A 71,883-nucleotide genomic window follows, 5' to 3' on the forward strand; every position below is an offset into this window, starting at 1 on the left:
GGTTAATTACGCTGACCTTTCGAAATTAGGAGTTAATTTCGCTGACCTTTCAGAATATGGGATCGTGGCGTGCGTATTTTTCAGAACAAGGGATTTCTGATTTTTTATCCTTTTTCTATTTTTTTTCCTATTATTTATTTCCCATCATTTATAAGTGGATTAAACTATCCTTTTTATATTTTTATTTAAATTCTAATAAATCAACAGAATCACGTTTCAAAGACGCCAAACTCCCATCTCTTTACTCTAGAAAACCATACTTGCCTCCACCTATTTCATTAACCGTGCCTCCACTCTCCACCCTTTGCTGCTTCTTTTCCTTACTCCAGACCAGTCTCCACCCTCCTCGACGGGCGCCTTCGCCGCCTCCGTCTCCACCCTTCTCTTCCTGCCGTCTCTTTAATCCAAAATAATTGTGATTCTATAAGAAACCTATAAATACATGTATTGATATTTCTGTGTTCGATTAAATAAAATATTGTCTAATATTTTCACATAGCTTGTTAGTTAATGATGATAAATTGTTTAGTGAACAAAATTGTTATTTAGAATAGTTCACGCAGAAAGACATGGAAAAGAGAAGATATTCAAATCAATATTTTAATATTATTATATCATTGTATATGGAAAAGATTAAAAGAGAAGATATTCAAAAGATTGACAAATCTCGTAAATGATCGGCTGATTTATTAGAGTTTAGGTGAAAATATGAAAAGGGTAGTTTAGTACACTTATAAATGATAGGAAATAAATAATAGGAAAAAAGAATAGAAAAAAGATAAAAAATCAGAAATCCCTTGTTTTGAAAAATATGCATGCCTCGATCCCATATTCTGAAAGGTCAACGAAATTAACCCCTAATAACGAGCTTGTTAGTTAATGATGATAAATTGTTTAGTGAACAAAATTGTTATTTAGAATAGTTCACGCAGAAAGGCATGGAAAAGAGAAGATATTCAAATCAATATTTTAATATTATTATATCATTGTATATGGAAAAGATTAAAAGAGAAGATATTCAAAAGATTGACAAATCTCGTAAATGATCGGCTGATTTATTAGAGTTTAGGTGAAAATATGAAAAGGGTAGTTTAGTACACTTATAAATGATAGGAAATAAATAATAGGAAAAAAGGATAGAAAAAAGATAAAAAAATCAGAAATCCCTTGTTTTGAAAAATATGCATGCCTCGATCCCATATTCTGAAAGGTCAACGAAATTAACCCCTAATAACGAAATTTCTCACACATATAGGAATCGCGAGCCGTCTTTTGGGTCGGCCGGTCCAGTGATCGAGTTTGTGGCCACATTCTCGTTTCACACAATAGTGCAGATTTGGTATGTGATAATAGATCAACCGATCACCTTTTTATTGAAAGAATTTTAGTGTTTCTCGGCATTTCTTTAAATAAACCCGAGTACACTCGAAGATGGCTTGACATGACTTTATTTTATGAAAATATTTTCGGCATAAGTTCACTGAGTGCATCAAGTACTCAGCCCAGCATTTGTTTTCTCTATGTGCAGTTAAAACGTGACGATGACAGAGAATGTTGAGCATTGGGACGAAGACTGTATTCAATAAAAGTTTCGACTACTATTGTATCTTCATACATAGTAGTAGTCAACTCTCAAATGCTTCCGCTACTCTAAGTTTTAAAATCTTATGTTTCCTTGAATCGTTGGAATATTTTCATACCAACTTTGTTACTCCGTGATTTCAGACTATAATTTGGTATTAAAGTTCATCTTTTGATCTATGTCTTACCCTTTAATCGTTTTCCCCTTTCTTCTCCGCTTTCTAATTTCCCCACTAGTCGCGATCCACCGTACTTTCTATCCTTAGGAAGTGCGGTCGTTACAATTTTTTAAGGATGAAAGGAATATGAATTTAGGGCTAGGGAAAAATATCGAAAAAATGATATATCGCTCGTATCGTATTGAAAAATATCGAAAAATTATCGAATTTTTGATATATCGTAATTTTCGATACGATACGATATCGTATCGTAAGTTTTCGATACGATAACGATATGAATTTCCTTATATTGCGATCTATAGTTTTATATCGAAAATACGATATATATCAAAAAATTTTGATATATTAATATTTTCGATATATATCGATATTTTATTTTCGATATATATCAAAATTTTCAATATATATCGATATTTAACGATATATCGAATCTCGGTACGATATATCGAAATTTCGATACGATAACGATATGAAATTTTTTTATATCGAAAGTTCGATATATCGAAACTTTCGATACTATAACGATATGAAATTCTTTCATATCGATATTTTCGATACGATACACGATACAACATTTTCGATACGATATATCGTATCGACCCACCCCTAAATATGATGCAAATATCGTCATATAGAATTCTCAAATAAAATGTATGCATTTTCTAACATCGCTAAAAATTAGAATAAGCATAATTTGGTTAACTACTGATTTATATAGTAGTAGCAGGTAAAATTAGAGCACGATAATACAAAAGAAATAAGTGCTAGATAATTAAACCAGCAAAACAATTCCCAATTAACTAAATAATTCATGCTGTTCCGCAACTTTTGCTTTGCCTTGCTCAAAAGATCCATCAACCGAAATGAAATCAATCTTTTTATAAGGTTAGATTCTGTATAGTTGACTGAAATATTCCCAAATGACCATCTTAATTAAGTAAGCAAATTGGGATGAAAATATGGCTTGCCGACAACCGCTCTAGTTAGGCATGTAGCCTTAACTGACGATAAGCAGATACGCCAGTATGTATCACGGGCCGCCCATTTGTATCAACTGGAGCGGAGACTTCAGCAGCTTCTTCAGCGTATCCACTATACTAACGAACGAGGGGCGCTCGGCAGGGTCACTGCAATTATAAATCAATAGTCGGCAAATGTAGAAACAAAAACAAAGGTAGGGAAGAAGTATTACTCGGCCCAGCAAGCCTCCATCAGAGACACCAAGACTGGGGAGGTGTTTGGTGGGATTGCAAGCCTTCGATTCTGAAAAGCAACTGCTCCAACCACCTGCGAGTTTGAAAAGAGTTGCATGGGTAATTTACCCTAGTTTGATTGACCATGCGTTCATACCTTGTATCAAAAAAAGCATCATGTGCATAAGATCATAAGTAAGATAAAGTAAAAAACTACACGACATAAAGAAATAGACCCCTCAAGGGGTTGTGGGTTTTTTTCTACCAATTGGGGCTCGCCCTTCACCACCCCCATGGGGATGGTAGATTCTATTTCCGGCCCCAACTTAAACACATACTATATCTGTCCACCAAAAATAGTCATATTTTTCATTTTGGGTTGTTCACCATAATTAGTCTCTTAAGTTTCTCTTCAAAACATTTTTTTACGGACGGAGGTAGGATAAGTACTATACAACATGTACTTTATTTCTATTGTTCGCTTCATGATCATACTCTTATCTATAGCTCAGTGTATATTATCACCTGGGCAGGGCTAAGACCGCTCCAAGGCTGTTGCAATGTGACGAGCTCCCATAAAATTACTCCAAAACTGTAAACATCAGATTTCTCATTGCAGGGCTCTCCACGAAGAAATTCAGGGGCCATCCATTCAGGCTGAAACGAGAAAAGAAGACCATTAGATGCTGATTACACATCTATCCATGGAGATTAATACATAGAACAGACAGGGAGATCCGACACGATTGTATGATAGAGAAATATTTATATAGAACGAGGGAGGGACTTACGGTTCCAGCTACAGACTTTGATGAAATGAATGTATTTGCTTTGAATCTTGACAAGCCGAAATCGCACACCTAAGTCGTGTTATAGAAATATTCTTTTAGTTGCAAACTATTTTAATTGAAGCTGGGAGAGACATAATAAGGCGTTACCTTAACAGTCCAATTCCGATCAACCAACAGATTTGGTGATTTCAGGTCCCAGTGGACGATAGGTGGGTTAAGACGGTGAAGATAATTGATTCCCTTAGCCTACACGCAGTTTGAACCATAATTTAATGATTTTAACAAGAAATGAATCGGAAGAACTATACAAGATTCAAAACGAACCACATCGAGACCCATGCGTAGACGCCTCCTCTGATCCAATATCTCCCCAGCAGCTGGTCTGTGTATCAGCCGGAATAGACTGCCCCTGAATCACAAAAAATGAATATTGCAGAGTTTAAAAATTATACAGTCTTGTTTTGTACAAAGTTAAGATGGGTGCTACGATTCAGAACACACGACCTCGGCAAGTACTCTGTTACTATAGATAGATGCGGACGTCTTGTAACAGCTCCCATGAACAGTACAACATTAGGATGACGGACACGTTTCATGATGGCAACCTGCGAAAGAGACGAATAGAAAATTGAAGCATATATATGCTTATTTTATGAAAATATGAAAATAGATCTTAGCAGTTTTTAGAATGTATTTTAAAGCATGGGTGTGTAAATTTGTGATCTAGAGATCACAATGATAGTATTAGGTGATCATGAAGTTGTGGTATAATGGACTTTTATAAAAGTGTTGATTGACAATATAAAAATTAGATACATACAATAACAAAATCAAAAGCTTCTAAACATCCATCACTAAGATTCAAAGAGACATTGTAAAATATGCCTAAAGAAAATTGAAAAGTATCTATACCTCCCTTAGAAACTCCTTCAATTGATCATCATGAAAATCCTGGATGGTTAGAACCTTAACTGCTACATCCTGCAGGTATACTAAAATTTCAGCTACACCAAGTCTTAACTACCGAAAAATATCGAGAAGGGAAAACCACAAATCAAGGGGAAAAAGCATAGATATCAATAAAACTTAAGACATCTGTTTCGCACACAATACTAACCGATCCATGCCATTCAGCCCGATGAACTGTGCCGAAAGATCCTACCAAGCGAAACAACCAGTGCATCAAAACAACAGTTTATCAACTAGTTAGCATCATTTAATACAAGAAACAATCAGAGTACCAGCTCCAACACGTTCTTTGATATGTAACTCATCCCATGCGATCTCAAGCCAATCCATTGCAAGAGAAGGCTCAATGCTTAAATATCTAGGAATCAATGAAGCATGATAATTCACATTCACATTATCATAACATTTGTTCTTAATCTGCTGCTCATCTTTGCTTTCATAGAAGGATACTTTTAGGGGGTTGTCGACCAGCTTGAGCTAAAACCGCGTTTCCTGCTACAACAATCTCCTTTTTGTAAGTTTGTTTTATGATAATTCTGTCAGTTCCTGGTTTAGAATGACCATCTTCGGACACTGCAGCACCAACATCAAAAACATCCATGCTGCTCTTGTTATTTTCTACTCTTTCTGGACGGGTAACGCCCTTGAGTCCATCTGCACGGACTGCAAGTAAGTCCTACATGTAAAAGTGCTAAATTTTTATTTAATTTAATTAAGAATCAATTTGGTCTAATTATTGATCTTCGTTCATGTTTCTGAAAGCTAGTACCTGCGAAATCTGTTTAAACTCATGCCGCAACCTAAATGATCTAGATCTACATTTCTAGGAAGAATATTTAAACTTGCTGAAGATGATAGTTGCAGATAACTAAAATAAAAATATACTAGGGAGAATATGTTTATAACAATAGTTGCAAACCATATCGAGTCCTCAGAAAATGCCTAGCGGCATGTAAAGCCAACCTGAACCCATAGGATTGTTACTCCCGCATGCATACTTTGATTTCACCAATTGACAATCAATCTTATTCTTCAAATCTCGCTGAAATTCTTTTATGTGAGATATTTGAAACGGAGAGGGCACATGGGCAAGCAAATTTCCATTGATTGATGAATCGGGATCATGAATGTGCCCCGGTTGCCCAACTATATCAACAACATATTCCCTGCTAAAACACTATTCATTAGAATGGAGTACTGTACAATGGTACTTTGTAACTTTCTCATCCCAGCGTTTTTTTTTTCGAATGTTAAAACTTTGGACTAGATTCAAAACAAATATTTTGACATGATATTTCGCATGACCTATGCTTCGTAAGAGTTATGAAGGAGTAGCTTGATATGTTTCAAAACTAAATAATCAAATGATCCTAGAATCGCATCAACCAAATCAAGCTCATAACAATTTTACCGCTGAAAGCTATTGTTAATTGAAAAACAATCATGATCTCATGGAGTTCTGTAGCATATATATACAAAACAATCAATCTAACACCAAGAACAAAGAGTCCACAAAATAAAGCACTCATAGAGGAAGTGATGACTGATATTAAGAAACACAAATGAAAACAAGATCTAACCTCAGAATCTTCCTTTCATCCTCAATTTTGATGAGGCATGACGATTGATAGTCAGAATCACAATATTTGCAACCTCGAGCAATCCGACAAGGCAGACCTACATAATCCGCTAGTTTCTGAAAAGAGAAATATAAGTTTTTTCTCAGACAACTTAACTAACGAAGATGATTAGCTATCTCACGAAAAATTTAAAAAAAAAATTAAAAAGTTTATACAGCACTCCACCTGCTGCCTGCAGAGCACCCCCTTCGTTTTGTATGAGTATTTTTTTACAGATGCTAATAATACAAATAAGTTGGTTAACCTTTTTCAGATCATACATTTTAGGATGGAATAACAATATCTGTTATATATACATGATACAAAAGATCCAAGAAAACTGGGATTACATGAAGCCAACTTCACCTTCGACACTGGACTAAATCCAGGATTCATGTTCACTGAAAACATGTTGAATAATCTAGCTAGAAAAGGCATTTTATACCTTTTGAGTATGACAAAATTTTGACTTTTAACCAACTTAAGATCTTAGTTCAACCAATAGACAAACTTCAAATTTCAGTAGCCATTAACTTGGGAAAATGGAGTTTTCTCTGTATAAAGCACTGCTTGTTGAGTTAGATTTAGATGATAAATTATGTGCAAGTTAAAATAAGATTAACTGTGTGGACAGACATATTGACCTTGAAGAGAATCGCGCGGTGCCTGCAGAGTCCCATAGATAGGCTACCGATTGGAAGGACAATGCATCTGTACAAATCCTTAAACTTTTGATCGACCAATTTCCATCCGCGGTGAAGGTCACCTTGTTCGGAAGGAAATGAACCCCTTCAAAATAAACAAGGTAAAGACAATGGAAGGAAGAACACAACATCAACATGTATGTGCATATGTATATGTATATGAAGTTATTAAGTACCCCAAAGAGAGAGCAACAAGTTTTCCAAGTTCCTCAGCCAAAGTGAGGTTACTCTCAGCAGAGAAATAAATCTCCTGAGCTTTATCCTCAAGCTCCCTGAGCTGCGAGTCACCGCGGCGATCCACCAAAATAACCTCCAACGAAGAATCATTGGGTTCGACACTTGAGAGAGCAATCAACGATGGCATCCTTGTAGCTTCCTCGACCTCGTTGCACATCACCCACATATATGGATTCATCCCCAATATGTTGTAGAATCCATCCGTTATTTTGTCATTGTATGACAAGCAACCACTCACCTGAAAGTTGAGACCAAATCAATCAGATTCATACAATCGGCTTCCTAGATAAAATAATACCAAGATATAATCTAGGATTGAGTTGTGAGATTATTTTAGTCATAGGGGGTTAGCTAAGACTAATTATCCCATGATTATCCATACCCAAAGACGATAGGAGACGGTGTCCGCATCGGGGGCCGGGAGAAGCAGAGGCTCTGTCACAAGGGCAGCCTGTTGAGTAAGGCGTTTCGCAAACATGAGCTGCAGGTAGTACCCCTCTTTATACCTCCGTGCCACCCCATCTGCCTCCACCTCCTCCTCTTCCTTCCAATTCCCGTCCAAAGTGGTAGTACCGGAAAACAAGCTGCCGGTGTAGCTAGTGCTCCCCTCACTCTGCAGTGGCTCAATCTCATTGCTTTGCAGTAGCCGCTCTTCCTCCTCGACAAATCGGGACGCCTTCTCCTTGTGTTTCTTGTCGGAGAGCCACTTTACGAAGGCGGCCAGCTGCTTCCCGTGAATCTTGTCGCCATCAACCACCAACTGCTGCTTATTCTCGTGGTCACACGCCGCCAACTTGCGGTCCAGAAATTGCCGCGGGAAAAGGTAAGTCGTTCGATGCGGCATCTTTTTCTGATGATCACGTGAATATATATATATATATATATATATATATATATATATATATATATATATATTTTTTAAGTCAAATCCTCAACAACCTGAAGCTGCACCGAAAACAACAGAGTATCGTCATTCGCCGACGAACGACATCCAAATCACATTTTCATACACACCAAAAATTATAACAATTCAATTAACAATAATTCAACAATTGCAAACTGATAATCAGAGAACAACAAAGAAGATCTGTCACGCCCGCCCTTTATAAAGATAGAAAGAACGGTTTATTGCGACTAGAGTGGGACATAAGAAGCGGGGAAGAAAGAGGAATTGGGGCAGCATTAGATCGAATAGTAATTTAATTAATCATCAAAAAGATGTATCATCGAGTTCAATGTATCTCGGTGTGCAACGCGTTATTCAAAAGATAAATATTTCAGCGGAAGCAATAAAAAAGATGTATCAGAGTGATCGAGTTTAATGTATCTCGGTGCACAACGCGTTATTCAAAAAAATAGTTCAGCGGAAGCAATCAAGAGTAAAAGAATGACGTGAAGACACGACCCATTCTGTCCTGATAACAAGTAACAGGTTCCACTCAACACCCACCACGACTCGTCATTGCTCAACTTGCACATAGGGAAAACATATGCAGGCTCCCCCTCTCCTCTCTCTCTTCGAAATTTTATTTATTTCGGACTATTTCCTTGGAAATTTTATTTATTTGGGACTTGGAATAATTATTTATCCTTGGCATTATTCAGAAATTAATTAAATAATTCCCCACGATGCCCAAAGATTTATTTGAGTGGCCCACAACCACAACACCCACCTTATATTTAGTGAGGCCCCAAGAGATTTATTTAAGTAAAAGAGGCCCAACTCTTAATTTATTTGCAGCCCAAAAAGGAGTCCACCAACTCCCTTCTCAACACAATCGGTACTCCCTCTCTCTCTTCAAATCCTCCCCGGTAATATCATGTTTCCCCCAATTAGATTCAGCAAAAACCCCCAAATCGCGGAGACGCTCAAGGTCGTCGCTTGATCATTCCTCCGTCGTCGACGCGAATTGCCGACCGCCTACCCCTCTCGGTTCCGCCGTCGGCTGAACGCCTGCACCAGCGCCGAAACAACCCGGAACGGCCCCGAAAGATGAGTTTCTTTTACAAAGTTTTTGATTAATCACGGCGGGTGTTCGATTAGTTTGTTTGATCGGTGATGTTACATTGATTGTTTCTTTGTTTTGTTGGAATTAATGTGGGAGTGATGTAAGATGATAGGCTACGAAAAATATGCTATATGGAATGAATGAGCAATTTGAGTTGGGGTGGAGTATACCTTCAACGATGAATCAAACGTCTTCCTCGGTTATGATCTGCACCCACTGTGTCTGTGTCTGTGTTTGTACATATTTGATTGAGTAAGGAATTGTGGAAAATCATATGGAAAGTGAATAGCATTACCTGCTTGAAAACTTGGAACTTGTCGTCTCTATCCTTGGGAAAATTTGTGGTAGTGTTTGCATATTGTGATCACGAGAGGAATGGGAATACCGAATGGGAATACCGTGACTTGTTGTGATTGAGGTGGTAAAGCCAATAATGGGAAATTAATTGGAAATAAATGGTGGTTTAATTGCAGGATTAAAACAGATTTATGGAGGGAGTAACGTTCCGGATCCGTTGTGAAGAAAAAGAATCAAGGAAAGATTAGGCTCAAAGAAACACACATATCACGCACTAATCAATGAGGAGCATGAAGATAGGTATAACGTAATATAATATTATGCATTATGTATTTGGTGGAGAGGTCTCAGACTGTCAGGTTTAAGCCGACTATTTTATGCGCAAACATGAATATTTTTATAGCCTCGCTAAACTACGCCTCGGCATTGAATGCGCACCCTGCTTCACCGTTTGCCACGTATACTTTCCAAAGGACACGTAACTCACTCACTCACTCTATCTCAACTATAGCGTATGTTAGCTGAATCCAGGAGGTCGCAAGGGGGTCATAAACTAACTAGAAAAGCTACTGTTCCATACGGCTGGATTACTATCGCATTGGGAATACGAATTATCATCATTTTAATACTATAATTTTACTATAAATAGACATTTTAATACAATAATTTTACTAAAAATACTACAATTATCATCGCATTGGGAATATAAATTATCAGAATTAGAAAATATTCTAATTTTAATGGCATTAGCAATAATGGCTTATCTTGGAGCTCAGTTCACGGTCTATCTTCATTTTCTCATGCTCCTTGCAATGAGATCATATCTCAGAAGTTTATTTCATTTTCACATTAGCACTATTTTGTATTTTTCACTTTCAATTGTTAAATAAACGAAGAAATTACGAAAGAAGTAAAATGTATTCGGTAGAGATCATACCATTCGGGATTTCTTTATTTACATTGTAAGTCGAAGATGGTCAATCTCTCAAGAACAAACCAGATACAATCAAAGATAGAACAAGATACAATCTACAAGTAACCAAATACAAGGTATTGAACCCTAGCACTAGTCAGCAACCTTGATCGGTTCTGACTCCAAGCCAGTCACCCCTTGTAACAACCTGCACACTCAGTGAAGCTGAATAGTAGACAAGAAATGAAGAAAATCAATCCTAAGAGAATCGAGTAAAGATAAATTAGAAATTCCAAGTAAATTAGAGATTTAGGAACTGTGGCTCAGGTCGCACGCAACAACTTCACCCAGGCCAAGGACCTCATCTAATCTCAACCAACTTACCCAAAGAGAGCACCGTGGGAAACACCAGAACCAGAAACCCTCAAGTTTCACCAACAGTGAGTCACCCAGGCCAACTCAACATTGGAACCTTCAAGCACACACACGAGAACTCTTACACAAACCGTCAGATCGTCAGATCCGCTCAGATCACGCAGGAACATCGGAGAATGACCTCCAACACAACAGATCGAACCGGAATAGTCACTCCATCGCTCGTGTATAATAAACTTGCAGATTGTGTTCGTCGCCTTCACTCCATCGCTCGTGTTTGGAAGCCTCACGAGTAGTGTCAATTTCCAAGACATCATCTCGTGGTACGTATACATATATTGTTTTAGTTTGCGTAGTGTAACTAATTTTGGAACGATACGATGTAGGCGGTTTATGCCAGTGGCCTGTGAACATTGGACTAACGTTCGTGTTTGGGGCGAGTTTGGGATGGATTGTGGTGAAACTACTTAAACCACAGCCATATATAGCAAATCTAATCCTAGCCGTTTGTTCAGCTGGAAATTTGGGCAACATTTTGTTGATCATAATCCCTGCTATCTGCAAGCAGAAGGGCAGCCCTTTCGGAGATGCAAACGATTTGCCTGATTCAGTTCCTATTTTTCAAGATGTTAGATGGCCTGATTTTGTTAAAACATGATTGGAGTTGCTGAGTTCTGCAATATCACGCAAAATAGAGAAATGAAGGTGTACACAAATCCAAAATAAAATTGGAGTAAAATGGAAGAGAAAGGATGACGATAAGTTTGAGGAGGCTCCACCGTCGATACTGCCTAAATTTTGAGAATGAGAAATTTCTTATGTATATGTTGACTAAGTGGGGTTAATTGTATAAGTATTTCCTTTTTTTGTTGAGTCTGCATAATCTTTTGTTAATTTCATTTATGCAGAATATTGTAAATGGCCATTTAATAAAGATATAAATTTTGGGCCTACGAGGTTATTATTTTCTTGGTCCATTATTATTGGTTAAGTTAATACTCCCTCCGTCCCACAAAAGATGTCACACTTTCCTTTTTAGTTTGTCCCACAAAAGATGTCACATTTCCCTTTCTAGTAAAAGTTCTCTCTCACATGAATATAAAAATTATATTTTCTCTCTTCATTTAACACACAAAACAAAACCTCCTAAAATCTCGTGCCGTCCCACAAGTGTGACATCTTTTGTGGGACGGAGGGAGTAATTGTTAGTTGTAGGTTTAATTTTGAAACCTAAATATTAGAATTTTTTTGATAACCAAGAGTTATGAACAATAGTTTTTCATCATATTTTATGTAATTTTTACGTGTTTGTAACCAAGAGTTATGAACAATAGTTTTTCATCATATTTTATGTAATTTTTACGTGTTTGTAATTTGTGGATCTTACTAATTATAATTTGTTTTATGTAGCAGATATAGGTAGATTCGTTGAGAGTTCCATAATTATAAGCGATACTGGAGTATAATTCTTTTAACGTGAATGAGAGTAATTTGTATTGGTCTACTTTGATTCAAGATGAAGGTATTTACTTATAATTTTTTATCGTGAATATTAATAACATTATAAATGCATTAAAATTGTTTTAATCAAGCACACGTTCTCGATTTTTGTTAATTCTTTTGTTATTAAATTGGTGTTAATTATTTTACATATTTGACATTATTTAATTTATGTTTTTTCTTATTGTTTTAATGTTTTACTGATTATTACAACTATTGATTAAATTTTTATACTAAAGAAGTGTTTATTTATCAATATATTTATTTTATTTTATTTGCAGAATTTTGGAATATTGGTGATGTTTTTTTTATTCAAATTATGGTCACTTTGTTGTATAAATACTTAAAGTAGGACCCATATCCCACCAATTTTTTTCAACTCACTTTCCATTACATTTCTTAAAACCCGTGCCGGGGCAAAGTGTGTCAATATTTGGGGGATGGAGGTAGTACTTTATAATGATATTATTATTATTGATAGAAGCTAATTTAGATTGGGATTGACTGTCTTCTTGTGGTCTCTCATTAATTATGAGCAACTAGGGTGAGGTATTGATTCGCGGGAGAAGACGGCACATGTTGATCAATGATGAGGAACTATCTGGCCTAAGAATTGGCTTGGTGAGATAACATGTTTGCACCTCCTCTATTATTTAAGTTATTCTAATCTAGACAGTTCTTGAATCTACTGCCCAATGTAATAGGTTTTTCAGAGTACAACACTTTTTGATTCTCTCTCTGTTCGTGAAAATGTCGAGTTTCTGTTGTAAGATATTTGTCTTTATAATTAGTTTTTGCTTCATTATTATCAACTGTATTTCATGTTTAAGTTATTGGTACAATAAATTGTTATTGTATAAATTTGTGATTTTAGAACTTGAAATAATAATATTGTTTCTCATTCGGTATATGTGTTTTTTTTTTCTCGGTCTAATTTTATATTTTTTAATAATTGTTTTTTATTTATATATGTATGATTTCAGATTTCATATAATGATATTTTTATGAATTTGTAAAATCATTTTACAGTATAAAATAAGTTTAAATTTAAAAAAATGGATCGTGCATCGCACGTGGGTGATACTAGTTCTAGTTATAATAATTGTTGACTTCAATTTTAAAACCTAAGCATTTACTCTGATTTTCCTCGTTATTTGAATATTAATTATCTTTGTCAAATTCTTTATTGAAACCCTAGAATATTATCCTTTCTTAAAGTCTCATTTGTCGCGACCACCCGCATTTTTATTAACTCTAAAAAGGGCAGTCGTGACAAATCTGGAGACGACGACGGTGGAGAGGCGGCAGCTGTCGAACAAAGCTCCTGATCTCGCAGTCATCAATCCAGCTTATGCGGCTAAGGAAAATAGGTAACTAAGTCATCAATACTCAATTAAAATGAAATGTTTTCTTTAAAAAAGAAAATTCAATATTTTATAAAAAATAATTGTACTCTACTATTCAGGTATGTGTATGCGGTGATATTAGGAAAGCAGACGGGGATTGGGGTTGTGAAGCTAGACCTAAACATGGAGGGTGACGAGGATTGCACGGTGGCTAGCCGTCTGTACGGGCCGGGCTGCTATGGTGGCGAACCATTTTTTGTGACAAGGGATCCGGACAATTTGACAGCAGCGGAGGATGATGGTTATTTGGTGACATACGTGCATGATGATAATGCTCAAGAATCAAAGTTTTTGGTAATGGATGCAAAGTCGTCTACCCTAGACATTGTCGCAGCTGTCAAGCTGCCACAACGGGTGCGTGGTGGCTTCCATGGCCTCTTCCTGTCGGAACTCGAACTTCATAAAATCCGGATGGCATCATCCTGAAAATATCGGTGGTGTTTACGTTGAAGTTTCGGAGTAATCATCCAAAATTTTCATTCAGAATTCATATTATAAACATAACTAATACTCTCTTAGTCTCGTAAAAATAATAGTGTGCAACTTTGATAAGGCTCGTTTCATGCATCGGTTTAGGGATAAAATTTTGTGCATTTGGGGCGCTAATGTGCGTTATTGAGTTCAGGTGCGTAGTAAATCTGCTGGGCCTAGGAGTTGTTGTTACCTGACCTGGCAGATGCAAAAGAGATGAAATTGAAGCAAAAATCAGAAGTCGTCGTTCGGACCTGGGAGAATCAAAAGTTGGCGACGGGAGTAGAATGGAGCGAGAGCAGATTATTTTAAAGAAGTCTTACTCAAGGGCAAGAGCGTCAAATCACCAGAGGGATACCCTAGGGATCAGAGCCTCACATATATAAGGAGCTCAACCTTGAAGAACAAGACAGTCACTTCGAGCCACTTCTACACTTTCTTAGCTCTAGCTTTCGTTCCATGCTTTAGTTCCACACTTCAAATTTCTCATTTCGACTGCTGCGCACTTGGATATGGAGGATTCTGGCCACCGTGGTTCTAGTCATCATCGTTATTTTGCTATGTAACACCGCCTAGTGAAGGCGAAGAAACAATCTTACATGCTTTCGTTTAGTTTGTTTTCGTTTCAAGTACTTTGTGGTTTCAAGTTTCGTAACTCTAGTTCTCGACTTTGATCTAACGGATTCATATCTGTTTCTAGTTATTATGGAAGTTTATGTTTGCTTTTGTTGGATCTCGCTGAGTTAATCTTATTTCTTGCCTTTACTTTTGTTCTTTGTTTATTGTTGGATGTTTGGAGCTGAGATCTGTTGGTTTGTTGTTGGAGGTTGGGGATTTGCGTATGGAGATGTCTGGATTTGTTGAATCGTGGTGTTTTAGAGTTGAAGTTTCGCATATTTGGTGCTTGATGTTTACGTTGTGCATGATTATGGCTATTTACTTTCTGTTTCTGCATCCTTTAGGTCCAGTAGCGTAGATCTGTTAGTTTAGGCTTTAGTTTCTCGTTTTAAGTCTAGATCTAAAGTTTACTCTGTTCTCATGGTGTTTAATACTCTGTTTTATTTGCTATTCTCGTTTGATTCCCGAAGAAGATGAAGTTGTTGGTAGTTAGAACCAGATCTGCTTTATGTCAGTACTTTTCTGCATGTATTTTACTTTTTCTGCATATCCTCCAGACCCTGTCAAGTACGATCCACTTTGTCTCTTTTACTTTTCTGCATGCTTTTCCAGACCCTGGTAGTTTAAGAAAACTTGTCTTGCTTTTCGTTTTATGCTTGTCTGTCCAAATTAGGAAAGTCTGTCTAGTTAAGTTTACTCCAGTTGTCTTAGAACTTTAAAATATCTCAGTTTCTCCAAGTCATGTATGTTCCGTACGTTTTCATTTCTTAGACCCAGTAGGTAGATTAAAGATTTTCTATTTCTCAGACCCGGTAGTTTTAAGTTCTCGACCCACAAAATTGCGTGGCAGCAGCCCAACCCTTTTTTTCCAAAACATCCTCAAATGCAGTTTCGTAACTCCTTCTTCCTCGTGGGATCGATCCTTTACTTCCCTGTGCTAAGTTGTAGTATAGTGGGTTGAGGTTTTTGAAGGAATAGAGTGCATCCAACGACCCCTTTCTGATAGTTTCATGATCTTCTAGCCTCCGAAGTCTAGTCGAATCCTCTGGACCTGTTAGATCGAGTGACACATATCACACCGCACCGCACGTCTACTCTAGTCCTGTCAAAATGGCGCCGTTGCCGGGGAACGCATGGTGTTATTTGTGTGTGTGCGAATGTTTTGGTGTAAATAAGTCTATTTACTACGTTTTCTTTTGTTTCTTTTTTCAGTTTATGAACAGGAGCTACCGGTTCGGACACTGGAACAACTCACCTGGTTGGAGAAGCGCCCAGACTAGTTGGTGGGTCAAGGAAGCAATATTCTTAGTTACCACCAGATCGGGGCTTACAACAGGAGATCCAGTTCACCTGAGTTCGGAGAGCGACGAGGAATCAACTTCGTCAGTAAAGAAGGAACCAAAGTCAACCTCAGAAACAGAGGAGGAAAGCGTTGAAGGTATGGACAACGCAGGCAACGACGACCCGGAGATCGGCTGGCTCACTGCTCATTTAGATGGCGAGCCCGCCCAGGCCATCGTCTCTACCCAGCGATAGAGGGCATTCGACATCAAAACTAATGTGCTGGGTATTCTCCCCACTTTCTCGGGTCGGAGGAATTAGTGCCCATACGAATTCCTCAATGAATTCAGTAAGCTTTGCAGTATTCAGAAGAGGCCAAATGATGCAACAGAGGAGGATTACCGACTACGCGCGATCCCGTTTGCGCTAAAGGGGGAGGCTAACACGTGGTTGTTAAGGCTGCCACCCGACTCAATCAATACGTGGAAGGATTTCAAGTTGGAGTTCCTGGATTACTTCTTCCCTTCTAACAAAACGAATGCTCTTAAGAAGGAGATCTAGGAATGCAAGCAAGAATATGATGAATCGTTGAGTCAGTATTGGTCCAGATTTAAGGGGCTGCTCAATGCTTGCCCAAACCACAGGATGATGGAAGCCGAAACCTACTATCTATTCTATGAAGGGGAAAAACCTGAGTCCAAAGATATGATGAATACCGCTAGTGGAGGAAATTTCACCAAAAGGAAGGTGAGCGAGGCCCGAGAGATACTGGGAAGATTAATTGATGCAAAGAAGGCATACGATTCACCTCGTACCATCCTAAGGAGAGGAAGTGCGGATGCAGTCAACAGTGCAAAATGAAGAAAGGATGGATGCCCGAGTGGATGCAAGGATGGATATTAGAATGGAGCAGCTGGAGAAGACTATTCTAACCGCACTGGGGAAGAACGACTCACCGGGTCCAACGGATAAAGAAAAACAAGCACTGGGTCCAGAAGATGGTTACAATTATTGCGGGTCTCAAGGAGGGATGGATTGTCCAGCCCATATAAATGTTGTAGGAAATTGGAACCAGAATAATCACGGCGGCAATTGGAACCAGTGGAAGATTAAAGACGCTCCATGGAGGGACAATCCATGCTTCAGGTGGTCCGATAGGAATCAAAACCCTCCACTCCAGATTACTAACTCAGAAGGAAACCAAGGGAACCAATCCAACTGGCCGGAAGGAATCAAGAGGGACAGGGCAACTGGAATCAAGGAGCACAAGGTAATTGGAGTCAGGGAGGTCAAGGAAATCAACCCAGCTGGAACAATAGGAATCAAAATAATCAGGGAAGCTCATATGTACCCCCACACCAAAGGAACAACAACTATCAGGGACCAGGGAATCAGTACAACAATAACCAAGGAGGTCAAGGAAACTTTCGCCCGCATCAAGGGGGTGGACCAAATCATGGTCAAGGACCAAGTGGTAGTCAACCGAACTCCCGGACCCAGAGGAATCTGGACGATATGGTCCATGACCTAGTGAGTTCTCAACAGCACATGCAAAACAACTTGTTGGCAAACAATGACGTGGTCCACAAGCTCCAGGATGCTCAGCATGAACACAAGGCCGCGATGGATCTGATGTCGAAGCAACTATCTCAGATCGCGACGTCCCTGAGCGACATGCGAGGAAATGAAGGGAGGATTCCAGCCTCAGTAAAGTCACCAGAAAGGGCAAATATCAGCCAAGTTACCCTGAGATCTGGGAAAGCATATGAAGGGCCCAAGTTGAAGGAAAATGATGAAATGCCAGTGCCGATGAGCGAAGATGTTATCCACCCGGTCCAGCAAAAAGAAGAAGTTAGAGCAGAGGATGATATCCAAGCCGGTGACTTGGGAGGATCGTTACCTCGGATGGCTGACCCATTTTTCTTAGACCCAGAGCCTGAGGTAGAAACTGAAAAAGAGAAAGGAGAGGCGGAAGAGCCCTCTAAGGAAGATCCGACCAACGCAACAAAGAGGATTAAACCTTTCCCCTACCGAGGGGATGCCAAGAAGAAAAAGGACAACCCCGTGGATTTCATGGAGATCTTTGGAAAGCTGGAGATCAATCTCCCGTTCCTGGAGGCTATGAAGTTGCCCCCGTTCAGTAAATTCATTAAGGAGTTCATTGCGGGCAAGGCAAAATTCGATGGAAAGATCGTGATCGGGGAGAATGTATCTGCAGTAATTCAAAAGAGGATAATGTCGTCGAAGCAGACTGACCCAGGTATGTTTACCTTACCTATCACTATAGGAGGTGTTAGAGTCGAGCATGCTATGTGTGATCTAGGTGCGTCTATTAATGTGTTACCGCTTTCCATATATAAAAAACTGGTAGGAGCAAGAATGACTGATACGAAAGTGGTGATCCAGTTAGCTGATAGATCATGCATTAGCCCTGAAGGAGTGTTAGAAAATGTGATAGTAAAAGTTCATGATTTTCTATACCCTACTGATTTCCATGTGATAAAGATGAGTGAAAACGAGACCACTGAGTCTAGTGGCGTTCTTTTAGGAAGACCATCTTTTTAGATTATAATGGGGAGAAATTCACTTTTAGCATTGATGAAGCTATGAGGAAACCACTTGACGTGGAAAACCTCCACTTTGTTGATGTGATTAACCCTCTGGTCCAGGAGTTTCTTGAGACCGAACTATTGCAGGAACAGGCTGACACCTCAGAGATGACTGAATCCATGATGAAAGAAGTTGCAGGATGGTGTGAAGCAGTTATTAAACAAGGACTATCTGATGAAGAAATCACGAAGGCAATAATGGATTTCTGTGGCGAGACAAGATCCCCTGGGTCTAAGGGATCAATCCAACTGGCCGGTGTGGAAAAGTTGCCAGAGTTGGACGAGCTGGTCAAGAAGGTATGGAGAAGAATCCGTTGCCCCCTGAAGTACCCCCTCCAAAGAAAGAGTTGAAGAACCTTCCTCCGGGTCTGAAGTATGCCTACCTAGGCGAAGGCGAATCTCTGTCTGTCATAATCAATAGCCTTCTGACCCAGGAGCAGGAAGTCAAGCTATTGGAAGTGCTGGGGAGGAACCAGAAAGCAATAGGGTGGACTCTATCTGACCTAGTGGGGATCAGCCCCGACCTATGTATGCACCACATCCGGTTGGAAGAAGGAGCCAAGGCACACCGGGATCTCCAGAGGAAGCTCAACCCCAACATGAGAGAGGAAGTCTTAAAGGAAGTATTGAAGCTGCTGGCCCTGGGAATCATATACTCTATTTCCGATAGTGAATGGGTGAGTCCTGTCCATATGGTGCCGAAGAAATCAGGAATACAAGTAGTCAAGAATGACCGCAACGAGCTTGTGCCCACAAGGTTAGTCACGGGGTGGAGAATGTGCATAGACTACAGGAAACTCAATGCGGCCACACGCAAGGATCATTTCCCACCACCCTTCATCGACCAAATGCTGGAAAGGTTGGCGGGAAAGCAATACTTCTGCTTTCTAAATAATAAATTGGATATTCGGGTAATACCCGATATCCATTCGGGTTATCCAATACCCGATTTATCTTATATTTCAATACCCAATCCCATATCCAATCCCATAAAATTGGATATTGGGTATCCAAATCCGGCGGATATCGGGTCGAGTATGGGTAAATCCAATACCCGATATCCGTATTCCCACCCCTAGCTACAGCGGATACTTCCAAATCTATGTCAATCTGGAGGATCAGGAGAAGACTACATTTACCTGCCCTTTTGGAACATACGCCTACCGGAGAATGCCTTTTGGTTTGTGCAACGCACCTGGGACATTTCAGCGATGCATGATGAGCATTTTCTCGGATCTACTGGAGGACTGCATAGAAATTTTTATGGATGATTTCACCGTATATGGGGATTCTTTCGAGACTTGCCTGGGGCACCTGAATGTTGTTTTGGAGAGATGCAGGAAGAAGAACCTGGTGCTGAACTACGAGAAGTGCCATTTTATGGTCAAGGAGGGGATAGTCCTGGGACATGTTGTATCTGAGAGGGGCATCGAGGTAGATCAAGCAAAGGTGGAGGTAATCTCTAAGCTTCCACACCCAACGAATCAGAAGGAAATTCAAGGATTCTTGGGGCATGCAAGGTTCTACCGAAGGTTCATTAAAGACTTCGCAAAAATTGCCCAGCCCCTGACAAGACTTCTCCAGAATGATGTGGAGTTTGAGTTTGATGATAAATGTAAAAAAGCCTTCCAGTTACTCAAGGATCGTCTGGTCACAGCTCCGATAATCTGCTCGCCCAACTGGGACTACCCCTTCGAAGTAATGTGCGACGCAAGTGACTTTGCAATAGGAGCAGTGTTGGGCCAGAGGATCGAATCAAGCAAAGAGTTATGTCATATTTTATGCCTCAAAGACGTTCAACCAGGCCCAGAAGAACTATGACACCACCGAGAAGGAGATGCTGGTTGTGGTGTACTCATTTGAAAAATTTCGACCATATCTACTGGGGTCGAGGGCAATAGTGTTCACTGACCATGCAGCCATTAAATATCTCCTAGCCAAGAAGGAATCCAAGCCAAGGCTAATCAGATGGGTGTTACTATTGCAAGAGTTCGACTGGGAAGTCAGAGATAAGAGAGGGACCGAGAATAGAGTGGCTGACCATTTAAGCAAGATTACCCAGGGAGAAAATGAGGAAGCCGTCCCTGATGCTTTTCCAGAGGAGCACTTATATTACTTAGGGGAGTCCACTAGACCAATCAGATGGGTGGCAGTGCTAGCGTTAACTGGGCCCGAGGAGTCGGAGAAGCGGAAAGGCAAACCGAATGACGAGCCTTGGTTCGCGAACCTGGCGAATTATTTAGTTACTGGAGAACTACCTGCCGCACAAGAAATCACTAGGGCCCAGAGGATGAAAATTAAAAGTGAATCCAAGTACTACTTTTGGGATGACCCATACCTTTGGAAGATGGGTCCAGATCAAGTGATAAGAAGGTGTATTCCAGAGTGGGAGCAAAGAGACGTGCTAAACCACTGCCATGCACTAGCGTGTGGTGGCCATTTTGGCCCAAGGAAGACGGCAAGGAAAGTTCTGGATAGCGGTTTCTACTGGCCTTCGTTGAATAAGGATGCTTATGAGTTTTGCCAGAATTGTAATAGGTGCCAACTGACCGGAGGGATTTCTATGAGAGATGAGATGCCACAGACTCCTATAATAGTCTGTGAGATCTTTGATGTTTAGGGCATGGACTTTATGGGCCCATTTCCATCTTCATATGGAAATACGTATATATTGGTTGCTGTGGATTACGTTTCCAAAAGGATAGAGGCCAAGGCTACAAGTTCAAGCGACGCGAAGGAAGTTTCGAAGTTTCTAAAGGTCAATATTTTCAACCGATATGGCGTGCCCCGAGCGATCATCTCAGACCAAGGGACTCACTTCTGCAATAGGACTGTAACGACCCGCCCATCTAGGGTATAATAAATGCGGCGATCGTTATCTAAACAGACTTAAATGCATCAAAGATCATAGGCTAGGGTTCCATTTGAAAAGAGATTTTCACCAAAGCATTAAATGAACAATTTAATAAGAAAAGAATTTATGCTTTAGCAAAGAAATCCAAAAAAAAGGCTATCACCATAAATGCTCCAAAGTAGCAAAGGTTCCAAAATATTTCCAAGTGTTCTATACCCAAAATATACCCACGAAATAACAGTATTTATCCCAACAAAAGATCATAAGTTTTCATAAAAATAGCATAGCATAGCGGAAGCGACCAAGAAAGAAGTGAGGCTATGTAAGAAGACACAACGACACCTTAAGTACCAACAGATCATTCTATTATTCTCTACTCAACACCGCCGCCCGCTCGTCACCACTCAACCTGCACATAAGGAAAACACATGCAGGGCTGAGTACGATAAACATACTCAATGGGCTCATTGCCGAAAACAGTTTTATCACAAATATAGTTATTATCATGCCATTTTCAAGTGTCCGTCGGGGTTTTAACTTTAGAAAGACCCGAGGCACCAAAATATCTTCTTTCTCAAATATCACGGTCGCGCAACCATTTTTCTCATAGACGTTTACCATATCCTCATTCTACATGACAAGGAATGCGGCCGCAATCCAGGTCACTAGACCGGCCGACCCGTACGCCAGCACTCGGTCTAACATTGGTGTACACTAACCCAAGTAGAGTTTGCGGCTCTACAAGGATCCGAATTCGATTATAACAATAGTGGCATAGCCACGAGGGATAGGCACGACAAAACAAATCAAGGCATGATAACACATCTTTCATTCTCATCAATATCATTTTAGGACAATGTCCTTATTTTAAAAGAAAGCCCACCTCGTAGGTTTAGCTCGATAGATTTCTTTTCTCCTCGTTTATCACGCTGAGAGCGGGAAGTATCACCTTTAAATTAGGCGTATCACAAATCAGTTTCAATCATGGATCAATATTATGCATGACCTCACGTTTTCCCTTTTCCCCTTGATTATTTTCAAATTCATCAATATCAAAATCAAAGTATGATTAGCATATCATTTTTATTCAAATAACAACTCCAAAATCACCAATAATTCGTATCACACATGAGTGTTCCACACACACAACACATGCACACGATCACCACACATGTGCACACCGATCGAGGCGTGCACACACACACACACGATCACGCACACACACACACATTCATGTATCCCCAAAATTCACCGATTAAAACCCCTTTCGCTCGTTCTAGATGCATGTGGATTCAAGAACGAACGGTAGAAACAAGGAATTAGTCTTGATTCTTCAATAATCTCTTGAATTTCACTTGAATTCTTCTCAATTGATGAAGAAACCTTGAAGAAAACTTGAAGAAAACTTGGAGAGAGTGGGGGTGTAATTTTCGAAAATATGGGGAGAGTGGGGGCGCCGGTTTTTGATGATGCTAGGGTTATGGTCTCTTCTCCTATTTATAGAGTGCCATATAATAATATCCAAATAATTAAATAAATAAATATTTGGAAGATATGGTAGAGATAATGGAGAGATTTGAGGAAGTGGCGTTGAAAATTGTTGAGAATAAGGAGGAATTCGAAAATTAGGCTTAAATAAATAGCCTATGATTTAATTTGAATATTTCACGGAGCAGAATAATATATCACGGAGCAAGAATAAAATAAAATACTCCTCACTTTAATAGGAGATAGGCGTGACTTTTCCTCTTCCAATAAGGAATAAATTCAAATCCTAATTTAATTAGGATATGGCAAGATATGGTAGATATTCTAGTATATTTATATTTATTCATGGAATAGAATAAATAAGGGATCAATAAAATAAATAATTCCTCCCTCCTTTCTAGATGAGATTTTCGAAAATCTCAAGGAAAAATCAAAGTGGATATTTCGAAAATTCCATGTAGGAATTAGAGTATTTGGACTTTGGATTTAATTTGGATAACTATCCCAAACAAATAATTAAATCCAAGAATAATACTATTTCTTCTCCAATAATAGTAGTGGCCGAAAATTCCACATGAATTAAAATAAATGCTCCTATTATTTTTCTCACTCATCCCTTAGGAAAATAAATAATAATTCCCCCACAATTATATTTCTCCACATCAAATATTCACATATTCAAAATCAATCATCTCTTCACTTTCACTTCATTTTCTCATCGTATTGACCTTTCAACGGCCACATCATTTTTCCACATTTTTGACTATTCAATAGCCACGTCAACATTTCAACAAGTTGACTATTCAACTCAATCTTCATTCTCATACGCAATTAGGTCACAAAGACACTATGCAATTAATCACTCATCAAATAATTCACATATCATAGCATTTAAGGCATTTAATGCAAAAATTTTATAACCCGAAAATTAGGGTTTGAAAAAGTGGGGCGTTACAAGGACGATTGAAGCACTGATGAGAAAATATGGAGTCCACCATCGGTTATCCACTCTGTATCATCCCCAGTCAAATGGGCAGGCTGAAATCTCAAACCGAGAGATCAAGGGCATCCTGGAGAAGACGGTGAATACATCGAGGAAGGACTGGAGCAAGCGTCTGGGTGATGCCCTCTGGACCTATAGAACCGCTTACAAAACACCAATAGGAATGTCACCCTACAGATTGGTATTTGGAAAAATGTGCCACCTGCCCGTGGAGATAGAGCACAAAGCGTATTGGGCAGTCAAGGAAATGAATATGAAGGCTCATGCCTATGAGGAAGAGAGGAAGATGCAACTGCAGGAGCTAGAGGAATTGAGGCTGGAGTCATATGATTCAGCCATGTGGTATAAGGAGAACACCAAACTCTGGCACGGCAAAAACCTTCGGGTCAAGGAGCTGCAGGTCGGGCAGAAAGTACTCCTGTTTCAGTCAAGGCTCAAGCTCACGCCTGGAAAGCTGAATTCCCAGTGGATAGGGCCTTACACAATTGTTGGCATTCGACCGCATGGAGCAGTGGAAATTCAGGGAGTCAATGCAAACTCTGTTCCTTTCCTTGTTAATGGTCATAGGGTGAAAGTGTTTAGGGATAGCTCGGAGTTGTGTGAGGTGGAAGAAATTCCACTCCACACACCTTCCACTATTGCCTAGTAAGTCATGTTTAAATATTCTTCGGGAATTACTGGGTCAGGTAGATAGGGTAAAATTTTCGACCAGTTGACTGGACCAGTTAATTCCCAAGAATATTTAAACATTTAGGTGTAAATAATATGAAAAAGTTTTTTTTATGAAAATACAGAAAATATATATATACTTCTAAAACCCAAAAAGATTTTTGAAATTCTGAGCGTCTGAGGAAATGCACAAATTTGAAAAGCTTATCTCTTTGACCAAGACGTTCAGAAAATTTCATTTTTTTTAAATGTTTAAGATTACCCGATCAGAGGGAAGTGAGAAAAATCAGGGGGAAGTTTGAAATTTGAAAATTCAAAAAGCTGGCGAGGCGTACGGTTGCTTGCGTCAGAGACGCGACCGTTCGCCTGCAGCCAATCATGATATTCCTTTTCAGTTTTTTTATTTTCTTTCCTTTTTCTTTTCCTTTTATTTCTTTTATTTTCCTTTTATTTTATTTTTCCTAAAATAACTTCCCTCACCTAAAATTATTTTCTCATAACTCCTAATTCCCAAACTTTTCTTTCTCTCTCTGCAGATCCGAGAACCATCAATACCACCGCCATGAACCACCACCGCCACAAAAACACCGCCGTAAACCACCACAGTAAACAAAGATGCATGGAAATCCATCGGTGCGCACAGCCCGCGGGAAAAACCCACAAAAAAAAGGACCAAAAAGGCGGCAACGGAGGCGACGAGTTCGGTCCCCGCGGCCGAGAAACCACCATCACCGCCACCAGAGAAAGATCCAGTACCCACACCACCTAAAGTTCCACCACAGCCCATGCCGACCGAAGTTCAACCACAACAGGACATTGGTCGAGACAACCCCGCCGCCGAAATCATTCCCGCCGGAGCAGAGTCCGACGACGAAGATCTGGATGAAGAGGAGGTCATACAGGAATTCATGAAGAAATATGGGAAGAAGCCAAAGGCGAGCAAGTTCTTCGCCAAGATGTCGGAGGCATGCCGGAAACAAGAAGAGGTAATTCCTGCCCTAACCCCACTTACAATTCCACCAAGGCCCAAAACTTTAATCAAAACACCCACTGCACAAGCCTTACCCACACCTTCGGAAAATCCCCAAATTTTACCCAAAACCCTAACCCAAGAGACGAACCCCCCACACACTATCCCTCAAACAGAAGCCGAACCCCATGCCGAACCCTCTGTAAATGAAGAAGAAACTGGAGAGGAGGAGGGTGATAGGATGGATACTGAGGAATCAGAAAGAGATGAGGGAGGTGGTAGTTTAGTTGAGCAAGAAGAAATACTGGACGTAGAGGCCACTGGGTCAGGGGATGAGGAAGACAAATGAGAGGGTGAAGATGGTGGGGAGGGTGATAAAGTAGAGGAAGTAGAGCAAGAAGAAACAGGGAATGTGGAAGAGATGGAGGAACAGGGTGTAGAGAAAACTGGGGATGACGAGAAGGGTAGCGAGGGTGGAGAAGGTGAACAAGGTGAGACTAGTGTTGATGAAAAGGTTGAAAAGGATGATGGGGATGTTGATGAGGAAGTTGTTGAGAAGGAGACAGAGGAGGAAGAAATTGCTGACAAGGAGGATGTTGAGAAGGAAGAAGAAAGAAACGACAGTGGACAAGATGCCGAGAAAGAGTGTGAAGAGATTGAAACTGACATCGTCGTGGTAGATGATACAACTACTGATGACCAAGTAACTCCAACGGATGAGAGGTTGACGAGGAGGCATTCTCGTCGGAATAGGAAGCAAGTGGATGAGGCAGAGGCAGGCAGGTCCAAGCGCCTGAGGCTGGAAGACATAGAGGAGACAGGGGATGATATCCCCCTGGTCCAAGAAACTTTGCCAGCCGAGGAGGAGATCTCTCCGGAGGCCCTGGAGACGAGATATGAGGCGGAAAGAAAAAGGAAGGGTAAGCATGCTGCTATGCCCCAACAGAAGAAATCTCGCCCCGCGAACACCACTGTGGTGATTAGCGAGCCGGAGGCGATCCGTGTGCCGTTTGCCCATCCAACTGAAGAAGAGGAGGCTGAGATACCAGCCGTGGAGGAGAGCCCTTTCGAAACAATAGAGGTCCTTGTGACCAAGAGGTTGTTGGAAGCCATGGTCCAGCTTGAGGACCCAAAGCTGCAGAAGGCATGTGATGACCGAGCCACGAATGGGAGGTCGGCGAAATCCGGAAAGAAGCTGTGCCTCTCGGACCTGGAGGAACTGGGAGTGGAGAAGAAGTTCATCTCCTACTTCAAAAGCATCGGGTTTGAGTGGCTTCTCAACCACAACAATGCGGAGGTGCCGGTGGCTCTGGTGAAGGAGTTCTTCACATCCTTCAAGTTCAAACAATCTACAGATCTCGATGCAGACACAATCTCTTTCAGGCTGTTCAATGAGGAGATGGAGATGAGTATAAGAGAGTGGTCGTTGAGACTGGGACTACTCACGCCCGAGGAGGAGGAAGAAGGAGCGTGGAACGAGAGAGAGATCGGCTCACCCAAGAATACAGCAGGCTTCGATGCAGAGGAGGCCTGGAGGATGGTTGCCCACAAGAAGGTGGCCAAGTTCAAGACAAGCACATCAAAGGGGATACACATCACCGACCCTGTACTCCGATTGGCACAAGTGTATATCGGGTACAATCTCTTGGGTCAAGTGGGTGCAACCCTCACTACTCCAGAGTTTCATGTGGTGTATGCTGAACAACGTGAAGGTCCACCTCGGGTACTGGACTGCCTATGCATGCCAGAGAGTCAAAACTCACTCCGTAGCCAACCTGCCAATGTGTAGCGACCCAGGATACTTCGATCTCCCGTTCTTCTTCAACAAGGGATTGACGATAATGAAGGATGGCGTGTTGAGATTTTACGAAGTAGGGAAGGCTGATGGAGTGAGGATAAAGACCGAGAAGGCTGATGAAGAAGGTGATGAGAAAGTGGCAAGTGAAGGGTGGCAGACAAGGATGGAAGAAACGATATTGAAACTGGGAGCAAATATGGTGCAGCAACAGGAGATCTTGCTGAAGCTGCACCAGGAGGCGGTAACTCAGAGGGAGATGATGGCTGCGCAAGCTGACAAGATGGCCCAGGCCGTGGAGACAATGATGAAGATGGTCACTGTGGTTGACCAAAAGATCCTCCGGGTCCAGCAGCAGCGCATGCCTCCAAAGTTGCCCACAGACTCTAGGCAACTGACTCCGGGAGTGACCCCAGGAGAAGCCAGCTTCCAGCGCGCCGGGGAATGCCACCGAAAGGAAAAGGAAAGACAAGTGAGACCACCACCAAAGTGTACCAAAGTGAAGAAGGATACCCCTAGGCCAGGGGAACAGAAGGCCAAGAAGGATGATGAACCCAAACCAAGCCAGAAGAAAGTGAAGACGGTGCCCAAGAAGTCTGGTCCCATGGGGGACCAGAGCCAGAATTGACCCCCCCCCCCCTAACCAAGTAATTTTAAATTTCAGTTTTTTTTTATGTCTTTTGAAGGGGTCTGTAGTGGTCTATGAGTCGGTTTTCGTATGTAATTTGGAGTGTATCCAACTGATCAGGAAGAGATTCCCGACCCAGCTGAGTCGTTGGTACGACAACCGGGACCTGGCTTCAAACAATTTTCCTCAACCCACTTCTACTGATTAGTATAGTGGAGGTAAGGGTCGAATCCCACAAGGATGGACACGTTTGGATAACTGCGGTGACTTTCTTGGGTGTTTTTGGTTAGCTACTACGCTTGGGTTGAGATTTTACCTAGGCAAGAAATAAAGGAGGTACTCTACTGACTAGTGGGTGTGAAAATAACAGGCATGTGGTGGTGTTCGGAGAAATAGGGGACAATGTGTCTCAGAGGCATATGAAAAGTAGACAGTTACTAAAAGAGGAAATTTACACTACAAGGCATATCTGGTGGCTGGGTGGCTCTCTGACAGGTCTGGACAGTACAACTGAAAAGTAGGGAACAAAATCAAAAGTAACTTAAAAGTAAAGTGGTCCAAACTAAAGTTGATTTTGACGTTTTCTTCTTCACCAAGCATTAACAAAAATCAGATGAACACAAACACCATAACTAAACTTCAGATTCATAACTTCAAACTCAAGATCCATTGATTAAAATGCTCAAACTTAAAATAAACGGTGAAACTGCAATTTTACTTCTATTGACTAACATGCAAGGCGGTGATCACAGCGCAGAACAGAAACTCATGCACGAAAATTTGACTAAAACATAACTACAACTTCAGATCGATAACTCCAGGTAAGAAAACACTTAGAAATTAAAAGCAACAACTAGATCTAATTTTCCTTGGCAGAATGAAGCAAACTCGAACCAAAGCGACATACGAAATAGAAACATCATAAGTTAAGCGTTGGAACTTCACAAAGTGCTTCAAAAGGCAACAACGACGAGTGTTTGCAATAAAACCAACGACAAAAACAAGTAAAGGTTAAACTAGAAAGCAAAATAACGATTGTTTGGCCACTTCGGGCGATGATACTGCTATACTACTACGGCAACTGGCTGGAACGGTGGATCGATGACTTCTCCGGCAGATTTTTGGACGTCAAGTGACCATAGCTGTGGCGAGGAACGAGAGGTTGGACAATGCTGAAGGAACTGATCTTCTAGAGAGAATTCTAACTAAGGGACCAACTCTAAAGGCGAACTCCTTCTCTCTCTCCAAGTGGCTTCTTTTATAGGGAGGCTTGCCCTTGCTTTTAGGGTAGACTTCCTTCAAGTTTTGAATTTTATGCCCTTGTTAATGATCATCCCAGCTATCCTTCTTCTCCATCTCGAGCCTTTTCTCTGGCATGCATCCTAGTCAGTATTGCACCCTTCTAGCGCCCTTTTTCACTAAGCGTCACCTGAATCGTCTCCTACTGACTTGGATCCTTTAATCCTGCACACTTGAGCAACTGTTTTGCAGATAATACATGCATTTCACGACATACTGACCAGTGACCAAGGCTTAGAATACGACTTATCATCTTTTTATGTTTTAGTTCTTTTTACAAAGCATGCCCGTTTTTATGTGTCTGTGAATATTTGTGTTATCTTTTTATACATATGTGTTAGCTATCTTTTCTCACTTAGCCCGATGCTCGGTCTAAGTGTGAGAAGTGTGTTTTTTTTTTTATATAGCATGCTTTGGTGTCTGTTTATTTGTGTATCTTCTCCCACTTAGCCCGATTCTCAGTCTAAGTGTGAGAAGTTTGTTTTCATATAATATGTGTTTTGTGAGTCTGTTAAGTGTCGCACTAACTTAGCCCTGTTTTCCACTTCACCGAAAATGCTTGGGGACAAGCATGGTGAAGTGGGAGGGGGGAGGGAGCTAGTGCAAGTTAGTGTCGAGTATGTGTGTCTGTTTACTAGGTCTAGGAGCTAGTAGTAGGTCGTTATGTAGGAAATTCTGTGTTTATGCATAACTGGTAAATAGAAAGCAAAAGCCCCTTAGTGAGAGTAATTGAAGAGAGAATGCATGTCAACTTTGATGCCCTTTTCCTTAATAAATTAAAATCGTTTTGGATGAAGTAAGGACGATAGAATATGCCTCGACTAATCTAGTTGTGAAGCCCTCCATAAAAGTGAGTTATAAGCCTTAAACACTTCATACTAACACAAAATGAGAGGGCTGCCACTTGATGCTTAGGAAGAGAACTTAGAAGGAGAAAAATTTTGGTGATAGAAGTAACCTCTCGGGCCTAGGGGAAGGGTACTGGAGGTATAAGCTGGACGAAGTCCAGGGTATAAAAAGGAGGAATAAACGGGACAAGGTCCAGATAAAAAAAAATGGAGGTATAAGCTGGACAAAGTCCAGGGAGGAATAAGCTGGACGAAGTCCAGAGAGGAAAGGAGAAAAAATTATTAAGAGCTAAGACAGGGGAACTCTCTGACCCGAGGCATCAGTGGTATAGCACTATAAGAGCGAACGATCCCAACATCCCTGGTGAGGAATGAGTGATCGAGCGAATCCAACAGTTAGTGAAGTTAGAGGCTATCTTGACAAACTGACAAGCCGATTAGATAGAAGAAGGGAAGGGGAAGATTCGGAGACTGTAGATTCTTGGATTGACCTCAATCTTGTGGGGATGGCTGCTAGAAAATAAACCAGTTTATGCATTTATGTGTTTAGGTGTTATTATGTGTCTTTGTCTGTTTTGTTTGTCTAAGTCCCTTAGCGTCTAGGTCTAGTAGTTTGAGTCTTTTTCTTTGTTAGTAGAGTCGGCATTTAAGGGGAAACCATGCATTGAAACTTGCCTTATTCATTTTTCTTGTCTTTATACTTGAGGACAAGTATGGTTTAGGTGTCAGTAGTTTGATAAGGCTCGTTTCATGCATCGGTTTAGGGATAAAATTCTATGCATTTGGGGCGCTAATGTGCGTTATTGAGTTCAGGTGCGTAGTAAATCTGCTGGGCCTAGGAGTTGCTTTACCTGACCTGGCAGATGCAAAAGAGATGAAATTGAAGCAAAAATCAGAAGTCGTCGTTCGGACCTGGGAGAATCAAAAGTTGGCGACGGGAGCAGAATGGAGCGAGAGCAGATTATTTTAAAGAAGTCTTACTCAAGGGCAAGAGCGTCAAATCACCAGAGGGATACCCTAGGGATCAGAGCCTCACATATATAAGGAGCTCAACCTTGAAGAACAAGACAGTCACTTCGAGCCACTTCTACACTTTCTTAGCTCTAGCTTTTCGTTTCAAGTACTTTGTGGTTTCAAGTTTCGTAACTCTAGTTCTCAACTTTGATCTAACGGATTCAGATCTGTTTCTAGTTATTATGGAAGTTTATGTTTGCTTTTGTTGGATCTCGCTGAGTTAATCTTATTCCTTGCCTTTACTTTTGTTCTTTGTTTATTGTTGGATGTTTGGAGCTGAGATCTGTTGGTTTGTTGTTGGAGGTTGGGGATTTGCGTATGGAGATGTCTGGATTTGTTGAATCGTGGTGTTTTAGAGTTGAAGTTTCGCATATTTGGTGCTTGGTGTTTACGTTGTGCATGATTATGGCTATTTACTTTCTGTTTCTGCATCCTTTAGGTCCAGTAGCGTAGATCTGTTAGTTTAGGCTTTAGTTTCTCGTTTTAAGTCTAGATCTAAAGTTTACTCTGTTCTCATGGTGTTTAATACTCTGTTTTATTTTCTATTCTCGTTTGATTCCCGAAGAAGATGAAGTTGTTGGTAGTTAGAACCAGATCTGCTTTATATCAGTACTTTTCTGCATGTATTTTACTTTTTCTACATATCCTGCAGACCCTGTCAGTACGATCCACTTTGTCTCTTTTACTTTTCTGCATGCTTTTCCAGACCCTGGTAGTTTAAGGAAACTTGTCTTGCTTTTCGTTTTATGCTTGTCTGTCCAAATTAGGAAAGTCTGTCTAGTTAAGTTTACTCCAGTTGTCTTAGAACTTTAAAATATCTCAGTTTCTCCAAGTCATGTATGTTCCGTACGTTTTCGTTTCTTAGACCCAGTAGGTAGATTAAAGATTTTCTATTTCTCAGACCCAGTAGTTTTAAGTTCTCGACCCACAAAATTGCGTGGCAGCAGCCAACCCTTTTTTTCCAAAACATCCTCAAATGCAATTTCGTAACACCTTCTTCCTCGTGGGATCGATCCTTTACTTCCCTGTGCTAAGTTGTAGTATAGTGGGTTGAGGTTTTTGAAGGAATAGAGTGCATCCAACGACCCATTTCTGATAGTTTCATGATCTTCTAGCCTCCGAAGTCTAGTCGAATCCTCTGGACCTGTTAGATCGAGTGACACATATCACACCGCACCGCATGTCTACTCTAGTCCTGTCAAACTTGAAACAAATATAGAAAAGATATAGTGAAAATAGTGTTCCTATATTGTAAGTAGTGCTTATATTATTAGTAGTCTTTAGTACTAGTTCAAAAGTTTTGATTATATGTTTAAAAGGAAATGATGCCGAACATTGCTAAATGTTGTTTAAATGCTACTTTGTGTTACAAATCTCTTGAAATACGAAATACTTCTTTTGTCCTAAGAAAATTAAGTCTGCTTTTTTTTTCACTCATTTTGAAAAAATTGATAAATAGTTAAAATGGATAAATAGTAAAGTAAAAGTGAGAATAATGTAAAAATAAAATATACCTTATATATTAGAATGCATTCTCATTGATGGAAAATAAATATTTTTACTATTTCAGGTGTTTTTGTAAGATTGGATAAGTATTCAAAATCCTGATAAAAAGAATTACAAATGCCATTTTCACTCCAATTTATAACAATTTTACCATGAAATACAGTTGTGATAATATTTTTCCATATGTTTCAACAAAAATTTCCAAGGAAAAATCAATACATATTGGGTACTAGTACTAAAAAGCACAGTAATCAATATTTCACATCTTTTGTCACTTATTTTCGTATGGCATAAATTTACAACCAAGGAAAACACACCCTAAATCAACTCCAAATAAAATTTTACATTGATTTGATGCTTGAACGACTTCATTCATGCTTATGCTGAAAAAATATTCACTTTACAAATTTGGGCGTAATTCACGGATATGAAGCCGACAAGGTTAACAAGTAAAAAAAAACCATCAAATGCGTGTCTGTTGAGGCCAAAGATTTGAGTTCAAGTCTACCATAACTCAGCCTTTAAATTTCTATTCATTTATAATTGAAAAACAGCAAACCAATTTTTGGACTAATAAACAGGTTTGATCTTCCTTGCCCGTAAAAAAAGTACACTATGGTACTTATTATCATATGATTATCCATCTAGGATTAAGTTGTAAGATTCAATCTCATGAACCAAACATAATACCTATTCAATCACGAGATATAATCTTTCAAGACGAACAAACACTATAACAATAACGAGAAAAAATATCATATCAAAGTTAGACTTTAGATTACACCAATTTCTACCATAAGTTACTATTCTGCTGTCATCATCTGCAAATAATAGCAAAGTTATAAATACATAAAGTTGAGAAACAAGAATATACCATCCAATGCAGATCAATGGGAACAGTGATAGGAGTTGGTATTACCTTGAAAATTTGCCCAAACATTCCTCCTGGCATGGAATTTCTACGTTGTACTCCATAAAACTTCTCCGCAATTTCATCAAGCAACTGATACATTATTGTCAACGGCAGAGAAGTATGATTACTCATTAGGACAAATTTATGAGGATATATGGATAGTTAAATTACTGAGACTGGAAATACCATACTTCGTTAAAGAGACGTTCCCTATTTTATACTTTGCTTGTAACGATCAAGCAACATATTGAAAAGAGGCAAAGCATCTCTCTGCAACCTGCATTGCAAATTTAGAAAGAAGGCATAGCTTTATCAGTTTGGTCATACTCACACAAGAATGAGAGACAAATCAATCCAGCTTACGTTTCTAGAAGAAAATTGGTGAACTGCATTAGGTCAGACCGAGGTAAATTGAATCCTTGAGATTGCACTTGTTTCTTAATCTCATCCATAAGGACGATGGCATCTCTGAGATTACCTTGAGCTAAGTACCTAAAAGAAAAGGCGATCATTTAATGTACACAAATTAGAGGTACCGTGAACCTCAATGGGAGAATTGATAACCAGATTCTACAAGGTCGTCAGTTATATAAATTACAGGCGAATATGCACATCACATATTTCTTCAAAAAAGAGTCTCAACAAGTACAACTACTAATAGCAGTTGTTTAACAACTTTAACTGTATATTTTCATTCAAAGCATACTTAAATCAGAACTGCACATGCAACAGCAAGATCGTCTTCACCTGGATAACACTACATTCAGAAGTTTCCCGATAAATAAGTAACTAGAGATACAGATAATCTGATCGTAACACATCATATAATATAAAATTTTGTGACAACAAAATCTGTAACATATAAATCAGAAACAAGTTGTACTTTCAGCTCATAATGCCTATGCTCCATTGACTCCTCTTGTAACTTACAAAGTACACAAAATTTGTGAATTTTATTAAATTGGCAAGAGATGTCAAAATTCAGAACAAGATTGATAGACCTTGCCCATGAAATTGACTAGAGTTGAAGCAAACTTCTTCGGGTTCCTCCCTTGAACAAAATGATACGTCACTCTGGACATATCCTGCATCAATAACAATATTTTACACAATCCATATAGTTCCCAGGAAGTATTTGCTTTGAGTCTAATATTATCAGTAATCAATCATGTACCATAAAAAATCATCACAAAGCAGGAAGAGACTGAAGGGGGTGGGGGGGGAGGACTTAAGAAAACAACATATTTAAAACTGAGTGGATTAACAGATGGTTTGAGAGATCAAGGGAATAATTGCCAAACAGTACTGTCTTATTCTCTAATAGCATAAATATTGAAATAAGAGTTACCAACTCAGGAGATTCAGTATATAGGTAATCAGCTAGCATGTCATGAATTTCAGGAGATCCGTTCCTCGGCCCTCCAAATTCTGTAGACCACCTGTTCAGAAGATAATAAATATTTATAAGGACATCCTAATCAAAGGACAAATACTAATAAGCAAAAACACCAGAAATCTTGATATTATATGCCTTGATACAACCAAAGCATAACCACAAATTTGTTGTTCCAAGCATAACAATGGCCTAGCATAAACAACCAATTACAGTTCACAAGTTCTTAAGGAGATCTAAGAACTAAGAACCCCTTTATAGAATGCATAGAGAGGCAAATTTACATTTTTTATCATCTGATGTTGGAGGAATAGGAAAAACTCCCTCCATAACATTCAAATATTGTTCAAAATCAACACATCTGTCCTTGCATGCTCTAATACAACTTTAAAATTGACAGCTTAGAAACCCACTATTCATGACAATCGTTACTGATATTGGTAATAAATACATAGAATAAAATTTCACTCAAAATTCTGATACAGATTACCTAGACAGCTTGACCCCTTTGTCAACTAGTGTTCAAACTTATCATCTGTTGCTTCTAGAAACACAGCAAATTTCCTCTATTGCTTTTAAAGACTAATTCAAGTGATGGAAAATGGAAAAGAAATTAAACGGATATCTCACTTGATAGCAGCTCTCAAGAATGCTGAACAACCCTCAGCACGTGTTTTTGCAGCTCCTAGAGCTTCAGCAAGTCGCTGCATATCAACATCATCTCCTAGATCCAAATTTTGTGGTACGGATATTCGTGGAAACTTCTTGTAAATTTGCCTGATACAATCTGCAACAAACTCTTAGATTCTATATAATGTAAGATATAGCCAAAAAAAGAACAGAAATAACACAAATGTTTATCACTTAATCTGATAAGAACTAATTACCAAACACAAAGGGGAGTAAGTCATCTAACACATCAAAGTAAAGAAGGTAACATCAGGATAGATCACCAACAGTCATTGGATAAGTAGTAAAAAAAACATTGGTGATGAAAAGAATAAGAAACCAAAAAGATGGAACTGACCAAGAGTGTCATCTCCATAAGGGATATTTCCTTTAACAAGATGTTCCACAAAACAGACTGCAAGCTCAGCACCGCATGTAACCTGAATTGAGTGTATAGTTCATCAAGAGTTCCAACTTCCAGCTTGAGGTAATATAGGAAGATTATATCATTTCATATCTCTTTTGAAAAATAAAGAAGGCATGGAGCTTGAGGTCTCCAAGGTAAATAAATTCTAACTTAACATCTGGAAGTTTCTTATGCAACTGAATAGTTTTCAGCATTCATAATTATCACTTAGGGGGATTTACTTTTAATGATTGAGTATTTTCATCCTCGTTAATAGGATTCATCCAATCTTACCATTTCAATGAATATTAATCAATCAAAATAAGCTCAGTTGATCGAAATTAAAGGCCATGAGATATCCCAAAGTTCCAATATATCCTTGTAGACATTGGATTAGTTACTAGTCTATACTATATTTATGTACAGAGTATATATGCTAATCCTCAAAAGTAAACACCCATTTGTATCTTGTGTTAAAACTTAAAACCATTTTTATAAATAACTTTTCTGGGTAATTTTTTGAGGGGATTTTACAAGGGCTTGACACAGACGCATATTACAACACTAGAAAGAAATCAGTGGATATAATGTATTAAATGGGTACCCTCAGCTAAATGCTACAGAATAATAGAATAATATCACAAAAAACACAAGTCGGACCTGTCCATTCGCTAATTGTAAGCTAGCACCTGTGTGAAAAATATCCAAGGCTTCTAAGTACCTGTAGGCTGAAGCATACCTGCAGTCAATTGAAAGAAATAAGATTTAAGTTTTATCAGGGGAAAAGTGTCTTGACATTGGCAAGACTTGGCTATAATTATAAGTCACAAACATAAGAATATCCCCATAGAAGTTTCCTTCCTCTACAACTTTCTTAATCTTCTCAATTGTCTGTAATTGAGAGATAGGAAATATAAGAGCCGGAAAGAATGGAACAAAGCAAACTAACAAGACATTTGCAAGCTAATTCAGAGGGACATTGCACAGCACCATTACAATTGCATAAGCACATAACTCTTTTGTTGATACAGAGATAAGAGGAGAGTAATTTTGAAAGGCACACCTCTTCAGCTGGTGCAAGTGAGACACGCCTGGCCCTTTCACGTGACATCTAAAAACTTTTTCCAGAAAAACAAGAAAAGGAACAATTCTGTTTACTTCGAAGTAAGCTCTGAGGCATTGCAAAATTGTGATTAACATATACGGAACGCGATAATCAATCTGATATCAATTCATAAGTAGGAACAGTAAAAACTTCATTCAAATTAGCAAAAGAACTAGCAACCTGCAATGGCGCGAAAGTGTTGCATGCATGACTATCCATGTTCTCTACACATGCATGCAACTATTAAGTCTTAGCTATTAATCAATAAGCCATAATATTGGATCAAATAATGGCACGTGCGACATCTTAGCTGGCATGTGAGGAGGTGATGACGTGGAAAGTAGAAAAGGGCGCGAAGTGTGTGAAGCGCGGAGTATAAAAGGGGACCACGGACAATTCTCTAACTGCGTATGTTGAGTGTTGTTGTTGTGCTTAAGATCGTGGATCTGAGGCAATTTCCTGTAATTCCTTGCTTATTTTCGTGTTGTTCACATTGATTACTCATTAATACAATTCCTCTTGCTTTGATTCTCAATTACATTGCTTTATTATCGTTGATCTATTGAGTTGATTGGTGGATTGTTGAGTTACGAGCTAAGATAGGGAAGTCTAGAGGTAAGATCGTAACAGAAAGATCTTAATGTGCATTGGAATCTATTAGCAAAAGATACTTAAAAGAAAATGCGAAAATCAAAATTTTCCGTAGTTCATTTTACAAACACCAAGAACTAGCAACCTGCAATGATGCATATATCATAATTTGGAAGCATTTACGACATGATTACACACGATTATTCTCCGCAAAGAAGAATTTCCTTGATTCTCAATGGAAAGAAGAGAACACACAGAATCAGGTAGTAGTAATTACTTGATTTGGAGCTAGGGATTCGAATTGGAGGAATAGAACGGGACAACGAAGGATTGAAATTCTGCTACCTTTTGTCAATTGTTTTTCATCTAATTTTTGGTCACCTTTTCCTTTTTCTTTTTAACTCGATCTAATTTGTATTCTTACAAGTTACTATGATGTTTTAGTTAGAAAAAATTAGTTAGAACATAAAACTAATAAATTCTAATTAATAATTTAGAAACCATATAATAGGCCATGTTTGGTTTACAAGAAAGTAAAATTGACAAGGAAAATGATTTCTGGAAAAAATGAATACCAGAAATATGATTCTCAGTAACTTTACTTTCCTGCGTTTAGAAAATATCAAAATTTTAAATTTTAATTTTAATTTAAACACCAAACTAAAAATATACTTATTACTTTTTTATTTATAAAAAATAATAATGAAACAAATTTGTTAATAAATTATTAATTATATATAATAATAATTATATTATTATATTTATTATTATGACGGATAGTTTAAATATGGATTGTCTATCACAATATATAATAATATAATTATAATTATAGTCACATAGAATATTATACTCATTTATTATAATAATAAAAATAATCTTTATTATTATTATTATTATTATTATTATTATTATATTTATGTATATTATAATTGAATAAATTTTAAATTTTAAAATGTCAATACGACTTTATTAATTAATTATTAATTTATAAAATATAATAATTATTATTTATTATACAATTTATATTATATAATTATATTTTAATTATTTTATAAATTATTAATTTCTTTTATGAAATATTATAAAATATAGTTATAATTATGATCATTTTAATCATAGTTATTTATTAAACTGAAATTAAGTACTAAGTTTAAATTACTTTTAAAACGTCATAATTTACAAATAATAATAATAATAATAAAATTAGACTATATTACATTAAATATGTAAGAATGGAAAAATAATAACTAAGAATAGTTAGGATTTAGAATCCTGGAAAGTTGTTCTAACTTTCCTTGTTCTCGGATTCTGATTACTTTCTCAATTTGATTAAAAACCAAAACAAATACGGAAATTTAAAATTTAAGGAATTAGATTACTTTCCCACACAGAATCCTGGCAACCAAACATGGTCATAGTACTCGCATAGAAATTATAAAATATAAAGTGAAAATATATTATGTAAAAATAATAGTGGGGTTTGAAATGGGATATCGAGAAGTGAAATAGTAGATGATTTAGAACATCCATAACACAAAGGTTTCGTCCCGTAGCGGCAGGATGAAGAAGTAAATTCTAATTGGATAACACACCGCACACTCCAACAATTGTGCTATGTATTGGCCATAGGCAAGCCTCAAGCAAGTGTTGATCAAGTGGAAATATGTGAATGTAGAAGATGCTACATGGGAGATTGTTGATGAACTTCGGACTCGAGTCGATTTCCACCGCTCCAACTTGAGGGCAAGTTGGCTCTTGAAGGGAGAAATGATGATGAGTCTTGTAGCAAGAGAATCTTACATGGAAGGTTGCTATGCAAAGGAATATTATGCATAGAGTCATATTAAAGGATTGTCTAGTGAAGAGTAGTGTACATCCATTTCATTTCTATATATGTTCTTACCATGTTAATTTGCATAAATTCCCAAGGGGAAGAAGATCATGTTCATGCAATGTAAACTGTTTAAAATTTTGTTGTTATCTGAACCAGTGTTGTCAAAATGTCGTTTGGGTCGCTCGGGTCGTAGCCAGCACCGCCCCAACTTAATTGGGTGGGTTGATCGAGATACGGGGTCGCAGCTGAGGCGGCTGGGTCGGCGGGGGCGACAGGATCGAGCTGGATCGATACTGTGAATCGCAGTCAAATGAAGAAGAAAGAAAATAAAGAAGATAAACAGTCCCATAATATTTAAATACAACTAATAAATGGAATACAACTTTTACTCTACTAGATTACATAAATGATTTATTAAATAGTTGTGCAGGTCTCTGGTGCACATTCTCCTATAATGGGCAATCACTCATTCTCTCTCATTACTCATAAAAACTACTGCTAATATTTAACACATGGAGTACTCCAACTCTCTCTTTCTCTTACTATATATATTACACAAACCTTTATATAACTTCTTTGTTTTTAATTCAACGGTGGATCAATAAAAATAAAAGTTCAGCATGTTGTGCAATTTGTGTACTATTATTAGCATGTCCGATTTGTGGGTCTTTCGACCCAGTCGACTCATCGACCTGTGATCCGAAATTTCACTCAATCGTCCCAGTGTGACCGGCGACCCTAACAACACTGATATGAACAAGTCATTGAGATAAAATATGTAGTTTTAATTTATTAAATAAAGAGAAGCTTTATAGATTATGTTAAAGTTAACTCACACAGAATTTTTGGTCTAAAATGTTAACTACCACATTATTAGATTAACACACGTGCAAGAGAAGTGGTTGAAGGATAGTGCCACAACCCATAGCTTGGGCCTGGGTTTCAATAAACGGTAAATATCAAAGCAAACATTAAAAACGCCATATTTCATCCACTACCAAACATGCTAATCAGTCCTTTTTGGCTTTGTCCGGAAAATTCTTACTTCCTTCGTCCCTAAAATTTGTTACTTATTTCTATTTTTGTTTATATCAAAAAATTTACTCCCTCTGTCCCATTAGAAATGCAACGTTTTCCTTTTTAGGTTGTCCCACTAAAAATGAAATGTTTCCTAAAATGGAAACATCACTATCTCTACTTTTTCCTCTCTCTTACTTTACTCTCTCTTCATTAACTCACAAAACAACACTGCATAAAATCCCGTGCCGGAAACCAAATGTTTCATATTTATTGGGACGGAGGGAGTATCATCTTTCACTTTAATCATTTTTTATACTGGATTTCATATTCCACTAACTCATTCTCAATCACATCTTATTACAAAATTACTATATAAAAGTAGTAGTCACGTATCATTAACTTTTTCAACTCGCTTTTTATTACATTTCTTAAAATCTGTGTCGGGTCAAACGGTGACGAATTATTAGGGATGGAGGAAGTATAACTTGCAAGTCAAAGTAATTAAAATTGTTGAGTTTTCTTTTTCTTTTTTCAAAGAAACTTTACCAACAAAATTGATCATTAAATTTTATATACTAATGCGATCTCTTCGATCAGTTTGGACAAAAATTACCGAATACAAGTTTTTGAATTTACGCTAGAGATTTATTGAATCTAATCAATAATTTGAATAAATCGAATGGGCTGTGATGTGTTCGATTTGATTTTTTTCGAAGTTTTGTTCACCCCAAAACGGAACCTTCTTAAGGTCAGTTCAAGCTTATATAGAATAAAATGAGTTGGAGACGCAGAGTTAGTCTAGATCTAAATCGAGTTTGTTATGTGATACCTAAAGTATAATCTAATTAAAACTATTTTACTACTATTTGGGTCCGAAATCATACTCCCCCATCCTTATATTACATGGCACGTTTTATTTTAATACCCTATACTGATCACGTATCTTTAAATAATAGTACTACCTATTTTTCAATTTTTCTTGAAGTGTAAATGCAAATAAAAGGAGCTATAAATATGGATCGAGTTGACAGATGGGAAGTGCTTGAACTGATATTGACATAATCCAATAAGGTATAATATGAACTCGACTTGTTAAAGAAGCTTTCAACTCAAACATAAACTTGGTCTGCACAATATAATTCGAATTAACACGAGACTATAATGATACGAACCTAATTTACACGATTAAACCTGATTTATATGAACCTAAATAATACTACCTCCATCCACCAAAATTTGTCCCACTTTGACCTGGCACGGGTTTTAAGAAATGTAATGGAAAGTGAGTTGAAAAAGTTGTGGATTGTGGGTCATACTTTTATATATTAGTTTTATAATAAAATATGAGTAGGAATGAGTTAGTGGAATATGGGGTCCACTATAAAAAAAATGGTATAAGTGAAATGAGACAAATTTTGGGGGACGGACGAAAATGGAAAAATTGGACAAATTTTGGAGGACGGAGGTAGTAAAAAGAAGGATATGAACTCAATAAATTCAATTCAAACTCATCAATTTCATGTGTGTTGGTTTCGGGCCAAAAGCTAAATTAAAATTCCCAATAAAACATCAATCATAAAAACCGTCTTAAAGTTAGGCTTAGATTAACAAATTAGTTTGATGATATATAATAAAGTAATTTTTTAAATGTCAGTGTTTTGAGAAAATAATTACTGTATCATTTAATTAAATGTGAAATATTTTTTTATTCTGTGTATTATTGATTCAGATGTTATTGCATAAATAACTTCACTTTCCACAATTTTTTGTTGTTTCTCAATGCATGATACCATTAGCTAGAAATAGAGGGATATAAGAAGTTTTTTTCTATGTAAATAATGACAAAACTTTAATCACGTATAAGTACCAGAATTTATTAGGAAATCATATAAGAAGTTGCTGATAGAAATATGACAGATTTCATGTCATCGATTGCGAAAAATGCCCTTCAAGTGATTTGGGCATTTTCGTCCGAAAAATGGCTAAAAGACCTTATTCGTGATTTATAAACATTAGAGTTATTTGATGATTTTTTTTTATTACTATTAAGGATTTGTGGTACAAGAATCAAGTTAGGGACTAATAGTGTAGTTCACTCAATTTTATAAATGGGTTATGAAGTGGGCCCTAATTTCAGTATGTATTTGTGGGGTATAATACAACGAGTGAGCAATATCGCTTAATTAGATTCTTACCTTTTCTGTCAGTTGCATGGCGATAAACGTTTATAGTTGAAAAAATAGTCAACCGATGCATCTAATTATACTGTGTTCTTCTCTCTCCCCCCATATATTGTACTCCTACAAGTAATGTGAACTAAGTAGTGACACCAACCTATCAAATTGGTTCACCAAAACAACAACTAGAATCAAGCCCCCCCCCCCCTAAACTAATCACTTTATTTAATAAAATTAAATCACCATTAACATAATATTTATAAGTAGTACTAGATAACTTAGTAATCCAACCACACTTGCTATTTAATCCATGCATATCCAATAACCCCAACCCCTTGTCTCTCTACATGGCAAAGGGGCCATCCCCTCTCATCCCCTTGGCCCTAGTGGTGTTACTAGGCCTCCTCCTCCGCGGCGCGTCCTTCCCCCTCCTCGCCCTCGACCTCCACCTCCCTCTCGCCTCAGAGGCCGAGCACGCGGTGTTCATGTGCATTGTGATGATCCCTTTCCTCCTCGTCCTCGCCCTCTACTCGGCCAGCCACACCGTGGTGCTCCCCCTCGCCCTCATCCTCACCGCCTACACGGTCACCACCATGCTCCTCGGGCCCCTCATGCTCATCCTCGTCGTCTACCTCGCCAGCGCCTACTTGCCCGCCTTCAAGTGCAATGGTGAGGACCTCGGCTCGGGGTGCCTCTTGATCCTCTCATTTATGGTGTTGCAGTGGATTCTTTCAGAGGAGGGCCGCCAGTCGGGGGCGCTGCTCCTCGCCGTCGTTGCCCTCATCTGTTATAGCCTCCGGCCTTGAGAGGGGCTGAGTTTGTGTGTATATATGTTGAATCTGTTTCTTTGACTTGAATAATAACAATGTTGTTGGTATAGTTTGATGAAAACGCAACAAAGAAAAAGATAATCATTTGTATATTTAACTGTCAATTTGTTTTTAAAAAAATTGTAATATTGAAGTTGAGGATAGTAGTAGTTTCAATGATTTGCTTATTTGGTAGTTTAAACCCCAAAAAATGGATGGTATGCTGTTAGTCTGTTACTTTTTAAATCTCCTGAAATAGTGGTTAATCTGATCCCAATTAATTAATCGTAGAGCAATTTCATTATTGAAATTATTGAGTAATTAATCATTTCATTCGAGTACTGCCGTCAAAATAGGTCATAAATTTAACCATGATTAATCAGACTACTTGTGTTTGTGTGGTTCCAAATTTTCTCTTATTATGTCAAAAATAATTGGACATTTTTAAAGGGCAAATTGCTAAAAACAATCACGAAATTTGATTAATTTTCTCAATTGTCCCATTGATTTAGATTTGAAGAAAATTTATGTACGACTTAGAAGCTAAAATATTCTAAATCAACAGGTCAATTAAAAAAATGATAAAATTATTATATACTAACTAAGGGATGTAATCAATTAATCAATTGCTAACTAATTACCAATCCCAAATTGAGACCAATTTTCAATCATTAGATTAGAAGATCTTGTGGTTAATATAATGTCAAGTGTAATATATTTTAAATTTAAATAATTATTAATTAAATTAAAAGGGTATTAATGTCAAATCCTATACGTAGTAATTATAATTAAATACGTTCTCTCTCCTCAAAATTATCTCAAATCTTTAAATTTACGTAACTCTCTAAATTTAAATTATTTTTTCGCAAAAAATATATCAAATTAAAGATAATTTAATAAGGATTCCAACGAGATCTCAATTGCATATGTTCCGACGACGTTCGGGTGATGAAATTTGATAAATTATATTTCAATTTTCGTACATGTTGATAAGCAGCTTTTATCAACAAATGCAACAAAAAAATGTCAATATATTGTAGGCAAAATCTCAATATTATGCATGTCAAATCTCAATAATGTGTTGATATTTTCTTGTCCTTGTGTTGATATTCTAATGTCATATTGTTGATATTTGTAATACACAATGTTGATATAAAAAAACACTCACGAAAATTATCATATGATAACATAATGACGATATTACCCTTTTATTGATATTTTGTCTACTATTTATTGAGATTTGTGAGCTTTAATCTCATCCACTCATTTTAAAATTCAATGGTGCTGATTTAGTCTTGATTTTAGATTAGGGTGCTATAAGCATTAGAATAGGACCCTATTACCTAATTAGATATTTTTAAAAATCACGGGATTGACTAGAATATGACTTAAAATTTATGGTTTCATCTTTTTTCAATTTGCCTTTCTTAAAAATCAAGGGGTTGTCCCCTCTAGATTAATAGGAGTAGTAGTAGTATAATTATTTACGCATATCTAATACGATCAAGTCACAATTTAGACAATTAATAATACTACTATCATTTTATGCAGGTAGTCGTGAATCATTACAATTATATATGTCGATTGTCGTGAGAAGGTGATCTGCAATGACAATTTCGTGCGGGAATTGGTTGTTGCCTTTTTAATATAAAAACATTTTTTTTTCTTTGAGAAGTGATGCATGGTGGTTGACGATACAGCACCTAAGATTTCATCTCCCTAATCTACTTTGAAAACCAGCTTTAATTACCAAATAGGTGAATGATTTGGGTATATTTATTTTATTCGGCTACTTTTGAATTAATTTTGTACGATTATTGACTCTAATCAAACTCTACAGATAATCTATATTTAAAGATGATCAAACTATGTGCAAACATTTTCAATAACAAGAATAACTTAAAAAGGCAATTTCGCCTATATTGAAACTTTAACCCATCTTTGAAATTATGCGAGAACTAAACATTATTTTAGCACGAAATTTTTGTTGTTTTTATTTTCTTTTTTTGCACTGTTGTCTTATTAAACGAATTTCATCATGATTAAGGCGAAGGATGAAATCTTAATCATCGACATCTGAAGTTACGTATACATCTAACTACAATACTATATATGTATATTGACTATTTAAATCATTAATTATTTCAAGCATACCAACATGAATTTGAGAGAGATTGACATCCGTGTAAAAATGTGAACGATTGAAGGTTGTTGTCTTTATAGCATCCACGATGCTAAATAGATTAGCCATAGGCTAGCCTGTTTCTCTTCCTGCCACATCATTCACGATGCTAAATAGATTAGCCATAGGCTAGCCTGTTTCTCTTCCTGCCACATCATTCAGCACTAAAATTCCTCATGTCACATCATCAGGACAAGCAACTGGACAAGCAATAGGCTAGCCACAGGTTAGTTACGTCATCAACATTATTAAAATAAACAACTAATAAATTTACGGAATTAAACATAAAATGCGGAATTAAACATACGACATATATACGGAAATATTCATTAATTTCACTAAAATAAAAAAATTTACATTAATTAAAAAAAAATACCATAATAAAAAAAATACATTAAACCAAAATAATTATCGCTGTGCGATCCTCCGTGCCCACAACTCTTCAATTAAATCCTTTTGGAGTTGTATATGCGCATCCACTTGGCGCATGTCGGCATGTGCCTGGAGGCGGCCGGCTTCATCGTGAGGTACCCCCCTTCGTACGTTGGGGGTGGCCATGCCGTGGCTTGGACCGGCTTCATCGTCGTTGGCCCAATTAGTCAGTTGTACACCTTCATCTTCGATAATACAGGCGTACATTATAGAAACAATGCAACCGACATCCCACAAACGCGTTGGACCCTTAATTGCCGCCCATCGAGCCTGGAGCACACCAAATGCGCGCTTCACGTCCTTGCGCGTCGACTCCTGTCATTCCGCAAAATAGGCCTTCTTGTCCTCATTTGCGCATCTGATCGTCTTCACAAAGACGGGCCACGTAGGGTATATCCCATCCGCCAAGTAGTACCCCATATCATGTCGGTTGTCGTTGGCGACAAAACTGATGGCCGGACCAACCCCTGGCACTGCTCATTGAAAAGGGGCGACGAGTTGAGGACGTTTAGGTCGTTGTTCGACCCGGCTACTCCAAAATACGCATGCCAAATCCACAGCCGGTAATCAGCTACGGCCTCGAGGATCATCGTGGGATTCTTTCCCTTGTAGCCGGTGGTGTAGAACCCCTTCCAGGAAGCGGGACAGTTCTTCCACTCCCAATGCATACAATCTATGCTGCCTAACATCCCCGGGAACCCATGCTTCTCCCCGTGCATCTGCAACAGATCCTGACAGTCTTGGGGGTTAGGGCTTCGAAGATACTCGTTCCCCGAATATTTCAACGACGCCCTCACAGAAAGTCTTCAGACACTTCAGGGCACTCGTCTCACCTATGTGAAGGTACTCGTCCCACATGTCTGCCGCCCCTCCAAAGGCCAACTGCCTGATTGCCGCAGTGCACTTTTGAATAGGGGTGTGGCCGAGTCTGCCAGCCGCATCGTGCCTGAAGTGGAAACACAGATATCGACGCTCCAAAGCGTCAACGATACGCATAAACAACTCCCTGCGCATCTTAGACGCCGTTTGAACATGTTGGCGTTAAACCGCGGTCTCTCTACGAAGTAGTCGTCATATAGCCGCTGATGTGCAGCTGCGTGATCCCGAGAAGTCAATGCTCGGCGGTGGACCACGGGTGGAGATCGAGGTACCGCCGGCTGCATAGCCCTTTGTAGCTTCCGGCCTATCTCACCCTCCGTATAGGGCTCCAATGCTTCGTCCATTTGCCGTTCGTACTCCTCATCACTACTACCACTATTACCACCCGCGCTACTCATTTCGCGTTGTTGTTCTTGTACAGAAATTAAGAGAGAGAGAAAACTCGTTAAAACAAGCGGTGCAAATGAAAATGATGTGAAAATCGCGTTTATAGAGTGTTTTGAAAATTTAATAAAAAAAAAATTGCGCTGGCCGATCGCTCGCCGATCGCCAGCGTACAATGGCGGCGAGCGCATCGGCCAGCGCCCGAGAATCGGCGAGCGGTCGCCGATATTCTCGCTGAATCGGCGCTCGCCGATTGCTATAGTTCAGCGAGCGGACCGGCTAGCGCCGGGTATCGGCTAGCCGGTCGCTCGCCTATTACTGTGGATGCTCTTAGAGACATGAGAACATCCCCATCCATGCTCTTGCTAAAGGGTATAGACGTGGGGCCGAACCCACATTTATTCATTTTTAATTCCCTACTCTTCCACAAGAGTACAATATCCACATCCGTGCTCTTCCATAAGAGCATGCTCTTACACCATTGATAAGGATCCATGTATTTTATGATTCATTTCCCAAGAATTTACCCTTTGATGATGTTTGATCTAACAATTTTTGTGAGGCTATTTTCAATTTCTCAACACAAAGCAAAAGATAATAAAAGATCCAACCAACAAAAATTGAATCTAAACAAGAACTGATGGAAGATTAGGAATGGAAAGCATGTGTATAATGATCAGATAAAAGAGTTATGACCCTAGGACCTTGACCAAAAGTCCAAAATAATGGAAACAACCCTAGGCAACTTTTAAAAGCTCTATCACCCCTTGGCTCCACTACTCAATGGATACACTCTATTGATGCATACTTCTACTTGAATCAATCAATGAAATTGAGACAAGCAACCTTCAAGGAAATAATTGGATACATTCCTCAAAGAGGAAAAACTCACTAGGGAGATAACTTTAATTCAATCACCAATCTAGAATGCAAAATGACACCAAAAGGTATTTATACTAAGGGCCCAAAATGTGGAAAAGGCCAACAAAAACTAAGTGTCGGGTGAATTGCGGGGTGCAAAGCACCCGCCCGGGTGTTCCTTCTGGACCTCCGAATCATTTCGCCCGGTCGGGTGTTTTTCAGGTTGAAAAACACTCACCCGGGTGTTCCTTCTGGAGCTCCCCGCCTTTTTTGTGGGATTTCTGTAAAACCACCATAACTCCCTCATTCGGACTCCGATTGGGATGTGCAAGATACCCACGTGAAGCTGTTTTCAAGACGAAGACAATGGTTGAAGTTTCATAGCTTTCGGATATTATCTCGATAGGACGGTTGCTGGTTGAATCCAGTTGTAGCTGAAATCCTTGACGCACGGCCTTCTTGATCGTATCATCCTCCCATTCTTGGAAAGAATTTGTCCTCAAATCCGAGCCTCCTCTATTCCTCGCATCCTCGGACGGCCCTATAGCTTTATTGAATCCTTGGCATGTCTTCACTCTCTTCCTTGGACCCCAATCAATCTATGGCTCACGTCGAGGTGAAGACACTTGACGTCTAGCACCCGTGGTCATATCAACCATTCCAGGCTTCCCCATTCTATTATTCAATTTAAATACTTCAATTACTAAAAACATTTCCACATGTTAAAACGCATTCAAAATACGCGAAATACTATTACAAATTACTAAAAAAAATTAAAAATAACATATTTAAAATCCTAAAAAATGAGATTGAGAGAGTTGTTTGGTGTAGTGCGATTTTTTGTGTTGAAATGGGGGTGTTTATAGATAAAAGTGTGAATTTTAGGATAAAAATAATGAAAAAATAAATTAAAAGTGTGGATAAAACGGATATATTTTATTGGGAAGTGTGAATTTTTTTTTATTAAATCTGAATTTTTCAGATTTTTTGAATTTTTTTTTTATAAAAATGATAAACCAACGGCCAACTAGAGCATGCCACGTCGGCTGCTTGTGCTCTTGTCGTCTCCGCAAGAGCACGCCCGTGCCGACGTCAAAAGCGCAGCGACAAGCATGGCTCTTGTCGTGCCGTCGGCACGGCAACTGCTCTTGCGGAAGAGCACCGCTGTGGATGATCTAATTTTCTCTGAGTTACACATTAGTTATATCAATATATGTAAAATAATATTGCTAACAATTTTATTAGTACTATTTTTTAGCTCTGTTTACAACACGTTTTCACAAGTTATTTTTATTATTTTTTAGCTCTGTTTACAACACGTTTTCTCAATACTAGTGCTAATCTTTAATTCATACAAATCTCAATACTTACAAGCTCAATACTTACAAGCTCAGTGATTCACTTTACTCTAAGCAAATCTCACAAACAAACAATAAAATCAAGTTATAAATTACTAATAATCGATTAATTTAGTTGAATAGGCTTTCAGTGGTATCCAAGCGGAGCGGGATATTCCTTCAGTTCATGTCCTTGGCATTGTATGTCCTGCAATAAAAATCCAAAAATAATGTCATTACTAAAGACACAAAGAAATTCATTATAAAAAAAAAAGTAAACTTCAAAGTTGGTCTATGGGAGATAGTGTTTGCACCTTCTAAATTTCTGATTTTAAAAAAATATACTAAAATATAAAATATCATTTGAAGTCTTTTTTTTTCCTTCTCTACACCTCAATGCTAGGAGGAAATACATATCTTTCCATTTTCACCCCTCATCTCCAAAGACCTAAAATTATACTATCTCAGTCCATCATTTAAAAAATCTTTTTGATTCAACATAAGTTTTAAAAAATTATTAGATTTTATTAAAAAAAATAAATGAAAAAGTTAGTGAAATGTGAGACTCACTATAAATATTATAACGGATTATGAGTAAAAGATTAATGTAATAAAAGTGAAATAAAATAAATAATTGAATAAATCATGTACAATCTAAAATAGCAAAATGATTCTTATATTTTTTTTCATAGACATGTTTTAATTATTTCCAATTTAGAGAGACCAAATCTGAAATCTGATAAAATTGACACAATTTGAAAAGCTATATGATTACTAGACTTAAAAAATAAAATTATGAAAAAAAGTGAAATTCGGAAAATCGAATCAAAGAGAGATCGGGAAAAAAAGTTAGTAGTTAGTACCGATGCATAGTGGTTGAGATCACGGTGATGCGCCTCATCGGCTCTAATAACTGTGACGACGTCCTTGAGCGTGGAATCGGCAGGAAGCCGCCAGTAATCAATGGCTATAGCCGGCGCGGGCTGATTCTCGACCAACCCCTTCTCCAAATCTTCAAGGAATTCGGTGTAGGAATTGACGGCCTCCTCCTCTAGGTATCCGACGATGCGATGCGCTAATTTGGGCGAAATGAGGTAGGCGGCGAAGTAGGCGTTGAAGAAGACGCCCTGCACCGCGATAACAAGGGCTCGCTCCGACCATTTCGGCTGCGATACTTCAAGGAACGTCATCAGATGCATCCGCTCGTTTTCCGCCTCTTCCAGCAGCGCCTTGATCCATCCCCCGCTTTGCTCGAACCGCCGCAGCGATTTCAGGTGCAGCATCATCCCGCCCACCATCCCTGGCACCGCCGCCACCGTCTCCAGCAGCATCGCGTGGCAAATGTGCCGCCTCTGTCAAATTATTAATAGTGTAATGTCAAGCTCTGGTCGTGTACAGCATCGATAATGATAGGGCTGGAAATTTTCAGTACGGCGTGAAAGTCAGACACAAACAAGCACGGAGTTGATTGGTTTGAGTCAGTTCTTATTGGGTTTGGATCCTTATCAGGTCGATCCGATAAGAATATGATAATTTTTTGTTGGATTGATATCGGGTTGACCTGACCTAACCCAAACCCAACATAACGACTTAATTCTCATGATTTCTCAGCACTAATTCTTATGGTATTAATTCTAAACTTTTGACAGGATTAGATAATTAGTGGGGAGTGTTTATAGATCGGAGTGATTAGATAATTAGTAAGGAGTGTTTATAGACCGGAGTGATATGGAACTAACTATATACTCCCTGTGTTTCCTAAAAATACGAACTTTTAAAACAACATGGGTTTTAATGCAAAATTGGTAAAGTAAGAGAAAATAGAATTAAAAGGGTAGTGGAGTTAGTGTCGGTGGATTATTGATCATTTCTTAAAATGAAGAGTTTCTATTATTAGGAAATGAGATAAAAAAAAAAAAAGATTCTATTTTTAGGAAACGGATGGAGTATTATATATTGATGAAATAAAACTAAACTGAGAAAATAAATTACCTGAAAAAATAAGTGGGTTGGGTATTTGAGAGCTTGGACAGTCCCATAAGCAAACTTGTCCATGAGAGTCTTAGCCTCATGGTGCTTCTTTACATCGATACTCGTGTCCGCCGTGTATGTCTCCCACGGCCGGAAACTGTTCCACGGCCATGGCGACCCGTCATCCTTGCGTATTTTGTGAGGAACCACGCCCCAATAGCTGCTAACGGTGCCTTGATCATCCTTACCATCGGCTCCTGATTTAGCCTTTTCTTGTGAAGCCATGCTACTCCGATGCCTATTCCCGAGCATCAGGGTAGACTTAAGGAATGTAGAGCCTTGTGAAATTGTGGAAGTGCTATTGAATAGCCTTGAGACTTGCATTGCAGCGCGACGGCTCATTGTAGAAATTGAAGGCAAATGAGATACTATGAAGTTTGGTCTTGTTTGATTGATGATTGAAATTTGGTATGAATCTTGAAATAAGGAGCTATGCAATTATATAGTGCGGACTTCTATTTGTAGGAAGGTGCATAGAAATAACTACTATGCTTCTTCTATTTTTTTGTTATGTTATCTTGATATTTTATTTAGATATTTTTATTATGCCTATAACCCAAATTTGACACGATTTCTCTTGTAATTTTACATTTTCATTTTCACATTAGTCAATGTTGCTTTTTATAGTTAGGCACACGGACATGCCACCTTTTCATAAATAAAATTTTCAGTTTCTTTTTTTGTTGTTTCAAGAACGTACTAATTATTTAAAAAGCAATCAATTGGTAAGTTAACAAACATTATTTTGCGAGTGTATTTTTCATTTTTTGGTAATAATAAATTAATGTAATGAACAAGTCATTTGTTTTGTTTGATAGCAGTTACTAATCATAATGGAATAGAAAATATAATAGTATAGTTTATTAATGATAATAGAAAATGATTGACAGAAATAAATGAACTTTATTTCAAGTTGAAGCATGACTAGTTTGAATAATAAACGGTCGCAAATAGGCTCAGACGGTCGCAAATAGGCGCAGCCGGGAATTCTTCCAATAATCTGGATATTACTTGATTGACAAGGAAGTCAGCATTTCTTGAGAATTTTGAATTTTCAACTTTATTATCAATATCGTTTTGGACAACGAATGTGAAAAAAAGAATAGTCATGTTTTACTCCATCCGTGCATAAAATATTGTCCATATTTAATCCAAAGGGAATTTTAAAAAATTTGAAGAAAAGAGAGTTAAAAAGAATTACTGAAATATGATTCTTACTTGTTTATGTTAGTTTTATAATTAAGATCAGGGACGGATCTATACGAGCATCACAAGGGGCAATTGCCCCAGCTAAAAAAAATTATTTATACTATTTTGATCATTAATTTTTAAATTTTTTGAAATATCCTATATATATGTCCCTTCTCTAATTCTTAAAATATCTTTATAGGTATTTTTGCCCCATCTATATAGAATTTATGGCTCCTTCTCTGATTAAGATTGAATCAAAACTAGTACCCAGAAAATGAGGTTTGCACCTTTTTAATACCCAACATTTACAAAATTACATTTTCAATCAAAAAGTTCCATAAATTCCAAATTCAGTCTCGATTTTTACTATTCTACCCTTTAGCCCTTGAGGGGTATATTTGTCCATTTAGTTTGATTTGAAGACCAAATTTATGAATTTTGAATGTTTCTGTACTTCTTTTGTCATTTTTTAAGGAACAAAAATATTTGTGGCATTATTAAATCTTTGTATATTATCTCAAAATAAATTATTTAAATCTTTATAGTATTATCTAAAAATGAATTATTTAAATTTTTGTAGTATTATTTAAATTTTTGCATTACAATTAAAAAATTAATATGTATATTGTAGTATTATTTACAAAATATTGAATGGTCTATTTTTATAAGATTCACTTTTAGTTTAATGCTTGATTGCAACAAATTTGTAAACATATTTTTCATTTCAACATCATTTGTATTCATCGTATATTTCAATTCTCGTATTTTTGCATTGATATATTTATTTTTAGGATCGTTTGATCCATTTTATGAAAAAGGGAAATTCTGAAAATAATTTAGAATTTGATCCGAGAAAAGTAACTTGTTTTGTATCTCTCACATGTTTGATATGCTTGGTTTGATTGATATTTGCCTTTTTACGTTAGATTAGAAGGAAAGTCATGACTCATGCCCTTTAATTAGTGGAATGACTAAAGCCCTAACCTTTGATTTTATTTGACGCCAGTGTGTTTGAGTTGGAGTTTATCTTTTATTTAGATAAGAACACAACTATTTTGTAGTAACGCTTTTCTTGATTTTTCATTTTTATTTGTGATGTTTGAATTGATGGTATATTATCTATAGTCTTTAATAACACATGTTTGATTTGTTATTTAAAGCCACATAATAGTAGGAAATTCCAAAATTATCCTCTGACAATCTGATTAGAATTCCAAAACTATCCTCTGACAATCTGACTTTTTCTATAATTCCAAGACTGAGGGCTACCCACCCCTAGGTGTACTGTTTAGTGTCTCTCGCATGTTTGATACGATTGGTTTAATTGTTCAATATTTTTCTTTTTATGTTTGATCATTTGAAGGAAAGTGATTATAGTGACCTCACCTTTGATTTTGGTTTACCATTATAACCCAGGGTAACCTAGAAAACGAGCATATACATCTAAGTTTGTCAAGTTCGTTGACTCTTGAATAAGGGAGACAAAGTGACAAACTTATCTGTTACTCACTTGTTCCTATGACCTCACCAGTACTACAAGTCGATGGAAGTTGTGTTATAAAATCTCCACATTAATTTTTCAAAGAGGGGAAACTGATTTAAAATTGCGGCAGTTTTTGAAAGCAAGTTATTTTCTCGATTCATTTTTATAGTGCAGAAATAGAATCGCAAGAAAATTGGCTGAAAAAGTAACTGAAATATTACAATAGATGCTTAGGCTTTAGATAGGCTTCAATCAGTTTCATATAAGACTGGGAATTCGGTTGGTTAACCAACTCCCAAAATTGACAAAACCAAGAACCGCAACTGACGTTGAATAAGGTTTGGTTTGGTTTGGTTTGGTTCTTATCCGACCGAATAAGTTTAGTTCTCAATTACCCGGCCAGGAACTTAAATCGCACAAAAAAGAGTGGAAAATATTGTTTCAAGGATTTGACCACATGCCAATTAACAAGGAAAATGCCTTGCAAAGCATTTGCACTACAATTTTCTTTGTTTTTTTTTTATGCGTAGAATAATAATTATGTATATCTCGTATTATAAAAAGAAATAAAAAGAAAAAATTACAATATTAATTATAGTAAAATAATAAGTATATTATTAAACTAGTATACCAATCAGTTATCAGTTATAACCAATCTCATCAGTGAAACAGGTTTTGGGACCGAACCGGAACACGATTGGGTCTGTTATCGTTACCCAGGAACCGATTTTGTCGCTTCGATTCTCGAATAATCAAATAACCAAAAACCATTTACCCAACCGTAATTTTACGAGTTCCCTTGCTATTGAATTTTTAAGTATCAAACATTGTTGTTTGACTAGAAAATGGAACTTGCTATTCTAGATCATCGAACACCACCTTACTCAATTAATACTCCCTCCGTCCAAAAAAAATAGGGCAATTGGTGTATGGCACGAGTTTTAATGTAGAATTGGTAAAGTAAGAGAGAAAGGAAAAAAATACTCCCTCCGTCCACAAAAAATAGGGCACATTTATCATTTTTGGCCGTCCACAAAAAATAGAGCACATTTATTTATGGAAAGTTTTCAACAAAATAATAACTCCACATATCATTTTATTTACCACTTATGCCATTATAATTAAAACTTCTATCTTAGAGCATCTCCAATGGTCGGCGAGCGACCGCCTAGCCGATTCCCGGCGCTGGCCGGTCCGCTCGCCGAACCATCGTGGGCGGCGAGCGAGGAATCGGCGAGAAATTCGGCGAGCGCTGGCCGATTGGCTCGCCGCCATTGTAGGTTGGTAATCGGCGAGCGATCGGCCAGCGATTTTTATTTATTTATTTAATTTCCGAAACACTATATATACGCGATTTGAACGTCATTTTCATTTGCACCGCTTGTTTTAACGAGCTTTTTCTCTCTCTGAATTTATGTACAAGAGCAATAAGCGAAATGAGTAACGCGGATGGTAGTGGTGGTAGTGGTCAGGATGCTGAGGAGGAGTTCGAATGGAAAGTGTTGGAATAGTTAGAAGCCTATACGACCCGCGAGGCAGAGGCACTGTTAGAAAGGGCCTTGCAGCCGCCGGTACCTCGACCTCAACCCGTTTTCCACCACCGAGCAGTGATTGATCGGGATCACGTTGCTGCACATCAGCGGCTATATGAAGACTACTTCGCAGAGCAGCCGCGGTTTGGGGACAACCTGTTCAGGCGGCGTTTTAGGATGCACAGGGAGCTGTTTATGCGTATCGTTGACGCTTTGGAGCGTCGATATCTGTGTTTCCGCTTCAGGCACGATGCGGCTGGCAGACCTGGCCACTTAGCTATTCAAAAGTGCACTGCGGCAATCAGGCAGTTGGCCTACGGAGGCGCGCGCGGACATGTGGGATGAGTACCTCCACATTGGTGAGACGACTACCATGGATTTTCTGAAGTATTTCTGTCAGGGCGTTTGAAATATTCGGTGATCAGTATCTTCGAAACCCTACCCCCGAAGACTGCCAAGATCTGTTACAGATGCACGGGGAGAAGCATGGGTTCCCGGGGATGTTAGGCAGCATAGATTGTATGCATTGGGAGTGGAAGAAATGTCCCGCTGCCTGGAAGGGGTTCTACACCATTGGCTACAAGGGAAAGAATCCGACGATGATCCTCGAGGCCGTAGTTGATTACCGGCTGTGGATTTGGCATGCGTATTTTGGGGTAGCCGGGTCGAACAACGACCTCAACGTCCTCAACTCGTCGCCCCTTTTCAACAAGCAAGTGCCAGGGCGTCGGTCCGACCATTAGTTTTGTCGCCAACGGAAACCGGCATGATATGGGCTACTACTTGGCGAATGAGATATACCCTAGGTGGCCCGTCTTTGTGAACACGATCAGATGCGCAAATGAGGACAGGAAGGCCTACTTTGCGAACAGCAGGAGTCGGCGCGCAAGGACGTGGAGCGCGCATTTGGTGTACTCCAGGCTCGATGGGCGGCAATTAAGGGTCCAACGCGTTTGTGGCATGTCGACTGCATTGCTGATATAATGTACGCCTGTATTATCATGCACAACATGATTGTTGAAGATGAAGGTGTACAACTGACTAGTTGGGCCAACGACGATAATGAAGCCGGTTAAAGCCACGGCGTGGCCGCCGCCAACGTACGATGGGGGGTACCTCACGATGAAACCGGCGCCTCCAGGCACATGCCGACATGCGCCAAGTGGATGCTCATATTCAACTTCAAAAGGATTTAATTGAAGAGTTGTGGGCGCGGAGGACTGCACGACGATAGTTATTTTTGTTTTATGTATTTTTTTTAGTTATGTAATTGTTTTTAGGACACACTTTTTATAATTTAAATGAAATTATTGCATTTTCCCGTATATGTGTCGTAAATTTAATTCCGTATTTTATGTTTAATTTCATAAATTTATTTTTTAATTTTGATTGTTGTGGCTAGCCTATTGCTTGTCCAGTTGTTTGCCCTGATGATGTGGCAGGAGAAATTTTAGTGCTGACGATGTGGCAGGAGGAGTTTGTGGCTGGCCTATGGCTAGCCTATTGCTATTGGAGATGCTCTTACACTAACACTACTTCTCTCTTACTTTTTTCTTATTCTCACTAACTTTTTTCACATTCTCTCTTACTTTACCAATTCTACATTAGAACCCGTGACATACACCAACTGCCCTATTTTTTATGGACGGGGGAGTAAGGCAGAAGGAGAAAAAGTAAGTTAGAAATAGTGTTAGTGAAATGATGTGTAGGGTTATTACTTATTGAAAACTTTCCATAAATGAATGTGCTCTATTTTTTGTGGATAACCAAAAATGATAAATATGCCCTATTTTTTATGGACGGAGAAAGTATTTCTTAATCTTTCTCGTAAGCTTCTCTCCCAATTTTAGATATTTAAAGCATTTATTTATACAATATTATAAAATCACAACTTCCCTGATTCAGAATAATTTCAAATTCTCTGAAATTATTAACCATACACCTCTAGCTTTCTATCAACATAGTTGCACAAATGATCCACTCTCACTAACTAACTAAATAACTAAATAGTACATATATATCACTAAAAAAAACTTTTAAGGACATAAAAATTGAAACACATTTAATAACACATTTAATAACGTTTGAAAATTCTTAAAAATAACTATATAATTAAGGATGCAAAAGAAAGGGTGCCTAAGTTATGGGCAAATTATTTTCATCTTTTGCTCTTTTAAAATGCTTCTATTTGTATAGTCTAATTTTAATTGGGACACAAAGACATTTTATGAAGTTTTGATGGTATAATTAGACACACAAATTAACGTCCTTAATAGCATTAAATAATATCCTCAGCCTTGACTTATTTATAATTATTACTCCCACATTCCCTTAAATATTGTCACAGTTTGACCGGACACGAGTTTTAAGAAATGTTATGAAAAGTGAGTTAGAAAAGTTGGTAGAATGTGGGTCCTACTTTTAAAGTATCAGTTTTATATGAGCATCCACAATAACGGCAAGCGGACCGGCTAGCCGATTCCCGGCGCTGGCCGGTCTGCTCGCCTAACCATTGTGGGCGGCGAGCGCCAAATCGGCGAAAAAATTGGCGAGCGTTGGCCGATTATTGGTTACTGGCCGATGCGCTCGCCGATTGGCTCGCCGCCATTGTAGGCTGGCGATCGACCAACGATTTTTTTTTTTTAATTTCCTAAACACAATATATATGCAATGTGAACGACATTTTCATTTGCACCGCTTGTTTTAACGAGTTCTCTTTCTCTCTGAATTTATGTACAAGAGCAATATCGCGAAATGGAGAACAACAATGACTCTCCTCCAGTCGAGCTCTCCCGCCTCGCGCGTCTACAATCGCAGGTGAACATGTGGAAAATCATAGGTGAATGGAAGGCGGCAACTGACCCTGTGAAGAAGGGGCTTCTTTTTTATCTCCTCCAGAGTATGCGGGCCGCAACGGCGGCTAGCGCACGTAGCGGCGACAAGGAGTGAGGTGGGGCTCGTGTGTGGAAGCAGAAGGGTTTTTTTTTTAATTATGAAAATTTTTTAATGTACTTTTTTTTAATTTAAATAAAATTATTGCATTTTCCCATATCTGTGTCGTAAATTTAATTCTGTATTTTGCGTGATTGTAATTTATTTGTTTTTTTATAATTTTGCTGGTCTATGGCTAGGCTATTGCTTGTCCAGTTTCTTGTCCTGATGATGTGGTAGGAGGAGCTTGTGGCTAGCCTATAGCTAGCCTATTGCTATTGTGGATGCTCTTATAAAATGTGAGTGATAATAAGTTAGTGCAATGTGGGATCCATTACCAAAACTGGTACTCCTTCCGTCCCAACTAAGTTGAGTCGTTCCATTTTGAGTTGTCCCAATTAAATTGAGTCATTTCATTTTTTAACAAAAAACAAAAGATCCAATCACTCTTACTTTATTCAATCACCTACGTTACTATCTCTTTATCTTTCCTACTTTATTCCTCTCTCCTACTTTTCATATCTTAATCTTCGTGCCCAAATGTTGTGACTCAACTTAATTGGGATGGAGGGAGTAAAAAAGTGAAATGCGACAAATTTTATGGGACGGACGAAAATGAAAAAAATGTGACAAAATTTCAGGGACGGAGAAAATTATTTATTTATTATTTGGCTGCTGGAAGCATTTGGAAACAAGAAATGATTCCTTACATCTAGTATTATTTCTCTTTTGAATACAAACTCAATTAATATTCTCGTTCCACAAGATATTATAATCCGTCCCATAAGAGTATTATTTTCCAATTTTAGAAACTATTATTTTTCAATTTTAGAAACTATTTTCACTCTAAAGGGGTGAGGCTCTTCTCCACATACAATATTTTAATATATTTTTTTTCTACATCTTTCTCACTTTACCAATTACTACCTATAAAATTTATGCCCAATTAAAAATAAGTACTTTTATGAGACTGATGAAATAATATATTCAGATTTATCATGTAAGAGTTTAGGGCTTTCACAGTGCTGGATATAAAAACCCTCAAAATCCACTATAGCCCATTTTCTCATGTCATATCATCATTTTAAAAAATTAGCTTCTAACACCTGCAACAATGTCAGCTTCAAAATCTTCCATAACTTATTTCACTGTATTTTACTCCTTCCGTTCAATAGTAATGAATTCATTTTATCATTTTGATACGTTCCATAGTAATTAAGTTATTTCTCTATGGGCAAATTGCTTGAAAAGTTGTAAACTTTCAAAATAGTTTGGTTTTTCCGTGAACTTTAAAATGTTGTATGCAAAGTCATAAACTTTACGGGAAAAACTAAACTATTTTGAAAGTTCATGACATTATAGACAATTTGTCATTCCATTTCTAGTAAAAGTTAATACATTTCTTCTCACTTACTTTACTCTCTCTTCATCTCCTTTTAGAGGATTTGATAAGATAATTTGGATTTCCATGTTTTACGTTGTCTTGTGGGTTATTTAGGGAATAAGAAACAAAATTGAGCTTCATTTCCTATTTTATTCTTCCTTTATTTAACTCACTTAACGAAATTTTTCAAAAATTGCGAGGCAAAAAGAAGCGTCTTCACTACCACGGAACATGAGTAAGTATATTTTATTTTTTTTTATTTAGAAAACAAATAGAAACATAGATAAAAATGTTGGAATCTATTCCTGGTCAATGGACTTTGACCAATTATAATTTAAGTGAGATATTTAATTTTATGAAATTAAATGATATAGCGTCGATCTACGTTCGGAGTAGATGACCGTGGTATATTCATTTTCTCAAATCCGATTCCCGGTGAGTGAGAAATAATGGATTAAAGTTGTGCAAAATTGCAGACTAAATGAGCTATGAGAGAAACTTAGGGAATCATTAAGAGAGTTAATTATCCCACATTGGAAGTTACAACCTTATTAATCAAGTACTCCATCCGTCCCATAAAAGTTGAGTCGTGTTCCTTTTTAGTCTGTCCCAACAAAGTTGAGTCATTTCCTTTTTTAACAAAAGACAAAACATCTAATCACTCTTACTTTATTCCATTATTTACTTTACTCTCTCTTATCTTTCCTACTTTTTCATCTCTTCTATTTATTTAATATAAATTCTTAATCTCCGTGCCCAAAAATTTTGTCTCAACTTTTATGGGACGGAGGGAGTATTTAATAAGAAGGATTATTACACGGTATAATTATAGTCGACTAAGATGGGCTGTAGAGCCCACACGCGCGCGCCGCCCACCCCGCGAACCGCGAGCCGCACGCCCGTGCCCGTGGACTTGGACTTGGACTTGGACTTGGACTTGGATCTTGGATTGGTCTTTGGGCCTGGTCGTGGGCTTGGTGCTTGGGCTCGACCCAAGGCTGGTGGGTCTAGTTCGTTTTAGACCACCACCATTTCCACGTTAGCGAGCCAAGCGGGATGACACCTCGTCAGTATGACACGGTAAAGTCAACGTGGCTGACACGTGATAGTCCACATCGTGAATGAACCTAGACGCGTCTAGATTCATCCTCTCAGCTCCAGCTCTCGTAACGCCTTTTAAAGGTCGGCAGTTACAGTCTTGCAATGATGAGAGCCATTATGGCTGTTGACCCCTGCAGGTGGACTAAGCCTATAAATAGGCTAGTCATTCTAGCATTCTATACACTAGAAACTAGAATTCACAAAGCATTTGCATCATACGCTCTCTCCTCTCTCTGCATTGTGTTTCTGTCGAAGCTCTGCCCTCTCCTCCATCCAGTTCGCCGGAAAGAGGACTCCTCGACTCGGCTAACAATTATTTGACGGTTTATTGTTTCAAATTCTTCGTTGTAATTTTGTTTCAGTTTACTTTACTTTATTCCTTCTTTTGGGTTGTATTACGCCCGACTAGTGTTTATCTCTTGTAATCACATAATCACCAACAAAAAATAATTTGATTAAAAAAAGAATGGAAGTGTTTAAATATAGAATAATGTGTTAAAACTTAAAAATAATTCCACGAGGCCAAAACTGCCGCAAGCTTGGGAGCGACCGCCCAACACACATTTCTTTGGCGACTTGCAATAGCGCTAGAAATTCCGCCACATGTGGCCAGCTATTGTGGATGCTCTCAGGACTTAGGTTATCCTTGCATTCCTTTTAGAGTGAACTACATAAATGGTACCTGATCTTTTATTTCTGCACATAAATGGTACCTGATCTTTATTTTATATCGTTTTTGGTACACCGTGACAATTATAACCCTAGGTACTAAAAAATGATATAAAATAAAATAAAGATCAGGTATCATTTTATGCGCGAAAATGAAAGATCAAATGTCATTTATGTAGTCCAAAAAATTAATATTTTTTCACTTTTAAATTTTCACTTTTTTCTTACTTTTAAATTTTAATTTTTGTGAATTCGCAAAACAAAAAATTAAATCATTGTATTTACAGTAACATCAATACTTATTCTCATTGTGAACTTAAGGATTCCTCGAAATAAAGAGACCAAAAAGCTGAGTTACAATAGAATAGGAAATAGGTACTTCCATTCATTTGAACTCAATGTGAGAAAAAAAGAAATAGTAAAACACTGTATACAAACTCAATAAAAGGCCAAAAAGTACACATCAAAACATACACAGTACACACACTCCAACCAAGCCACTCCAGTGAAAAAAACCCAACTACCCACAAACACCATAAATCCACACACCCCTCATCCCAACCAAGACAAAAGAAGAAACAAAATTTGGAGAATAGAAATTGTTTCCAAAGAAAAACAACAAATTTGGAGCAATGGCTACCCAAGAAGAAGAACAAATCCAAGAAACCCAACACCAAGAAAGCCTCCATCTCCTCTCCACCTATCTGGGCCTGAGCTTCGCAATCTTCCTGGGGTTCTTGCCTAAGAATTCAATCCAATTACTCTCCACATACCAAACCCAGAACAAAGTTCTCACCTTTAAGCTAAAGCAAGCGGAGGAGCAGCTGAAGCAGCTCCATTCAAGGAGGAAAGAGGATTCCAAGGCAAACGCCAGAGTTGTCGAGATTTTCGCCAGCCACAGGCACGCTTGGCAGCAGGAGGAGAAGCGGCTGCTGCAGCAGATCGACGATTGCAGCGAGGAGATCGCCTTCTTGAAGAGTAAAGTCGAGGACTTTGAGGGAGTGGAGGCCGATTTCAAGGCCAGCATTGAGGATTTGAAGAGAGAGGTTAGTGAGAGAGAGGAGATGCTGAGCTTCATGAGCAGGAGTAATTGTGAGAGCGGTGGGGAGTGCTATGGTGATTTGGGCTTGAGCTGTGGTGCTGCCAAAGCTGGGGTTTCGGAGGGGGTTGATGACTGCTTTAATAGCCACACTCATACTGCCTTTACCTCTGATTTCTTGAATCCTGCTGCTTCCAAATTTTGGTCTGATAAAGCTAGCTTATGGCAGGTCTGAGTTTTGAATTTGTTGTCTTTTTCTTTTAAATTTTAATTTCTTAAAGTAAATGTATGTGTTTTGACTTCGAGGGAAGTTTTTATGTTTTTTTTTTTACGGAAAAGGGCAGCGAGATTTCAGTTCAGAAACCAAGTTTTTATAAGTGGAAGATTTGATGGTTTATTTGCCTTCAAAATCTTTGAATTTTAATTTCTAATGTGAGAGTGTTTTTTTGAAGAATGTTTTGTGTGTTTGATGGAAAAGGGCTGCAAGATTTCTGTTCAGAAACTACCATTTTAGGATGTGAAGTTTGATGATTTTAGTTAGTCATGATTATTTGAAGTCTGCAAAAGATTGAGGTTTATTCAAGTTGAGCTTCATTATTCAAATCAAGATTTACCAACACATGCTAATTTTGTTTTATCTATACTGACTGCTAGAACCAATTTGTTTGATAATGATGTTTTCGTATTTTATCCCAGATTTTGGAATTCTAACTCATGCATCCATACATTTACATTTGTATATTTCCTTAGTCCATGAATTTCGAGATAAAGCTCGAATCTTGGACACCGCCTTATATTTCAAGTGTCACACCACTGTTAGCGGTTGAATTCGAATTCAAAAATTTTGGTGTTATTATCTTAGAACAGTTTTATAATTATATTTTGTTCAGTTCTGTCTTGGTTGTCTTATGTCTCTGTCCTCACCATAACTCTTTTCCTTGATAATGCTTCAGTTTAGGGAAATTTAGTTCATTAAAGAGTATGTTTCTACTTTGGATGCTGAACTTCAAGCTTCCATATCTGACCTTGTGAAAAAGTCTGGACCACATTATTTAGGTCGAGAAGCTGACTGTAACCGATATTTTGCATGTTTTGGCCAACTATTTCCAGTTTGCGGAGCCCTTTATGTTTATCTTCAGCGATCTTGTGAAAAAAGTATGACAGCAAGTTTGATGGTTGCTTGTCATGTTGGTTTTTGTTGATGGACCATGTTTTCTTACCTCTCAAGAAGAGTTGTCAGTTTCTGTTGATGGACGATCTTATTTACCCTGTTTCTTCACATCACATTCATGTTCACAGCCTTGTTTGCTCGTTTTCATTATTCAATCTAGACATTTTTAGTCTGCCTTTGTCTGTGATGAGAAAAAGTCATGCTGAATTCTTCGTGGATGAACAATTTCATCATTGTGTGTTATTTCATGCATACACTCCGAATATTTGCTGATCAAATGAGCTAAGAAACCCTGTGTTTATTTTACTTGCTTCTTACCGGATGCTGATTCTTGATGGCGACTGTGCAGGATATGCAGCAGTACGAGCCAGTCGAGTCTGTTTACCACATGAAACATTTCGTGTCTAGGTAAAAATCGACACCATCTATTTGATACTTTTCAAACATTCTGAAACCAACAAATTGTGTATCTAATGCCACTGGTAAACTATTTCTTGTGCAGAAGGGAGTCCCCTTGGAAGGTAGATGGTGATTCTAGTGGAGTCTCATCGAAATTAAAGCTGCTTGAGCAAGAACTCCTGAATTTGGAAAGAGTTTGTAGGTCAGATCTGTCGAAAGTGCCATCACAGATGCGGAAGCAAGCCAAGAGGTACCAAGCATTAGCAGGAAAGATCGATGATCTCTGCAGGAGAATGGTAATCATTCGACATTTCTACAAACTTTATCGAATTTGATTGAGTTTTTTTAATATACTACATAGTTTCTGATATGAGATTCCTTTTATCTAAAAGCAAGCTAGTGATCCATGTGAATCCACTCTGAGCTCAGAGTTTCGCATACAAAGGCAGACAGAGTTCTTGCTTGAAGCATTTCGTCTGCAGCAACGAGCCTCTGAGACCAGCCAGAAACTCACAGCACTACAGACTGAGAGAGGAAAGAGCTACAGAGAGGAGGTTGATGGGGCGGCTAACCTATCCACGAGGCGATCACTCGACTCCATCGGAAACAACTTCAAAGAGATACAAAGGAATCTTGAGATATGGCTGGCAAGAATCATAGGAGACCTCGAAGGGCTGCTGTCTAGAGACGGGGCCTCTCGTGCAAGAGAATACTACGTCTCGAGGTACCCTTTTGCTCACCAGTAAGAGTAGTAAATAAACAATGCCAGTAATCTAATTTGATTTGAGTTTGTAGCAGCATTGGTGATCAAGAAAATGTACAGTTTCCTTTTCCCTTTCCCTGTCCCTGTGTTTACTAGTTTCTTGTAGTGTTGAACTGTAAATTGATTCAATTTCAGCAGCTCAGATGATAATAGGCTTTTGGAAATTAAGATTGTAATTTTACAAAAATGGGAATTCTCTTTTATAAAAGGCAAACAGGAATCCTGTCAGGATATATAAAAGAGGATCAAAGTGAAGTTAGGTTTTGGAATCTCTTCACTGTTTTTTTAATTGCTTTGGAATCTCTTCACTGTTTTTTTCCATGTGAAAGTGAAGTTAGGTTTTGTGGTCCTTTTCCCCATGTTGTGATGGTGAAATAAAAGTAAGTGGTCCTAACTTTATTGGATAATCTAGGAAATTCACATAGTAACATTTTGTAATAAACTGGTTGATATTTATTTGTTAGTTTTGGGCAATAAAAAAACTTTGCAAATGGACGGGTCGAGAGTCCGCAGCGGTTATTAAAAAAAAGGACACTTTGCAAATCTTTCTTAATTTCTTTCACTCCTTTCTTGATTCTCTGTTCCCCAAAAAGATTAAAATTTTGAGGATAGGACAGAAATAAACTTTTAATTTTGAGCAGATTTGCAAAGATCGAGATTTGGGGATGTGGGCAGATCTTTATCATTCTGTCATAGTAATGGTTTCCAGATGTGCTCTAGAAGGTTTTCTTCTGTATAGATAAATGTGATTAGTGAACCGTAAGTCTTATTTATATACTTATTATGTTATATTAAAAATGAAACGTTTTAGGTTGTTTCATTAAATAAAATAGAAATAATATTTTTTTTTTATTTTGTCATTTCTCTTACTTTACTCTCATATCATTAACTCACTAAATAGCACTATATAAATCTTGTTCTGAAAATCAAATATTTCGTTTTTATTGGAACGGAATATGAGTTCAATAATAAAATATAAGTGAAATAAGTTGGTGGAATGTGAGGCTTATATTTACTATTCATAATAAAAGTAAAATAGGACTCTTATTGTGGAACAAAGGAAGTAGAGCGGAAGATCAACTAAGACCATCCATAACAATGTTTTGTCGCCGACTATGTCTTGTCGAGACGGTGGCGAATATTGTTGCGGATGTGCTTAAGCGTGAATATTTTATTTTTAATAAATCTTGAATTTTAATTAAATAAAAAAAATAATTATATTAAATTTAACAATAAATAAATTAAAATAAAAAATAGATCGAAATAATTAAAAGAAATGATTATTAAAAAGAAAATACAAGTATTGTTTCTCGAAGAGATGAGGTAAAAAATAGTAGTATGAAACCAATGAATAGTTAAAAGATGAGATGGTTAAGAGACATGTTGTCGATGACCTAATGCTACATCATCCCTATAAAAGTAGTATAAATAACATGAATTTTAACGCACAAGTCCTAATAGATGAGAGGAAAAAAAAGTGTGAATAAAGTAATACTCCCTCCATTCCAAGTTACTTTAGTCATATTTCATTTTGGGTTGTCCCAAGATACTTGAGTCATTTTTTTTTTTTAAAAAACAAAGCATATAATCACACTTACTTTATTCTTTCTTTTACTTTACCCTCTCACCTCTCTTTTACTTTATTCTCTCTTCTACTTTATTTAACTCACTAAACACAACCTTCTTAAATCTCGTACTAAAAATAAACGCCTCAAGTGGCGTGAGACGGAGGGAGTACTACCGTTTTCTCTTAAAAATGGAAACTTTTGAAACAATATGGATTTTAATGCACAAGAGACAAAAAGAGAATGAGTAATTTTGGAGAGATGAAGAGAAAAAGTAGTAGAAATAATGTTAGTGTATTGTAGGGTCCACTTCCTAAAATTAAAAATTTTAAAAGTTTCTCTTGTTAAGAGACAACTAGAATAGAAACAGTTTTTATTTTTAAGAGACGGAGATAGTAAATAGAAACAAAAGTCCGGCACTGAGTTATCTTAAATGTAATTAATTTCTGTAAACCAACCAAAATAAAATTAAAACTAATTTTGTGTACGAATAAAGTGGTACTCCTTTAAATTAAAAAATAGCATAACAGAGCATAACTATATTAATATTTAATTAAAAAATAATATATGAATAAATAAATTAAGAATCAACGTCTCACATGAAATGGGACTGAGAGAACATATCATAGCTTGTGGAATTTCAAAGAGATGGAAACTGCTCTAGAATTCGATCTAGGGCTGTCAATTTTTGTTAGGACATGAACCCGCACGAAATTAATGAGTATGTCTCAAAGTTTATTGGGTTCGTGTCCTTATCGTAGGGCTGACAAATCGTGCGGATTGGGTCGCTATCGGGTCAACCCAATATCGACCCAATCTTATCGGGTCTCAACCCAACCCAACCCAACCCAAATCATCGTGTTCTTATCGGGTTCAACCCAAACAGATTCATGCTGGATTTGTGTGGATTTCGTGTCATCCAAAAAAAATATCGGTCGTGTCGGATTCGTGCGTATTTCATGTCATCCAAAAAAATATCGGTCTTCTTTTAATGATAGTAAGTTACTACACAATATAAACGCAATACGATAACGACCGACATATGATATTATATAATTAAAATTTGATATTAACGATAAAATAAGATATTACATAAATAAAATAATTAATTTAAATAATTTTTAAATCTAAATAATAAAATTAAAGTATATTAAAATTAAATCTAACTAATAAAGTTAAAATAATTAAAATAATTATTTTTTAATAAAATATAAGTATGCAGTAATATTTTTTTTTCATAAAAAATAATAATAGTATTAATCATATTTTTACTAATAAAATTAAAATTATAATACTTTTTTAATTAAAAAATAATTTAAATTAAAATTTAATATATTATTTTAATTAATAGAAATAATCAAAATAATTATTTTTTTTCTTAGCGGATAACCCAACCCGACCCAATCCAACCCAAAATTTCCGGGTTCTTATTGGGTCGACCTTATAAGGACCCAAATCCTAAACGTGCGTGTTCGTGTTGGGTTAACTTCGTGCGGATTCGTGTCGAATAAAAAATTGTCAGCCCTACTTTATCGTGTTGACACGATAACGACACGAAAATTTCGTGTCGTGTTCGTGTTACACGATAAGAAATAATATTAAATATTATAATATTATTATTAATGTTTTATTTTAAAATTTTAAAATTTAAAATTTTAAAATTAAAATTTAATATTTAATATTAAAAATAATATTATTATAATAATATTATTATAGTGTTGTTATTGCGTCGTGTCATATATGTGTTGTTATCGTGTCGTGTTGACCCGAAGTTGTTCGTATCGTTAATGGATTCATGTCGTGTTTGTGTTTGGAGTTTTCTTAATAAGCCGTGTTCGTGTTTGTTGTTATCGTATCGTTGTCATGTCGACACGACAACGACACAACACGCACGATTTGCCACCCCTAATTCGATCCCCACCCTCTTATTTATAGGACAATGGATCGAATTCAATATCCTATACGTAATCAGAAAATTTCTACATAAGAAAGAATAAGCAACTATGAAAAGTGGAAACCAATCTAAAAATTAAATCCATTTTTATTAAGGATTAGTTTATTCATGAATTTCACTTGAATAATAGTCAATATTGACTTTAATCATTAATTTCACTTGATTAATATTTTAGAATTTATCGTTATCAACTCCAAATGAATTTTCAACCTTTTCAATTGAGAGGCAAAGCCTTCTCATTCAATCTTTTCTAAAATGCAATCATATTAAAGCCTAAGAATATAAGAATGGTAGAAGAGTGTGTTAGAGATGAAAAGGCGATGAGTAGGATTGTTAGTCCCCTTGGACTAAATGAACATTCCAAACCTCAAGGGTTTATATAGGGCCTAACATCATTCATTGATTAACTAATACTACTACTAATTAAAAGCAATAAAATTAGTAACTGCAAAAACTGTTGTTGTTCAGCCTTCCTTCTTCCATCTTTATTTATCCTCTTCATGTTCTTTCCCATCCCCACCTTTACTACTCTTTTATTGTGATAGATCATGGGTAGCCTCTGTAATCGAAGCCACAATGTGATGTGTATCAGAGTGTCATATTACAATCTAATAGTATCAAGAATAAGCAACATCTCAATCACAACACAATGAACAAAATAGTCTGAGTAACAGAACTCCATCAAATTTCAAGCATATATACGCAGTATAGTAGAACAATTGATCATAACTTCGCCATTTATTTTCGACTTACATTACGAGCAACTCATAGACGATGAAAGCTTGTAATCAGCACGAGGCTGCAGCTTATTCCAGTAACTGCTTCACCTTGGTGATGTAATCACTCATTGCTTGCTCCTTAGTTTTTCCTGCCAACAAGATGACATCAATTGTGTTATTGTTTAATTTGATTGATAAAGAACAGATTCTACGAGGCGAATGCCAATTGAATGTACCTTCAACGGCCTTCCAGGCATCCCACTTCGCCCTGTCCCTCATGTTAAACATACCGGGACGACCTGCATTGAGCAACAAAGTTCATCTAATTATGTCAATCAAGTAATCAACAAAATCTACACAACAGGGTTTCAATTGTGCAACAATCAATTCTTATACAAATCCACACAATTAGAAAACTGAAAACTAACTCGTGTTGACATTTCCAACTGTAGCTTGCTTGTAGAGTCCATATAGAATGAGCCTGTTTTCATTTGAAGTGCTCTCAGGCAAGGTCTTAGCTTTCTCAGCATACTCCTCAAATTCTTCCTACAACCAAATTTTCCTTTTAAATGTAAGCAACCTGATGTTTGGCCTAATGAAATCCGAACTTACCGAAGCAATTCAAGCAATGAATTAAAATCCTAAGAAAATTGAACCTTGTGGTAAGAACTAATCGAAGCAATGAATTGAAATCCTAAGCAAATTGAACTCAGCACTAACCAAAGTGATTACTCTAACAATGTCCATTCAAGCATATTTCACATATCCTTTTTAACTAAATTCAATTTCTTATGCAGTAAGATAATAATATGAAAATGATAAATAAATCAAGCATGGCTAATTTTGAATCCCAAATCCCAAGCGAACGATTAAATCCATCGAATAAACCTAATTTAATCGATCAAATAGCAAATTAGCAATCCATCCAGATCTAATTCCAATCCTAAAACAGATCTCAAAATCATTAACCGATATAATTCAGATCAACAAAAGGATAACAAATCAACTGGAAAAACAATAAACACGAATGCGCGGGAAATGAAAAACAACAAATTGTTCAAAATGAAATAAAAATGATGATATAGTGGAGTGGTTCGTGAGCGAAGAGTACCTTCAAACCCATGTTTTCGATAAAGATAAAATCGAGATCGAGCAGAGTTACAATCTGAATTTTGATGCCGAGTAGAGCGTAGAAGGAAGAGTTTATAACTAACTTAAAGAAGGATCACAAGTTCTCCCTATTACTTTCTTATTTTAGGAGTAATTAATTTTACTGAAATTATAATACTATAATTTAAATATGTTTATCATAAATTTTTGTACTGTATTAATTTATAAAATTTCTCTTTATAGTTAATATCTTTTAAAATTTTAATTGAAATAAGATAAATTTAAAAATACATATTTTTGTAATAAGTATAATATTTAATATAATTTGAAAATCATCTAATAAATTTACATAAACTACAATTTAAAATATAAAACTATTTTTATTTATACTCTATATTTACTTTAAAAAATTAAAATATATGAGATCATTATACAAAATTATTTTATGTGTAACTTAACGCACTAGCTGAGTGAGCATGAGCTGGTTGAGTCTAGATTTAAAAAATAGCTAAGCCTAGACCGTTTCAGCCATAGGCCTAGGCTGAGCCGAACCGAGCCCAAGTTGCTTGTTTCAATCTAAAAAAAAGTCTTAAAAACAAAAAAATCCTTCCAGCAATATTATATCAATGTCCTGAAATATTTGTTGATATTTCTAAAGAATAAGGATCGTGGATAGTTATTAATGCAATGTCAAGTGACTAAAAGTTGGTTCTCTCTTTAGAGCATCCGCAGCGGTTTCGTTTTGCCGTCCGTCCGTCCGTGCCGCTGAGAACGAGCTCGTCCGTCCACCGATGCAAGCTGTCCGTCCGTGCCAGCGGCACGGCGCTGCTCTTAGCTAAGAGCACGTCCGTGCCGCTGAGCAGCCATACGTGGCATCTTCTTATTGGCCAACGGCATAGTCGTTGGCAAATTCGATTTTTATTTTTTATTTTTTAAAAAAATTCATAAATAATTCAAAATAATACCAAAAAATAAAAAAAATATATTTTTGGATTCCCAAAAAAATAGAGCCGTTTATAGACG

General features: G+C 37.6%; 5 protein-coding genes, 3 long non-coding RNA genes and 2 pseudogenes across 9 annotated transcripts; 4 read left to right on the top strand and 6 right to left on the bottom strand.

Moving 5' to 3' along the window:
- Positions 1–2,507: 2,507 nt before the first annotated feature.
- On the bottom strand, positions 2,508–8,143 carry LOC125219067 (annotated as a pseudogene).
- Positions 8,144–9,299: 1,156 nt separating this feature from the next.
- Positions 9,300–9,943, bottom strand: LOC125219070. Its single transcript, XR_007176074.1, has 2 exons — positions 9,578–9,943; positions 9,300–9,510 (listed from the first exon to the last, which is right to left on the bottom strand). It is a non-coding gene; the product is annotated as an uncharacterized LOC125219070 (long non-coding RNA).
- A 556-nt stretch (positions 9,944–10,499) lies between these two features.
- LOC125219068 lies at positions 10,500–10,969 on the bottom strand. Its single transcript, XR_007176072.1, has 2 exons — positions 10,877–10,969; positions 10,500–10,717 (listed from the first exon to the last, which is right to left on the bottom strand). It is a non-coding gene; the product is annotated as an uncharacterized LOC125219068 (long non-coding RNA).
- A 128-nt stretch (positions 10,970–11,097) lies between these two features.
- On the top strand, positions 11,098–11,831 carry LOC125219069. The gene is made up of 2 exons (XR_007176073.1): positions 11,098–11,190; positions 11,254–11,831. It is a non-coding gene; the product is annotated as an uncharacterized LOC125219069 (long non-coding RNA).
- A 5,860-nt stretch (positions 11,832–17,691) lies between these two features.
- On the top strand, positions 17,692–18,708 carry LOC125220377. Its single transcript, XM_048122548.1, has one exon. The coding sequence runs from the start codon at positions 17,692–17,694 to the stop codon at positions 18,706–18,708; it is 1,017 nt and encodes a 338-aa protein (XP_047978505.1).
- Positions 18,709–26,157: 7,449 nt separating this feature from the next.
- Positions 26,158–27,525, top strand: LOC125220378 (myb-like protein X). Its single transcript, XM_048122549.1, has one exon. It carries the CDS (start codon positions 26,158–26,160, stop codon positions 27,523–27,525), a length of 1,368 nt encoding a protein of 455 aa, XP_047978506.1.
- A 5,967-nt stretch (positions 27,526–33,492) lies between these two features.
- On the bottom strand, positions 33,493–37,318 carry LOC125218124 (annotated as a pseudogene).
- Positions 37,319–49,801: 12,483 nt separating this feature from the next.
- Positions 49,802–52,264, bottom strand: LOC125223759 (ubiquinol oxidase 2, mitochondrial-like). The gene is made up of 3 exons (XM_048127046.1): positions 51,811–52,264; positions 50,682–51,170; positions 49,802–50,026 (listed from the first exon to the last, which is right to left on the bottom strand). Exons 1-3 carry the CDS (start codon positions 52,189–52,191, stop codon positions 49,967–49,969), a joined length of 930 nt encoding a protein of 309 aa, XP_047983003.1. The 5' UTR covers positions 52,192–52,264; the 3' UTR covers positions 49,802–49,966.
- A 10,343-nt stretch (positions 52,265–62,607) lies between these two features.
- Positions 62,608–65,590, top strand: LOC125218366. The gene is made up of 4 exons (XM_048120019.1): positions 62,608–63,408; positions 64,700–64,758; positions 64,853–65,045; positions 65,142–65,590. The coding sequence occupies exons 1-4, from the start codon at positions 62,773–62,775 to the stop codon at positions 65,493–65,495; spliced, it is 1,242 nt and encodes a 413-aa protein (XP_047975976.1). The 5' UTR covers positions 62,608–62,772; the 3' UTR covers positions 65,496–65,590.
- Positions 65,591–69,334: 3,744 nt separating this feature from the next.
- Positions 69,335–70,949, bottom strand: LOC125224105 (acyl-CoA-binding protein). Of its 2 annotated transcripts, XR_007176825.1 has the most exons (5): positions 70,862–70,947; positions 70,179–70,296; positions 69,987–70,049; positions 69,785–69,899; positions 69,335–69,590 (listed from the first exon to the last, which is right to left on the bottom strand). XR_007176825.1 is itself a non-coding variant. In XM_048127450.1 (4 exons), the coding sequence occupies exons 1-4, from the start codon at positions 70,871–70,873 to the stop codon at positions 69,838–69,840; spliced, it is 255 nt and encodes an 84-aa protein (XP_047983407.1). In that variant the 5' UTR covers positions 70,874–70,949; the 3' UTR covers positions 69,628–69,837. The 2 variants fall into 2 exon arrangements, 1 of the variants encoding a protein (XP_047983407.1); XM_048127450.1 differs by lacking the exon at positions 69,335–69,590 and having other exon boundaries at positions 69,628–69,899; positions 70,862–70,949.
- Between the last annotated feature and the right edge of the window lie 934 nt (positions 70,950–71,883).

This window comes from Salvia hispanica, chromosome 4 (genome assembly GCF_023119035.1).
Source record: "Salvia hispanica cultivar TCC Black 2014 chromosome 4, UniMelb_Shisp_WGS_1.0, whole genome shotgun sequence".
NCBI classification, from domain to species: domain Eukaryota; kingdom Viridiplantae; phylum Streptophyta; class Magnoliopsida; order Lamiales; family Lamiaceae; genus Salvia; species Salvia hispanica.

Excerpts from the sequence above, each read along its gene's own strand:
- LOC125224105 (XM_048127450.1), bottom strand. Across the intron at positions 70,050-70,178 it reads AGTTGGAAATGTCAACACGA|GTCGTCCCGGTATGTTTAAC; the intron begins GTTAGTTTTCAG and ends TGCTCAATGCAG. Across the intron at positions 69,900-69,986 it reads TGCCTGGAAGGCCGTTGAAG|GAAAAACTAAGGAGCAAGCA; the intron begins GTACATTCAATT and ends TCTTGTTGGCAG.
- LOC125220377 (XM_048122548.1), top strand. The coding sequence starts at position 17,692 with ATGCAAAACAACTTGTTGGCAAACAATGACGTGGTCCACAAGCTCCAG.
- LOC125220378 (XM_048122549.1), top strand. The coding sequence starts at position 26,158 with ATGGAGGAACAGGGTGTAGAGAAAACTGGGGATGACGAGAAGGGTAGC.
- LOC125218366 (XM_048120019.1), top strand. The coding sequence starts at position 62,773 with ATGGCTACCCAAGAAGAAGAACAAATCCAAGAAACCCAACACCAAGAA. Across the intron at positions 63,409-64,699 it reads ATAAAGCTAGCTTATGGCAG|GATATGCAGCAGTACGAGCC; the intron begins GTCTGAGTTTTG and ends GCGACTGTGCAG. Across the intron at positions 64,759-64,852 it reads ATGAAACATTTCGTGTCTAG|AAGGGAGTCCCCTTGGAAGG; the intron begins GTAAAAATCGAC and ends TTTCTTGTGCAG.
- LOC125223759 (XM_048127046.1), bottom strand. The coding sequence starts at position 52,191 with ATGAGCCGTCGCGCTGCAATGCAAGTCTCAAGGCTATTCAATAGCACT. Across the intron at positions 51,171-51,810 it reads CAACCCACTTATTTTTTCAG|AGGCGGCACATTTGCCACGC; the intron begins GTAATTTATTTT and ends ATAATTTGACAG. Across the intron at positions 50,027-50,681 it reads ATCTCAACCACTATGCATCG|GACATACAATGCCAAGGACA; the intron begins GTACTAACTACT and ends TTTTTATTGCAG.